The sequence below is a fragment of the Vanessa atalanta genome, chromosome 2, assembly GCF_905147765.1.
Source record: "Vanessa atalanta chromosome 2, ilVanAtal1.2, whole genome shotgun sequence".
In the NCBI taxonomy this organism is placed as follows: Eukaryota; Metazoa; Arthropoda; class Insecta; order Lepidoptera; family Nymphalidae; genus Vanessa; species Vanessa atalanta.
The window spans coordinates 378266-450354 of NC_061872.1; the positions used below are offsets into that span (position 1 = coordinate 378266).

Genomic DNA, 72089 nt, shown 5'->3' on the forward strand with positions numbered 1-72089 from the left:
TGAACAATACGGTGGCTTAAGACGGTTATGGACTCAATCAAAGTTAATTGAGTATAAATTACTGAAAATATACACACACATGTTTTGCCAAAACCATAACACAAACACACATAAATAAATAATAAAACTACATTAAAAATAGATTGAGCTGAAAATTATATTAAAAATGGACGATGAACTTTATGAGTTCGTTACTAAATTGGTTTTTAAAAGAAGGTTAAGTATGCAAAGGTTTTTGGTTGGATGACACCATATTGCGCAATCAATAAGTCGTGAATCAGATAACGGTTTTGTTTTTTTTGGTTTCGTCTTACAGACCTGGATTTGTGTGTGAAGTTGAAAACTAGGTATACAATAATTTTATATTTTGGGTTTCATTCGATTGTACTAGGTTTGTACCGGATTGTACCGAATTAAGAATCTGGTCTGGATTTATACAGTAAATTTACGTTATACATACCTCTTCTGTATTCCCAATCCCAATATAATCCCAACCCAATATAAATAAATAAATATTGGACAACATCACATACAATACTCTGATCTAAATGTAAGTAACTTAAGCACTTGTGTTATGGAAAATCAGAAGTAACGACGGTACCACAAACATCTAGACCCAAGACACCATAGAAAACTATTTCTGCATCGACTCGGCCGGGAATCGGGCCCGGGACCTCGGAGTGACGTACCCATGAAAACCGATGTACGCACTACTCGAGCATGGAGGTCGTCAATCGATGTGACATATCTGCAGCTGACACACAGGCTAAAGGCTCTCTCGTAATCACAAAATAACTGAAGTAGTGTATGGTTGTATTTATTTAATGAACATACCGATGATATTCACGCGTCGGAAAACAGTAACAACTGTTTTATAACCATTTTTTTTGTTATTGTCTGCTTGAATTAAGTATTTTTTTAAACTTCGAACTTCTAAGATCCATTAGTTTTATAGACCTTCTCCGTTATTTAATTGGTTATTCAGGCTGGGAAATATATTACAAATGCCGTCTGCACTGGCACAATACTTTTATTACATTGTATATAGTTTAATGTACAATATATAAACTTTGTTTCTGTTTTAAAACGACTGTAACTTATTGCTTGGTAACGACATTCCAAATTACTTTGTTCAGAATTAAAAAGTCACATAAATGTATTAACGAAATTGCTTATTTTAATTTGTATTTGCTGTATCTGTGAAAAATTGCTCAAATATGTTAATACTTCGAAATGTTCCGAATACGCTTGATTTATTGCGAAGTAAAAACTGGCACAGTTTGTATGAAACCGTATTATTAAGCTAGTTCGAGAGGAATGATAACAGCAATAAATTAAATATGCCGTTTCTTCTGATTGATGAATTTAAATTTTAACACACACTGTAATTTGACTGTTTATCTCATTTATGTATAGCAGACATGTGATGACACACTCCTGACTAATTTTGGTTACGGTAGCTGATCACAACTGAGGCTAAGCAGCTCAGCAGTTGTAATAATGCTAAAATTGATTATATGATAGTCTTTGACTACCACGCTTTATTCCCTCACATTGATAATAATTCAATGTAACGACTGGAAAGAGTTCTGGCACGGGGCCAGAGCGTCATTTCCAAAGCATAGAATTATTAGAACTGTCAAATTTTAAGCGTCCGGTGACTGAAAAATCCGTGTGTTTGAATCCAGAACCTCGATATCTGCAGCCTTATAAGCTACTAGATCAACGAGTCAGCAATAGCACAGATATAAAATACTGGTGTAAGAAATTGAAATTGAAGTGAAATTGTTTTATTTATATCTCATTGTATTTTGCTTTTTCTAAACTGTCAAAATAAAAACAAAAATATATTTAAACATCTGCGGTATCAAAAAAAAAACAATTGAAATAAAATAAAACTAATTCGCCGAATACTATACCGATTTTTTGAAAACAGAAGCCAGTTTAAGTCTCAGTACATTTACTCGCTGATTCTGATACTTCGCAAATTTTACTATAAAAAAATCCTGTATCAACAATGAAACGGACGAAACGGCTTTATTTAAGGTGGAAAATTAAAATACAATCATTATTACATATTTATTGTAATACAGCATTATATGTTCGGCCAAATACGATTGAAATAAACAAATACGAATTATTCTCGTTAAAGTTATAAACAAATCACTTCTAGAAGAATAGTTGTATAAATAAAAGATAGAGCAGATGTTCTATGGGCGAACAAAGTGAACGGGGAACAAAGACGAAAATCGCGGACTCGCAGATCGATGTCAGTAGGTCGACGGCGGATCATTAGACGCCGAATCCGATGAGACATTCGGTCTGGTTTCAGTTATGAACTCTTCTATCTATTATTTTATTTTATTTTTCTATAATTTACATTTCAAAGATATATTTACATTTCCAAGAACAATAGTTCGTTTAGTCCAAATTCTATCATAATTATTATTGATTTGAGAAAATCATAAGTGTTTTATCATTGTCTATTTGAAGCTATACTGGTTATTCTTTGCTCTAGTGACTTGCTTATATGATCAGAGTCAAAAGTCAGATGAAAGTTAAAATATTTATTCAATATAGTAGCTTTGAACTTGCTCAATGATTGTCGAAAATCTGCCATCGATTCAGAAATAAACACCTCGGGCATGAGAAGAATCAGCAAAAGAAATTGAGCGGTATTTTTTTAAATTTCTAATTTAACAGTTTTAAATTACAATAACATAATTCATTTATTTGAAATTCTCTACTATCGTCACAAACCAAAGTGTACTGTCGTCTACAAATGTGTAAGCTATGCATTATCCTTCAGCACTCAAATGTTCCTTAACGATTCTTTTAAATTTTCATCGCATTGTCTGCACTAAAGACTTATTAGCCGTATGTAATCGGATAATAGCACTTACAAGTCTATGCCTGTTCCTAGTGTTAACAGTATGTTCGACACAATATCTGCGAAAATCTTTAATGTTTTTGGGTAAATAAATAACAATGAATTATAAATTGAGAAGCGAGAATTATTATTTTAATTTCGGTTTAAAGACATTTATTTCTCATAAAGAACACAAAAGTTCACTTATAATAAGAAATTATAATAATTTTGCTTGGGGGTACATTTAAAAGTCTGCCTTATGAATTATATACAGTAAAATAAAATGTTGCGGGTAGTTATATTACACAAACATGTTTAGGTAGGGGTTACATTAACTTATAAATTATTTTGCACATATTCCATTACACGTTTTTTAAATATAGGAAAATTCTTGCTATTAATGATTAAGTCTGATAATTTATTATAAATTTGAACTCCTTCAAATAAAATGTTTTTCTTTCCATAGTTGGTTCTGGTTTTTGGAAGTTCTAGTTTATTACGTTTTCTAGTGTGGTATGTATGTGTTTTTTTATGAAAGTGTAATTGTGAATGTGTTTTATTTGTTATTATTTTTCTAATCAACATGCAGGTTTTTAAAGTGTATAATTGATTTATATTAAAAAATTTTGTTTTTTTGTATAATTCAACGGATGGCGTCATATAATCATATTTATAAAGAACTTTAATAATTTTATTTTGTAAAGTTTGTAATGACTTTATGTTAGACTTCGCAGCAGTTCCCCATATTTCAATAAGATATTCGATATGAGGTTTTACTAAAGAATTATAAATAATAGGACGAATTTTATTAGGTATACATAAGGAAATCTTACGTAGTGCACCTATCAAAGGGGATATTTTATTTTTAAGATGATCAATATGATATTGCCAGGTTAACTTGCTATCCATTATAAGACCTAAATATTTTTCATGATCAGTTTTATTTATTGGTTCGTTACAAATTGTTAGTTGGTCATGATTTGGTATATTTTTATTTTTAGGCGCGAAGATCGAATTTATTTTTATTAACACCTGAAATCCTACGACTCGGGATTTTAATTGTGTATCATGTCATTTTTTTTGTAAAATATGTCAGGAAATTCCTATGAGCAGTCATTTGTGCATGGAAAGTCCATGTGTTTAAAATATGCTATGGTCACAAGCCTGCACCTATTGTCTCTCCAATTGTTTCGGAGTCACATTTTTTATAAGGGCTAAATATATATTATATTAAAAACTGTCTCGTTGATGGAAAAATATATCTAGTTCTTCTATTTAATCCATTGAGTCCATGTTATAAGAAATGTATTCGAAGTCGATCTTGATAATGACCGGCTTCTGCTCCATGTGCTGACGTGTGGGGTTAATACAACGGCTCACTTGCTGCAACATGTAATTATGGGCAGGTCAGTTTGACATCGATAACTTATGATTGTTTATTTAGCGTTTGCATTAAACAGACATTGTACTATTTCCTTTACATGTTTTTGAAACCAATTAAATCTATAAGAACTATTGAAAGTTACAACATAATTCTTAGCTGTTGGTGTGTAGATATATATATTTTTTATTTGTAATAAATAATAATTACTTTTTTATAATTTGTACAATAAACTTAGCGGTATATTATTATTAAAATATATACAAATAAAATAAAAAAATACAAAGTTTACATGTTCGAAGTAAATTTAGAATTTTTGACTTCCGGCTCGAATGGTGAGCCAGTGTAACCCTTTGCCTTGTCCCTTTGGCCATGTTCTTTATGCCTGTATGTATAAATTACTATGAAGGGAATAAAGAATGAAGGGAAACCAAAATTGGTTAGGAGGACATCATGTATTAAATATATTAAATAAAAAAAAAATTAGATACAACCAAAAAACTAACATAGAAAGTTTCCTAATTATTTATGATAAATATTTGAGTTTGATTTAATTTGCTAATTAAACTGTGTCCATTGCATCTAAATGAGCTCATTAATTAGATATTCGATTTGTTTTACCGATGAATATGAATTTTTGGTATTTAGATTGAGTCATAAAATGTGAAAGCATTTAATCTACTGTAACTATTAGAAACATCTTACTTGTAACCTTTTTAGCATTAGCAGCCCGTAAATGTCCCACTGCTGGGATAAAGGCCTCATCTCCCTTTGAGGAAAAGGTTTGGAGCAGATTCCACCACGCTGCTCCAATGCGGGTTTCCTCACGATGCTTTCCTTGACCGCCGAGCACGAGATGAATTATAAACACAAATTAAGCACATGAAAATTCAGTGGTGCCTGCCTGGGTTTGAACCCGAAATCATCGGTTAAGATACACGCGTTCTAACCACTGGGCCATCTCGGCTCTACTTGTAACCTAACTTTACTTTAATCTACAGACATACGAATATTCGACTCCACTTATATCTCATACAACATTTTTCGACTTAAACTGATGTTTTATGTTATCGTTAGGGCGAAATATAAAAAGGCGTGATTGCGGTAAAAAACAAACTATAAAATATGAAATGAACAACATACAAAACTCTTTATTTATTAACATAAATATTTATTTGAAAAAATTGGGTGGTATTATAGAATTCGCCAGACAATCTTTAGGCGAATCGGTAATAATTAGTAAAGATGGCGATGCTACGACAATACGGTTCAAAGACAATACACAAATTATTTTCACAGTAAATAGAAAAGTTTATAAAAAGTGCTTTAATCGCAGTAAGCGAAAATTAAAATGAAGTAACCGAACGTTTATTTATTATTTATTAACATCATTACACTTAACTTTTAGCATAGTGTGAGGTAGACAAAGCCAGCCATTATATATTAGTATAGTATATATTGAGCCTTGTTTCCTTTTTAAAATATACATAAAAATAACTTTTTATTTCTGTCAATGTTTGATCCAATTGATTAAGAGCCAACCTACGAACTTGGCTTCGTCTAATTATCGCTATCGTGCATGGACTATTCGTAAATAAATTTGTTTTAATACTAGTAGAGTAACATAAGTTTACTTGGTGGTAGTACGTTGATTTTTGCGAACACAAATCAAATCTACCACCAAAGAGCAATATTTAGCATGTTGTGTGCCGGTTGGAAGGGTGAGTAAGCCAGTATAACTATAATCAAATTAAATCAAAATATACTTTATTCAAGTAGGCTTTTACAAGCACTTTTGAATCCTCATTTAACAAACTATATTAAGTGAAGCTACCACCGGTTCGGAATACAGATTCTACCGAGAAGAATCGGCAAGAAACCCAGTAGGTACTCTTTTTCGACATTTCACAAAAAATACAAAGTCATATTGGTTAAATACAATTATATATGTATGTAATATGTCCTGCCTGGAAGTCAATAAAGGATTAGCTCCACGCTTTTTTATCTAATTGTGATGTAAATATTAAGCCTTGCCCCAAGATGGATTTATTGACTTTGCGGAGTCGGAAATAGTTTAGGCTTAGGACGAAAGTTATGCGTTATGTGACATTTAGTTATATTCGAGACTACGACTACGAAGGATATATCATAGTACGAATGCGTGCGCAAACCTTACTTCTCTTACCCTTACTCACATAATCCGATGGGATACTAAATCTGGTACGACCAGAAAGCGTTCCAGCGCAGAAACAACGGTTTTACTCGACCTGGGGTTTGAACCCCGGAGCTCGGAATCTGGAACACTATATCTAGGCACTAGATTAACGAGGCCGTCAGAATCGCCTCTAGAAAAATATTTATGAGCTTATTTGAATATATTTATTCAAATAGGCTCATAAAAGCATCTTTGAATCGTCATTTGTCATTATATATAATTTATTTAACTAAATTAATAATCGATTTATGCAAGAGTCTACCTCGAACAGCTGGAGGCAGCTTCATCTTTATAAAATAATCGTTTGACGTAATCAAATAATATGCAAATTATAAATCAATTTCAAACGGTTATCTTTACAACCGTTAATACAAATAAATTCTTAAGTGAAGTCGCTATAAATTGGACCGGTTTTAATGAATTTCCTTCACGGTTCCAGATGACGTCGAATATTGACAAATGACCTAAGAAACTTGTTAAACTTTAGACGAGCTATCAATAATAGTTTTGTAAAATACGACATCGTGGGTTCATTATTATTATGTGTGAATCGAATATTAAACTTCATTAGTAACTTTCTACCGATAAATTATTTGAGACAAGCTATAGAGCAATACGTCATAAATTGTATTCAATGTGGAAGAATATTTATGAAAAATTACGACCCGTAATAACCCAGTGGTTGAAAGACTTGAATCTCAACCGATGATTCTGAGTTCAAGCCCGGGTGATGAACCTCCATGTGGCCGGTACGAATCTGCCACGTGTATCCATCAAGTCGCATTGGAGTAGCATGTTAGTAAGCTCTAAACCTCCACTTGAAAAAGGAGGCAATAGTTGTTACTCTTTTTTATATTAACAAATCAAATAATAGTGTTTGTGTGATAAGAACAAATTTGAATTGGCTCTAAGGCCTTAATAATGACAAGATGCAATTGAAAATATACTTCTTATCTGAATCTGAGAACGTAAAAGCCTAGAAGAATATCCATAAACACAGGCCACACATACGTGTGCGTACTCAGTACCTCATTATAGGGCAGTCGTACTTACTCTCGTACTTGGAGCACTATTCACTAACATTACACCATCTCGCATTACAGTAGCGTTGTGGATGAAGCTCCAGAAATACACCTCATAAGAAGAACACGTCTTTGCTAAGCAGTGGGAAATTGACAGGCTTTAACTAAACTTTGTTTTACTTTAGATAGTATACAATGTTATTTTAATACACGCGATAAACGCACAAATAGCGTTATTTGATTCTAAACATCCAAACAAAGATTTAAAACTTTAATACCGTTTTTGGAAATTCTGATATGTATCAAATTTAAAATTCAAATTATACATTTTGAAACGAAATCCAATATTATTAAATTAGAAAACGAAAGTTGACAATTAAGATGCGACTTTCCAGTTATCCTTTCTGTTTTAACTTTCCCGTTATGACCGTGATCCTGAGATATGTTCTGAATATTGTTTCGTAGAAACAGCAACACACAAACGGTTTTTTCTTTCTACGACAAATGTAGTCTGGCAAATGTAACCTACAGGTTTTGTTGATGTGTATCACAAGGGGAATATCAGTAGTGTAAGTATGTGAATTATCTGCATACGTATTCTAAATGTAATTAATTAAAAATAATTAGCAGCCTCTTCTCTTCCTTTGAGGAGAAGGTTTTGGAGCATATTCAACCACGCTGCTCCAATGCGGGTTGGTATAATACACATGTGGAAGAATTTCGTTGAAATTAGACACATGCAGGTTTCCTCACGATGTTTTCCTTCACCGCCGAGCACGAGATGGATTATATGAAAATTCAGTGGTGCCTGTCTGGGTTTGAATCCGAAATCATCGGTTAAGTTGCACGCGTTCTAAATACTGGGCCATCTCGGCTCAAATGTAAAATAATATTATTTTCCCAAAACAAAATTAAAACCTGTTCGTAAATAAATTGTCTGAATATCGCTTGACATAAAAAATAAACAATTTTCAATATCGATGAATTTAAGAAGGAATTATCTTAGAGATATAATTAATCCATATTAAAAACAATATGGGTTTACAAAAAAAGTTAAAATCAAATACATATAACATATATTCAGCCAGTTAGTCGTCGCAGTGACTTGGCCCGCTATGTTCTGAATATTTCTAGTTAGCGGTTGGTATTTGATTATCATTTTAGGAATTCAGAATGTTGTCATAACATATACATGATCGATTAATAATATTATTTTATTTAAAATTAAAAATGACTACGATTAATTAATTTATAGACATTTGTACTTGGAAGAATACTAGTGATACCCACAAAACCAATTCTGTAAAGGCATTAAAAAGCTATTCTGGAGTAAGCAAACTCTTACACACACATGAATCCTAAACATAACACATAAAACACTTTGAGTATTCGAATAAAAATTTTAGCTATTCAAAGTCTTATCGATTCTTCTTGGTAGAACGTATGTTCTGAACCGATGGGAGATAAATGAAATTTGTCAAAGCGATAGATTATATGAAATAATAATGACACATTGGGTACTCTGTATCCTTCCTGTCCTCTCAAGCCGCGAGCGGAAACTAGTAAAGTGCGGGCGTAGCCGCGGGCGGAGTCTATATTTTTGTTATACTTCCATTCTTGAGGACATAATATAATCATCTACACCAAGATTCATTTATATCATAAAAATGTAATTAACAAATCACACATTCAATTTATATTTATCACAAGAATTTTATTCTTGCGATAAAAAAAAGGTGCATTTATTAGTACAATATATGACAATTTTTGCATATTTTTAAAACATGCTTCATAATCATATATTATGAGACTACTGTTGTATACGGTACCGATTGACACGCCTTGCGAGGAATTTTCCGATCACCATTCTTATTATAGGCATGTAACACGGACGGAGGAAAAGTTAATTAAGAAATTACCTCGTTTAATTTATTGTGAAAAACTAAAACTAATTATTATAACATCTTAAAAGGTAAATGAATTGTCGCACCGCTTAAACGATGTGAAGTTTCTATTTATATTGCTCGCCCATTTCACACGAATTAAAGTTTACCGAGATATGCTTAATTTAGGTTTGGAGAGAAAGTTAAACAAATATTTTAATACATTGCAATGCATTGAGATAAGCGACGTCTCCTCCCAGCAGCCTACGCAGATGTAATACGACTTACTAAACGAACCATACATTTTTACGATTATTTCATATCAGCCTAAATATTTTTGACCATAAAGTATTTGAAATAAATTTCACGCTTATTTTAATATGGATTAACACGAATATTTTTTTTAAATAAATAACTACCTTTTATAAGGAATGAGGCAAATGCATCTTGGAATCAATCAAAGTAAGATTACAAGGTCAAAGATATAAGGCTGTTATTCCACCTTGGGGTGACTGGACTGGACTGAGATGTTATGTCCCTTGTGCATGTAGTACCACTGACTCACCCGGTACGACAGTACTAACATTACAGTACTAAGTATTATATTTTTACTACATTGTCTGCACGCTTTGTTAGTCTTTGAGATAGGCTGTAGAATTATAGACAAAATAAGTCTTTTTTTTTTTTTTTATTTAGAAATGTTAATTGATTTCCCAAGCATTTATTTATAATAGTTGTTTCATTTTATAAGTGCAACATACCTTGTGAAGCGCGGATCACGCCGCATGCTTGGGCTGTTTTTGTACGCGGACCACACTAGGAGCACGATCGAACACTCAAGAAAGCGCGCGTTTTCGTGAAAATGAGCATTAATTTTCTGCCGTCATACAGGTTAATACGCACTCTCGCGTATATGTGCTTCTGCGTTGTATGCAAAGTTGTTAACTTGTTTCAAATAAATAAAATACTGCGATACATTCAGTACACTGGACCTAAGTTGATATAAATGCTAATTCTTTAAACTATACTCGTAGCACTGTACTGAGTGGACCCTATCTATCTTTCCATTTCAAGCTTTTATTATCGCAAGCAAACGCATGATTATTAATTTAAGCATATTTCTTTATGGAATAAATATTTTACCTATTGCATTTTATTTATTCAATATTATATATTGAAAGTTCTCGAAAAACGTCACTTTTGATTTGAGAATCTTAGTATATTTTAAAATAAAGTATTATTTATTACTTTTAAACAACATACGCCATAAGATTTTTATAAAACAATACTTTCTTGGTTAGTAGAAATTATACAAAATGTCTCCAAAATAACGTCACGCATAATGTGCTAAATAAATCATTTGTTATTTTTTTTTTAATTAAATTTTAGTATAAATATTGATAAGACAAAATATATTTTTTGGAACTTAATAAAAAAATGTGGTGCAACTTCGCCTTAACCCACGAATATCGCTTGCAACGGTACCGCGGTGACGTTGACTTTATGCGCACATTTTAGTACAATTTATAGTACGACGCTCTGTCACTATACCGTAAATAATGTCGAGCATTATCATCTGTATTTTTATATAGTATAAAGATCATAATCGCTTGCATAATATTGACCAACTAAAGTTGTCAATATGAGACAAGAGGCATAAATAAGTACCTACTAAATAATGTAAATTCACTATTTTGTTTGTCATTACTCAAGTTAAATCACTTCGGTTTGAGGTTCTATAGATAACTCGTTATTATGATGTATAAAAGTATTATACGTAGTAACAAAATATAGTCATATTCTTTTGTTTTAAGATTTATAAAGAAGTCTAAAATATGAAAAAAAAATTAAAATGTTTATATTTATTTTGTAATAAGATTAATATATAACATAATAAAACTATAACGGATTCTGGTTCGCATCAGAATAATTATTTGAAATGATTAATGAAAAATTTGAACAAACAATGTTTTATAAGTGGTTGAGAGTAACAGTGTGTTTTTATTACAATTTCATCGTTATCCTTATAAGTAAGATTATTGCTAATACATGTGTGCGATAATTATATATTTATATAATTTTTTAATAATCAACGGGAAATTGAAAATATTCTTGAAAATATTAAAGATGCACTATTACCGATGTATATTTTCGTATTATTCAATCAACGCAAACTTGACGAATTCATCTTCTATCAGAATTCTCGGGAAAATGTGCTTAAATGTCACCAACATTATTCAAAAATCTAAAGTCAACCTTAGTAGTAATAATTTGTACAAATAACGTATCTAATATCGTATAACAGAATTTCCATGACAATTAATCGTCTTATCATAAGCCGAGGAGGACCTTGCGAGGCCTCAAGAGGTCCCATAAAGAAAACCATCGCGTGTCCCACTTACCAACTCGCTTACCAATGGAACGTTACATTGAATTTAACGTAAATTGACTTTTATTCTGAACGAGATAAGTGTCACTTTGGGTGAAAGTAAAAATTGTAGGTCTGTAGGCCTGTCGTATCGTGGATGTGTGCGTGTCGTGTTTATGTGAGCTAGTGTGCGTGTACGCATCGGAGATAGTATGCCGCAGGGCTGGTCAATCCAAAGAGAAATGCGTCGCTATAAAATAACTTGTTTTTATTTTGATCGCACTAACTGTCTCGTTTTAAATCATATAGGAATATTGATTGAAAGAGCATTTATTGTTTAATTTCCGAGGCACACAAATTTGCACGCAAATCCTTACAGATAATTAATGTTTTATTATTAACTTCAAATTATACGATTATTTATTTCCTTCAAGATTATAACGTTAATTAAATATTTAATCCAATCAAAAGTTAACCATTTTTAGTGAATTATAATAAAAAAATTGATTAGTCTAATATCAATTAAATATTTTTTTTCAAATTACGCCGTATGTTAAATGATTGCACATAATTTTATAATTATTCATGACTGAAAAGAATCAACTGTTGCTACGCTCTCAATAGCATAGCGGGCCGTAGCTTGCGCGCCCCGTAGCCAGTGGTGGTAAAATTTTGGTGGGAGTGAGTGGGGTGCGCGCGCGCCGGCAGTCGATCGACTACACGCGGCGCACGCGCCCGCCTTCCCGGAGTGAAGTGAAGTGAAAGACATTAACCCTCAACACTCGATCAGTGACCGCTGACCAGCGAAAAAAAAACAGTGTACGTTGTGTCTTTGCTCTTTCCCAAAAAACGGGACGATGAGTTCTCTGGAAATGTCATTGGCATAAATAAAGTGACGTGTTGTGTTGGAGTACCATTGAGTGGACCTGGACGAGTTTTTTTATTTCTATTTCTTTACCCTCCCCCCTTGTAAATATTCGTCGGAATATTTATTTTTTATCGTTCTTTTATTTTTGCCAATTACATGACTCCTGCTCTTTTATATCTAACAGTTTTATTTACTAACCGCATGTACTATATTGATACGAATCAGTAGTTTGTATATGGAAATGGCTTTTCCCGTAAATCGTGTTAGTTTTCGGGCCGATAGTGCGAAGGTCGTTCGACGAGTTTTTTAACAGTTTTAACGGCGATCCCGCACCGCTCTGACACGAATTATTGTCTTTTGTTTTTATTAATGTCAAAATAATTTTTCCGTATTTTAAAATTTTAGTAAAAACATAAATATTGTAGAATAAATTTTTTGACTTATAATATATAGAGTTGTTTAGTTCTGAGTATCTTTAATCTCTACTTTTTTTACAACTTTAGCTACTTTCGAATTCTTTTCCAACTTTTTATTTATTGTATCTGCCTTTATAGATATCATCTATATATACCTACCAATATATTTCCTATAGTTTATATATACTATACATATAATTGTTTCTAGGTAAGTACATCGTAAACTCGCCCTAGCCTAGACCCAGGGCCTTTAGTAAAGCGTCCTCTTGTTTTTTAGTCTTGACCCCACCCTTCGGCCTAACTTCTTGCCATTCCGGACTAGAAGCCAGTGCAGTGGAACATTGAGGAGTGGACTGAGTGTATCATGTTGTTGTGGATTTGACACAAATTACACCGCTGCTACCGTCTTGTTTAAAAATTTCAGGTGAGTCAAAAAAATTTCATGTCGTTGACCTATTTACTTTTGTAACATTCGGTATCGAGATAAGTGATATTTGAGATGAGTCACTTGCTGTTTTTTATTATTATTGCGAACTTATTTTTTTATAAAGAAGAAAAACGACGCGGTCGTCAACCGCTTTTATTTGAGTATTTTAACATAATTTTATTAATCAATCCAGTGCTGTTAGATTAATATTTAATATCATTAAGAATACATTGAAATCAATGTCGATTTTTTTTGTATGTAATCATTGTCACGCAGACTATTAAGCTTAAAATGTTTGTTCAAATAAAGGAAAATACATAAAAATATTTCTTTAAAAAATAAAATAAAAATTTTGTACCAAATCCATCAAAGGTTTAAAGTAATACATAGCTTTATAACTGACTGTACTTTCTGAAAACGAAGCCGCTACTAAGGCTTTCCTTCGCAATTACATTTTTTATGTGATTAATTATGAGATTCTGTACATTGTATGCTCAGAATCTCGTAATTATTTTTATATATGTAGATATATCAGTACCATTTTCATTATTTTCTAAGCTCAGGAAGATCAAAAATGAACACCATACTTAACAATATTCGGCTTTTCATATTGAATTAAAATTTAATTTCACGATTTTTTTTCTTAAGTAAAGTAGGTTTTTATAAGCAAACGGCAAATAATACGATTAAATTACCGTATATAAAGGCACTCAACGTAGTTTTAAAATATAGACCGAGAGAATCGGCAAGAAACTCAGTACCTTAATCTTTTTCTCGAATAAGACACACGGCCAACTAGAATTTGCAAATATAACCCTCGACGAATCTTAGGGAGGAATGTTAGGATAGGGAGCTGAGATTCATAACATATTTGACGTATTTGCACAAAGTACAGGCGCCGGCGGAACGCAATGTTAAGCCGTGATATATGACTACAATATACCGTATACGAACAGCCTTGAACACTGTTTTAGTATTATTCGGTAAAATAACGATACGGTTGTTGACCTCACTGGTTATTCTATTCAGGTGAGTGACCTTATATAGAATATATTTTGCACAAATACAAAACCAGTCAGGATTAGTCGAATTAATTAGATAACATGCGTCGAATGTGTTTTTGATAGTTGCACTACTTTGTACTTATTCGGGTCTAAAATACATTTGCGTTGTTATCTCGCTTCGTAACATACTTATTGCTTTTAAATATATATTTTACTACAAGTATCGGCAACATCGTTTGATTGAATTCTGATGAATAATGTATCTTAAAACCAATTCTTTACATTCGATTTATCGAAATCAAAATCATGTTATGCCTCTCGTTAACATTGAAATTTCAAATAAAGAAGATTGGATTTTCTTAGCGGATGCTTCATTATAAATAAAACTATGTTCCAGTATCAGATTTGTAGACTTTTTCTTGTGCGATTTTAGTAAGTTACGACGAAACGATTATTTAAGATTAGAAAAGTAGCAATTTTATTTAGACAAAAATAACGTCTGAAATATTTGAGGTAAGCAGTGGTGTCAAAATGTGTTGTAAGTTAATTAAAAAATTATGCGTAACGCAAGATGTAACTCAAAAATCACACCTTTAAAAGCGAAACCGGTGGCAACCACACTTGTTGTAACGTAGATTTTAAAATAACGTTTTAAAATTTTTAAGAGCCTACTTTAATAATGTACATACTTAACTTTTTCATAAAGTTACATACTATAATCATTACTCATTTATTAAATATATCAAAGCATGAAAAAGAGTTATTTATTGTGTAATATTTTTTAATTAGATTTGGGGGAATTTTAAATGTGACGAGACGTATTTCCTATCTCTCTCTCTCTCTCTCTCTCTGTTTCATTAGACATATGAGAATGATATTTAATTCATAAAATTTTTATTTTCCAACATATATTTTACGTAAAAGGCTTAGAAGTTAATGTATAAATTAAATTATTTATTTTAGTTTAATTTAGAATCTTATAAATTAAGTAGGTGTCGATTATTTTAATTCATATTTTATTACTTTCAGTGAAATGCAAAATGAATCATTATCACTCGAAATAAAAGGGTTTTTATTTATTTTTATTCTAATGTTTTGGTGACCAGATACCATTAAAAGTGATTATGTTGATGTAAAGGCACTCATTTATTAAATATATAAAACAAAATTCCAATACATTATGATTCTCGTGAAATCTCGGCTGTTAAAAAAAAACCGGTGTAATTTTCTTGGTAAAATAATTTCAACTTGTTGTTATAATATATTTGACTATTCAACCCAAAATCACTGGTTGAGGTCGCGATGACACATCGATCCTTCAACTTAGTAACCTCATTAGTAAAATCTTAGTGAGTCAGATAAGAGGATCGCGGTGAAGCAACACAGTGGGCGGCACACGGAAGGCGTGCTATTGTTTTTGATTAGAGACATTTCTGTTAACATTTTAGTATTATTCGCTCAAAATATCCAAGCAATAATAATCCTAAATGATAAGTGATTAAGAGCTATATTGGTATACGCAAATAGATTTTTAGAGCCTGCTTTGTATGACTGTATCGATTTTTTTTATATACTAATATAATGGAATTAAGTGATAAGTACAGTTTTAGAATGAAAAATGACTTAACAAGTGGTTTATAAAAAAAGTTATAAATAATAATGATCTTATATATGTTCGCTTAACACTATTAATAAGACTCGCATATTATAGAATTTAACTCGTTAACTAATTATTATCGTTCTAATATTTAAAAAAAGGAAAGTATTTGTTTCAATGTCTTGATTTCACCAAAATTTGAAATATATTATCATGAAGGAGTTCTTGTTTCCTAATTAGTAAAAAAGAAATAATTTATCAATAAAAATAACTTGATAATATTAAAAACGACATAAGATTTTTGTTAATCAATAATAAACAAAAATCTTATGTCGTTTTTAATATTTATATATTTCAAATAAAAACCACACCAAACGTCATTTATAATTAACTTAAAAGGGAATACAGACGAGACAGTTTTCATTGTGTTTTATATAAATCAAAGGTATCAATTATCGGCGCTCATCCGAGTGTGAGCTCATTACAATTAGAGCAAAGATAATATTCAATTTTTCCTTGAACGTCTAATTACAGTCCCCTGGTCACGAACTGACCGAGATTTTACGTGAAGCGGTGAAATATGCTCACAAAACGAATACTGGGTCGTTTCAACGGATTATGATAATTTAATTAATTTCAAACGGCACTCAGCGCCACGGACCCTCTGCTGTTTCGGTAATTCGCTGGTATATCGCATAACATTTAACGTATCTTAATAATGAACATGGATACATATTTATTTGTGTAAGGGCTTTGTCGCGTCCGGGTGGGTCACTACTCACCAGATATTTTACCGCACAGAAATCGTGTATTGAAGTTTTCCGTTTTGAATGGTAGCGGTAATTTAATTACAAGCTTCCGATATATATTACATCTTTGGATGTAAGAAGGAGCTTAAATTTCTTACGGTGTAAGTTCAAATTAATGGTAAAGGGAACAAGCATTCTGTCATTATGTGTGTGCTCATAACGTACGAAACAAATGAATGTCTCCTAAATATGTATATAAAAGTTTGATTCATAATCTTCATAAAAAAATATGTATGAAACAAAAATTTCAATTTTTTAGAAACAACGTTAACAATTACATTTAAATACATTCACAAATCACAATACATTTACGAAATGAATCCACTCGCAAATACCGCAATGAATCGATACACAAAGCGTACGATACGCTGAAAACCTAGTGCAATAGAAACGCTAGAGCCTAGACCCAGTGGCTAGGTCTAACAGTGACACACATAGTGGCAACTTTCACTCGCAAGCCGCAGATGCGGCGGCAATGACCACGCGACGGTAATGTCAAGTGCGTAAACAGTTTTCACTGGACGGCGGGCGCGCTGAATTTACGATTGATAATTTTTTTTTCGGCGCATTTTTGAGTGATTCATTGTTGCAATATTTTATTTGATTAAAATTTTTGTTAAACTTTATTTAATACGCGTTTATAATATAGATTTTATTCAACAATATATATTATGTTAGTGAAAGTTTATAAGCTAGTCTTTTAATATATACTTAGGAGATAGTTTCTCTAGCTCTTTTTCTATTTTAGCTGTATCAGCGTTCGATTATAAATTATTTGAATGAAGATCTTTTCCTCGTACATTAAGAATATCTGTATGGTCAGCATAGCGACTATATTCCTTAATTATCATTAAAGTAACATAAACTTACAATGATTACATAAATGTAAATACAGTTAGTTAAATACTCGAGGATGAACGTTAATAATGCTTAAGTAAGATTTCCCAAGCTCTGTAAACACTGGGATTCCCAATAGATCACTGATGAAGTAGCTTCTGAAAGATATTGGTCAACTCGAGACATGATTCATTGAATTTTGTAACGCGTTCGAGACGACCGCTTTCCGAGGCTGCGGATCAGAGGTTACAACAATCGAAGTTGACGTGATAGTTTACAAATAAGGTTAAACTATGTCCGGATTTATTGACGTCTAAATCTATATACATTGTAAGTCTAAGAACTCGTGCGAATAACTTTACAAAATCGGAATACAACATTGGATTTTTATTTACCAGACTTTTTTTATATATGTTCTAACACCGTCAAATAAAAGTCTTCGCGAAATGTTCGACCGAAAACAATTCACAGAAAGACAAACCCAAACAGGGGCTTATGCGTAATATTTCGTTTCGGCGTCTGTATTATCAAGATTATACTATAAAGTAGGTATATATATATATATATATATATATATACCTACTTTATACAACACTAGACAAATAGTTCAATAACTCGAGACGACAGCTAACTATTGAATAGCTGAAGTTATTCGCGAGACTGAGACACATATACAGGCGTATCACGCAACGGGTGCGGCGCGCATGCGCGTGCGACGGACATTGGCCACCGGTGAAAGCGATCAGCTGACGATACTAACCTTTCGCCTTGATTGAGTTACAAATTGTTAGAACACTGGTCTAGTATGACCAGTCATTTAGATAAATCTTTTATCTTCTTCACTAATAAAAGTCTAATTAAAGCCTTATTTTCTTGTTAATATTACAACAAAAGCAATATTGAAAAATCTAAATTGATATAAATTTAAATAATAAGTAATTTTTTACTACATTTTTTATGTTTGATATGATTTGATTGATTTAAAAAAAAATTAAACAGTTCGATAATCGATCAATACACGTATGATGATAAATACGATCAATAAATAATTAAAACATGAGTTTTAAAATCGATGTTAGTTATTTTAAGAAATAATAACATCAACACAAATAATTCGCAAAAAAAAAAAAAAACAAATATTAATTCTTAATGTCTTCAATCTATATCAATTTCGAAATTATTTCCAATCAAATTATTTTGCGATTAATTGATAGAGCAATCAAAATTGCACCTTAAATCTTTGATATAAGGATGACAATAGATGTGGAACATTGGCCGTATACCGTCTGAGAACATGTCACGTTGACGAAGAGAAAGCTGTAGTAAGATCCGTTCCGACCATCCATATACATAGCAATATACTTGCAAAGGAAAATTCTTGCAAATATACCTAATTACAGAATAAATAATATTAGCTGTTTGTATTGTGTAGAAACTCTTAGACGTAACCTCAGCTGTGACTTACCTTGTTTGACGTTACCTAATTCTTATTAATGATAGGATATTTAATCGCAATGAAAGTTGTCTTAAACAAAAATGCTCAGTGCTGATTTTATTTCGTCATTTACAAAACTAAATTGCATACTAATACTGCTGAAGTACTGTTTCATTACTAAAAAATTCGCCGTTTTATGTGCATTTATATGCCAAATAGACAAAAACAATGTAATCTAATAAATATTTTTAATAAAGTAGACTCTGCTGCCATAACCAGGCCGAGGCTGTAAGTTAGGACGCTTGTTTCTTCCGATAACATTGTTGTAAAATTAAAATAAATGTAGTAGGTACTAATTCTGTTTCTTAATTTATTAGCTACTAGAATTAGTATTTGAATAACGTTATATTTTTGTATAAGCCATAAATTTTGTATACAATAATTACATTAAGATTGTGAATATTGATTCGAAGACGCTATGAGCAGAACGCGTTGAATTCTAATACATGTCAATGAAGCAGAATGTAGGTGTGGAGCGCTATTACTATTTACAGCATTTAAACAAAAAATTAGATCAATACAATTAGAAATATATACGATTAATTGTTTTTACTAATAAATAATTTTGGTTTGTAATCCATTTATTTATTCCACATATTGTCAAATCGAGTCCAACTTTTACATTTAAATATAATGTTATTTTCTACAAAAAAAGGAGCTAAAATATATTATTACAATTTTATAAAATGAAATGAAACCTATAGATACTTACTATTTTTCTATAAATTCCTAAAGATTATACTTAGTTCGAAGAGAGAATAAAAAAATATAGATCAGCTATTGGTATATAAAAAAATATGATGTAACATTAAAAATGGTAACTGACTTGAAGAATTAAAGAGCACATGACGCACCGAACAATAAAGTTCAAAACACATGTTACCAAAATACTCCAGCTTTCCCGTCGCGTGAGGCTTTCTCCAGATAAAGGACCGCGACAGATGTCCCGCGAACCCTTCAATCAGTCAATATTTGAATTCAATTTGGTAAAAAAAGAACATGTGCTCACTGTTGTGGGAATATTTTCGGGTACCTGAGCTATTACGCACTACTTACGAAAACTTACTACTTCCGAAATTATTTTTACGATAAAGAAATGGACAAATATTGTGTTATAATATGATAGGCGGGAAATTTACTATGGACGTTCTAAATGAGCCATTATTGTTTTAGTATAACTATAATTTATTAGTTATTTTAATTTCACTTACGTCATTTAGAAAATAATGCTTATCATGCTTCGGGAAGACTATACTATATCCATCTTCTTATGACATCAGATAAGAGTTATAGAGTAGAGAGCACATTACACGTTTTTACAAAGTTATTCCGAAGAAATGCAAAATAAATTAATTCGTGCTTATTGCTAAATAAATTTTAAATAGCTTACAATCAAACTCTGTTCAAAATATAAAATTTAAATATCGATTGAACGAACACTGATTTAAATTTAGAAGTAGTTAAAATAATAAATAAATTTTTCATATAAAATGTTACAAAGAGATTTTAATCAAAAATTTCACAAGCAACTTCGCACTCAATAATCCATCACCATTGTGTCAAATAAATTCGAAAACAGTCAAAACATTTGTGTCGTTTTAAATTAAGTTTGTTGCGCTACTCGGCATAATGTTGAAAAGATTAATCGATTCTCGATGAATGAAAGAGTTTGTGTAAGAGATATTATTTATTAATAACAGCCCTTTAATAATTCGCTGCTGACCAAAGAACTTCTTTACTGGTTCTATCTACTGAACAATTTAGACTTATACTATTTACATCGGCATTTAATTCCTAGATCATTTACGAATCACTTATTTCTTTAAGTGTACTTTTTAAATATAATTTTAAATCGTTAATAATCTGTCATTAGACAGCCTAAATACTACCGTCCTATTAACCTATAGTATTGAATTACGAACACGTGTTTATCAGACCTATTTCCGGACCGTTCCAGTCGGATGTAAATAGTTTTTTTTTGTGATGGGAACTAGGTAACAAAAGGATTGAGAAGCGTATTTATGGAAAGGATATTGCCTATTATTCGTAAGTCTATAATTTTATGCTTATGCCGGTGATTATAAAGATTATTAAATAAAAAAAAATACAGTATTGATAATTAATCGATTCGGAAGTAAAATAATGTTTGAAACATCAACTATAGGCAATAATAATCATTTTTATTTTATAATTTTAAATCTCGTAACATAAAATATACATACAATTTATGTAAAATTTCCTTCTAGAAACCTTGAACTTAAAATATTTCGACTTGCGTAATATAAAGTCAAGGTTTAAATTCGCTCGAGTGAATGACTCCTGAGTATATCACTTTATGAAATAAGTTTTAGTACAATTTATATAAACGAAACTTATATATCTGAAACACATATTATATAGGAGTTAGTTGGGAACTCGACAATTGCATTCTTACGGTTACTTTACTCAGAAACTTATAAATGTAAAATACAGTACATAAAAATGCTCCTATGCTGAACCATTATAAATAACTCTTATGCAGGTTCCATAGCAGAAGAGGGAGACAACGCGATACGAAAAAACGGGATGGAAGGGGCAACGTCCTGATTTGTCAATAAACTTGACCCACATTTCATTGAGAGCGAGTCTCACAGGAATCTTGACTTAGGCCTCGGGCAGACGTGATTGATTTTAAATGATAAGATAAATAAGTAACATTTAATCTTATTTAAATTAGATTATAATGCCAATATTAAAACCGCAACAAATTATTGATTTGTCCACTTTAATGTATACATAATATATTAAATCAATAAAATTTGATTTTATTTTATAATAGAAAATAGATAGAGACGCGAGTAGCTGGCGTTATTTCTAACTAAATTAAGGATTAATAAATAACATTCGTTATTGAAAAAATAAAACTACCGTTTGAGGCGTTAATTATCCTTCACGTCGCCTCTGTCTGACCGCTCCTTTATCTTCTAAAGGTCCTTGTCCGGTGTAACGGGGATTGAAATACGGTTTCGTGATCACGAAACCTTAAATTTTATTTCCGAAACATTACTAAGCGACAACATTATTTAGTTTTATTATTTTTATATAAAATAAGGAGTCAGGAATTTTGCAAAAACTAAGAATTAATTACAATGTAAAATTTATATATTATAATAAAATATATTTTTTTCTTAGTGCAGGTATGTATGTGTGTTCTATGCATTAAAGCTATCTTAATATAATCACGGATTAATACTGCGTCAGTATTACTTATTACTTAGCCCTTGTCTGTTATAACGGTACAGGAGGCCACGCGTACCACGTGGACACGTAGGATAAACCGGTTAAATTTATCGTTGTGGAGTCAAATATTGTACTGTGACGCTACTGGCTCTTTAAATTTGTTACTTTTATTATATAACTTATAAATCTAAGAAATGGTATAACATTGTCCTAGTTTTACTTGATTCTATAGAACTATTCTTTCAACAACCTTACGAATAGTTTAATAAATAATTTAAGTGAATCGCATATTGTTTAGAATTATAAATTATATCTAAAACTTAAGTAAAGGGACCTTTTGTAAAGGTTCTAATGCTGGGTTAAGGTCTCTTCTTATATTGAAGAGAAGCCTTGCAGCTTATTCCATTATACTGGTCCAGAAGGAAGTTGATGGTTGGTAATAAACACAAATTAAGAAAATGAAAATTCAGGGATTCTTGTCTGGATTTGAACTTAGCGTAACAGCCTTAGTGTTATATATTGTAATACTTTTATTTATATTCAATATTTTTTAAGCAAACGTATTCTTAGTATATAACGTTAGCTTTATAACAAATGAATAAATCAGTTAAAATTCGCTGAAGTACTGCTCCAACCTGTTTCAAATTAAATATCTAAGGTCTCGGCTAAATTTTTCTTGGTAGCGGGTTGACTCTATATAGAGGCGCTATCTCAATTTTCTCATTATCAAAGACAAAATATTACGAGTAATTCGTAAGTAAGGTCATCACGTACTCATTAGAAGTGTCCCGTTGATTTGCAATTACTATTCGAATTCCATTCAAATTAAACCACGATGCATGCGGCGCGGAAAGTGTTTACAACTTTTATGAACTTGAAAACGGTTTACTAGACTCTACACTATAATAGAGATGGGAGTATCATTATTCAACACATTATTATAATATTTCACGGGTTATCATTAAAAATTAAACAGTTTTTCAAGAAATATCATTCAGTGTTTCAAGGGATCTTCATTACATAGTATAAAACAAAGTCGCTTAGTGCTGTCTGTCTGTAAAAGTGCGATGGTATATGTCTATCTATTAGGGATAGGTCACCACCATTTTTATCCTTTACTTTTTACGAGAAAAAAGGCTTATTTTCGAAGCAATTTTAAGCAATACAGCATTAATTCTTATCCAATTAAGTATCATCAGATCAATAAATTACAGCATCTACTTGAAATGAATATTTTCGAAGATATTACAGATTTAAAACGCAGGGATATAGATTTGTATTGTCTAATGACTGTAAAACTGTGAACGTTGTAAGACATTCTGTAGTATATTTAGTATAAGCATTGCACCCGTGCGATAGGAATATCTTCTCAATAGGAATTGTACTATAGATAAAGTTGTTAAAATATCATAAAATATAGTCTATCACAACGATAAATACCATTTATTTTGCTAGGCTGTCTAATAAGACAGCCTATTTATTAGCCTTATTTTTAAGAGCTTAATAAAGCTCTTTTAAATAGAACAAAAAAATATTTATATTTATTTGTTCTAAATGAAAATATTTTCTTTTAGAACATGCATATAAGATACTGTAGTTTAAGATGAATTGATTTGTTATCACGCCTCCGAGTCCTGTTCTATATGGCAGCGCACGTGTCGGGCATCGAACGGCCTTGTTGAACGGCGCGCTCCACTACGTCACTAACTGTAATCTGTCGGACATTGTACCTGCTTGGTATGGAAATAAACATGTGCTATTTATAGCGCCCACTTCGATTCTGACATTACTTATGTCAAAACGATCCGCGGTTTTGTGATTTTACTAAGGATTAGAAATTATTTTGTTACTTACTTAAATTATAATCCAAATCAAGATATATAGTGTATTTATTTATATATACTAATAAATATAATAATAACTACTTATATATAATAATAAAAACATAGACTTATTTACTTGTTAATAGTAAAAAAAAAGAACTACCGTGTTTCTTGCCAGTTATTCTCGGTTGAATCTGCATTCCGATCCGGTAGTAACTTTGTTTAATAACGATTCAAAAGTGCTTGTAAAAGCCTACTTAATAAACTATACTTCGATTTGATTTAAAATATTTTTCATAAAATATTGCCGAATAGCAAACTGAAACACAAAAACAAAAATTAAGCTAAGTTACTAATTAGTCTGCAAGCAGCAACGAGCGTGACGGCGATTGTGTGTCTTTTATTTTGTGGTCAACCGAGCGTTCAGTTCAAGTAACTACGTCACTTAACTGTAACACTAGTAACCATTATGAACATTACAATTGTCACAGGTCTGGTCCCACCGTTAGATGTGACAAAAATATTAAGCCTATACGTTCTTTATAGATAGATTTACTGTTTTTTTAACGCTTTAAGAAAATATTCTTAGCTTCATAGCCGGAATATTTGGGGGGCTATAATTTATTCTGGAAGACGTGAAGAGCTAAAAAGGGCTGGTAATAAGTTTGTCTTTCTTGAGTAAAATTTAAATAAAATTGATTCCAAATTTGGTTTTAATATTTCTGAATAATTACACTTGGATTTAGAATTTCTCGGCTGTAAGGCTTAGCTTGTCTCTTGGAGTTAATGTATTCGATATGTTGTTTTCACACAATACAACCTTATTTATGTTTGTTAAACAACAAAATAGATAAGTTATGTCTACCTTATTATTTAATAACTGAATAAACCAGTTTAATTATATGTGACACTGTCAATATTTAAACTATGCCACAGCGCAAACAAATTTAGCCAGACCATTTCAATCAACGAGAATTTTTTTTTTAAATATTTTGAAAGCCTTTAGATGCAAGAGGATAAATAAAAATTCTAAACATTTAAATAGAATCGTTTGAACAAACTCCGTGTAATTGAAATAAGTAAAACAGTGCAACATGGGTTATTGTATGGCCTTGTTGGTGATCGGCCAACCGTGTGGCCAGTTAGCCTCTACGTCACTGGCTAACTGTTCTGCACGTGGGCATAACGAGTATCGTATCGTTATACTTTGATTTTATGTAGAAAATTATGTTTTATATGTAACGGAATGTAAAAAATTCTCTTCAATCTCCTTATAAATTAATTGGAAGCCTTAATAAAAAATCAGAGGAGATTTAATACATGTGTTTTATGGTAAACGCAGGTGGACGGGTAAATATGCCGCCTGACGGTGAGTGGTCACCACCGCTCATAGGCAATGGCGCTGCAGTAAATATTAACTACTCCTTATATAGCCAATACACCACTAAACTAAGATAGTAGGGCCTTTATGCCTGTAATTACACTGGCTCACTCACCTTTCAAACCGGAACACAACAATACTACGAGTAGTTGTTTGGCGTTAGAATATCTGGTGAGTGTGTACTTCCTACCTGACGGACTCGCACAAAGCCTTACCACCAAGTGTCTTCTTATAAGCATATATCTTCGGTTAAGATAAATCGCACTACATTATCGACTCATAAATTTGAATAGTAGATTTAAATCAACGAGATCTCATACATGATATAGGAATCACGTGGACGTAGGATAAACCGGTTAAATGTGATGTGCTTTTGGATTCAAATAACATACTTTGTCGGTACTGGCTCTTTAAATTTGTTACTTTTATTATATAATTAATAAATTGAATAAATGGTGTAATATTATTTTAGTTTTACTTAAATAATAAAATTATCATAACTAATACTTATGGCGTAGGAATAATGAAATCAAGCGTAAATTGATGTGTAGGCTGATTCTTAATCTTTGAAAAATATTTGAACAACGAAATATTAATTACTATGAGAGTGTCGCACTGTTTCTCCGTGTTTGATGACGGAACTCTAAAGGCTACTAAACGATTAAGCAAATTTTTATTCAGAAATAAATTCGCAAATTGTTTGAAATCGTTGTGAAACAGATTTAGGCGTAGTCAATATTTTGTAACTTAACAATGCAGACTGTTTCTGTGACGCTCTATTAAGCAAAGAAATAAATAGTCTTTAGTTTGATTTTTTGGTTGAACATACATAAATGTTTCTTTATTATTTTTATATGAGATAATACGTATTCACTATAAAGTCCGTACTTAAAACATCAAACATATATTTAAAAGAAATATTACTTTAAGTAACCTTAGTTTAGCAAAAATTATGTTAAATGGTATAGTAAATTTTAAAGGAGCACTTCATACGAGACGAGTCGTTTTCTTTATTTAATTATCACTTCATTTTTCATCGGTTGTAATAAACAATACAATTCACCTACTTCTTATAAGTCATGCGAACTAAAATTAACCGCTTCTACGTGAATCGGTGGCAATTCTTAGAGACGTTTCACTTTTTGAGCTCCCTCCACCCCTCTCTCCCTCCCCACGACCGCGAAACCTCCTTTCAAAGTCAAGTACAACGTGATGCGCGGCCATTAAAATGACGCTTTGTACTCTTGACCTATTCTGTTTACGCCAAAAAGTGGAGAATTAGTGGCGTTAAATTACACGCACTAGTAAAATTCGAAATTTGATTTTTTTTATTTTTAACAGACGATAAAAATATATAGTTACGGACTTTTTTGCTGACTCGAAAATAAAGCTAAATTTTAATTTTTATTTAATGTATTAACCTACTTAATGTTTAGTAAAGCTCGTTTCGAGCTAGAATAGTGAGGTCGTGCGGAATTTTTGACATACATAATATTATCATACGATATATTTTTTATTTACTTTTACTTTATATAAAAAATCCAGACGATGACTGAATTAATAATAATAAAACTTTCGTTTCGATGCGTCAAGCGTGACTCGGTCAGATCAGAGACATCCGCGTCTACAGGATGCTGACCAAATGTGACCTAAATATCTTAACATGGAATTCCATCGAAACCTATCAAGTTTTTGAGTTTACGTACTTATTTTTTATCTTGCGGTATTGTTATGGGTTAAGTTTTATACGTACGGTTTTTTTGTAATTTCCCTTTATACAGGATTATAATTATATAATTGATTAAGATACACGTCATTATACAATGTAAATAATATTAAGTTAAAAAGGTAAATTTAATCCAAACATTAAAAAAAAAATTCCATAGTGTGTACTGAAGGGGTACACTCATAATAATTCTATATCTTCATAGAAATAAAGCTATATTTAGTACACTAGACTACATTTTAACCAGCATTAACCCAAAACAAGCTTGTAAAAAGTAAACTACATACAAATTTGAGCGCTTTTACATAGAGCTTTATGTTTCGGAATGTCTATCGTAGCGTAGGTATTACTATTTCATGTAAACACTAAATAATGTCACTGTTATTAGGACACGAGCCCATTTAGGTCAAAGGTGCCAGGTGGGCATGAGATTACTTTCGTTTTATTTATAATCTATATTAACAATTCACGGCTGAACGGAATCTGATGAAATTTACTATAAAGTATGTATAACAATAAGGAAGGACGAAGACAAATAATAGATGATTGAAATTGGCCTTTTTTGATGGTAGGGCTTTGCGCAATTTTATCTGGGGAGTACGAATTACTTATCATATATACTACTGCCAAACATCAATACTTAGCATTGTAGTGTACCGTTTGGAAGCAATTGGAAACAATACCGATGTCTGTAGCTAATGGTGACCACTTACCGTCAAGCGGCCCATTTGTCAGTCCACCTACCTTATATATAAAATAAAAAAAATCACTCAGGCATATTTACACTTACAGTTGATTCTTAAAACTTAATATTATTGGTTACTTTGATGAATAACGTTTTATACACTTGTTTTGGTCACATTTAACCAATATCCAGGATTATATATATATTCACAAGATTATATACCAACTTCACATTGTAAAACTATGATCGATAATGGCCAAGATTTTTATTATGCAAACAATCTTCTACGAATAGTAACATCAAATGTGCACCACAATTTAAATAAGTCTTTTTCACTTAAATCTAAAATTAGTTCAAATTATAGTATCGATTTTTTTTATACCAGCAGTACTTAATGTATACTTAATTTCACAGTGCAAACAATATCATCTTTTGTCATGATCGTCATTGCGCTCTCGGGTTTTATAACAACAAAGTTATATCAGAACCTTCTCCAGACGGTCAAGCTCTTGATATCTGTACTATAATATAAGAGTGAAAGATTAGGAAAGCATTCCTGCAACAATATCGGAACATCTAGTCATTAACATACATAATCGCAATTTAATTTATTTCCAAATTATTCATAACCTAGATCCAGACAAAGTAGACATAAAACTAATTTATTACAACATACATATATAAAACTAAATTACTTGTCAATATTTATTAATGAAACAATTTATATATTTTTTAAAATCAAAATCAGAAACAATAAATTCAACTGCAATGAATTATATATTCGATGGTAAAGATAGGAGGTCCATCTGGTTCTGAAAAATGTATTGGGGTCAGCGTACCGTTACCCGGGAGTCAAACCTGTTCCTTCTTTCGGCAGGACACGAAATAGATATAACGTGTGCCATGTGTAAACGATGGTTTTGAAGAACAAATACATTTAAAAGATGAATAACTCTTTTTGGAGCCAGAGACAAAGACAAATTTAAATGAGCAAATGTTATTGCTTATTTTCTAATAATAATAACTTATTAATACTTGTATTGTGCCATTTATAATTAGTATAAATTTAATTACGTTGCAATCAAATAATGGTGTGATTAAATAGATTTACATTGAACGGACAATATTTTATTACATTTTCTTGTATGTTATACAACTGTTTACATTACAAAACTTTTTTTTTATAATAACTGGAATAAACTGACGACAGTCTGATTCATTTATTAATTTCTTATTGGATATTTAATAAAAAAATAAAATAATAAATTGTTTAATAACGGCACTATCCAGATGCTCCTTTTTCTATAATTTCGTTGGTTTTAGAACAACACCAAATAAGAAAATAAATAAAAGGTATAAATATTAGTTAAATATTTTTATTTAAATTGCTTAGTAAAAAAAATACAGCTGTAGATTTTAAAGGCCATTCTTAATTAATAGCAGACGGTTGATCTACTCTTTGTAAACAAAAATCACGATATTATTCAAACAAGCTAAGAGGAATCGTTAGGTATCTAGCGCGTGACAGGTGACACGCATAGCGGGCTCGCGTCGTAAACCTACTTTAAAGTATTTTCGTTACGGATTCTTTTATGCAAATCTTAAATACCACTACTACACTCCTTTATAGCTTTTATTGAATTCCTAATGACAGAAGTCAGTGCGAGCAGCCGGCAGTTATCCTGCTGTTGGATATCAACGTTATTTTGATTGAGTGGCGAAATATAAACGATCATATGACCTTATAGCGTTAGATCACTAATATTATAATTACTAGTAACTCTGTTTTTACGTCATCACGAAACTTCTAAACTAATCCTGACTTAGAACCTGAATTAAGACAGGGTATACGAACCATTTACGCGACCCGCTGGGACTCTGAAATGATATATTTTTGAGTAGGTTCTTAAAGGCAGTTTTAAATTGATATTTGAAAAGTTCATAGAGATCATAATTGCTTGATAAATAGTACACGAACATGTGAAAATATTAAAACAAAAACCCGCTCAGCTTCTTTCAACTTACTCCGTTGTTAACATTTTTATTTTAGAAGCGAACTTTAGCCTTACTTTTCAAAAAGTTTATATTTTAATAATACAATTCATTTTACAAGTTCAAAATTAAGAGCTCAGTATAGTAATCTAATAATTACACTTAAACAAAACAGTGATAACAGCGTTAATGGAAAACAAAAATAATGAAAGATAAGAATACATTTAACCGTATATTGAACTTATATTAACATTTCCAGTAAAAACGAAAGAGATACATTGACATCAAAACTATAACGAAGAATATATTCGCAAGGAAGTTCAATATCGAGGTTAACATTTCTTTTCTTTAAATAATTTAATTTCACCTTTTATCTAATATGTATACGCGAGATTCACGCAAAGATGCTCTTTTCAACAGATGTAATAACTAGATATATGTATAATGATTCGTACATTGTAATTTCGGCCTACTTTAAGAGTTTTGCATGAGGTTTAATTTAATAATTCGATCTGAATCAATACTACAGTCAGATCGATATCTCCAATGTTAAAGTAAGCTACTTTACGCTCATCAAATACAGTCATGCGTCTGTCTGTCACTCTGATCATAATCATAGGTATCGCGAATAAACATTTATTATACGGTCTGAATAAGGAATGACTGATATTGTTTTATTCTATAACATTTATATATAAGGCGTCGACATGACCCAATGGATAAAATCAAAATATTCTTTATTTAAGTAAGCTCATATAAATCGCCGTGTTACAACGTTCACTTAAATGTAAAGCTACCATATATTCGGAAAGCAGATTCTACCGAGAACCGGCAAGAAACTCAAAAGTTGCTCTTTTCCATTATTTTCGACAAATACGCAAGTCTACGCTGTTTTATCTTTAATATAATCTTGTACTGAATAATATGCCTCATTTGATAGAGTATATGGGTTTTAACCGAATGAAGCAGATTCGATTCTCGACAAGAATCATTAAGTTTATAAGTGCTTAATTTGTTAATATCAGTCATCTCGTGTTCGGAAGTAAAACTAGGTAAATGAACCTGGTTGTGTCGAGTAAAATTATATGACAAGTATACTTACCAACCCACATTGAAGTAGCGTGGTAGCTTCCAAGCCTTGTCTTTAAGACGAAGAGAGGCCATTGCTCAGCTGTGGTAAACACACATTAAATATTAGTTGATAAAGGGATTTAAAACAATTATCATTGAAATTAAATGGTTTAAAATCAAATCACGCATAATTGAAGAGTTTAAATGTCGAAACGTCAGAAATAATTTATATGTGTATTGGCGATATAACATATTAATTCTATTCAACATATCATTAAAATAAATAAATAATTTATTTAAATTGATATAATGTCACATAAAATTGACAAAAAATTAACAATATTGACATTTAATTTGACTGACGTTTCCAATTAAAGTTTTTTTCTATTGCATTCTTAACTCTTTAACAAGTGATACATTTGGGCAAAGCCAACCCATAAGGAAGGAGCTACGAACCCCTCCACCCCGGAACCCTTATTTTACTATGCGTCAGTAGATATCTACTATTATATACCTGGCAGAATTTCTTACGACGTTCTCATTCATGAGAGCAAAATAAATTATAAACACAAATTAAGCATGTGAAAACTTTACTGAAAAAAGTCGGTGTCTTCTATGTCCGAATTCGACACGTGATTTTCATTCAAGATTTTGTTTTACCGACTAGGACATATTAAATATATAATGTAGAGTGAAAAATTGATGAGAAATGAAAGTAAAATTAATTAACACTTTTGTGATTAAACTTGTACCACTGAATCACATCATCACTCACAATGCGAACTCTTAATTGTACGCGACTCGGACAGATCCCGTTACGCTATTAAATTAAACTTTTGACAGATAAAAGCGAGCCGATGTTTTAATGAATGACATGTCGGACGATGTACTAACTGATCTTAAGGTTGCCTAACACGTCTTGATTGCTTAAATATTGATTGTAAATATTTTATATTTATTATAATCATGATTCTCATTCTAATTAAAAGAGTCACGGCATATTACATTAACAGCCTGTAAATTTCCCACCGCTGGGCTAAGGCCTCCTCTCCCTTTGAGGAGAAGGTTTGGAGCATATTACACCACGCTGCTCCAATGCGGGTTGGTAGATACACATGTGGCAGAATTTCGTTGAAATTAGACACATTCAGGTTTCCTCACGATGTTTTCCTTCACCGCCGAGCACGAAATGAATTATAAACACAAATTAAGCACATGTAAATTCAGTGGTGCTTGCCTGGGTTTGAAGCCGTAATCATCGGTTAAGATGCACGCGTTCTAACCACTGGGCCATCTCGGTCGCGGTATATTGACAGAGTTAATTATTAAACTGCAAAATGAAGGTTGATTTTAAGCCTAACTTCCGTGCCGTGTAATTTTGATGATGTTCTTTAATAAGACAATTAAGTATATTAATACTATAAACTTCACTAATGGATACGTCCCGAGGGACAGCAGCATTATAATTTATTGCATTAATGCACCATTTTAGGATATTCCGTGGTTAATTTCTTAATGTAGTGTTAATATTGTTCTGAAAGAATAAGTCACAAAATATTTGATACTATATTTTATTATATTGTAAGAAAATTATACACGATTTATAAAACTCTCCGAATTTCTTGCTAAGGCTCTTCTCAGTTATTTTCTTCTCCGAACCGTCGGGTATTTTTATTCCGGCTATAAGTGTAATGTTTGTATATCGAGTAAAGAAATTTATCTACTTTATAATCCTTCAAACAAAAAAGTTATCCCACCATTGCGTTCTTCGATACTAGACTATAAATAAATTGTCAGTTAAAATACTTACGACGAAAATTGTACATTAAAAATATAAATTTGAAGAATTTTCGCTTCACCGATCGAAAGAAATTTAATAAACTTTATCTAAGTAATTATTATGATGCGTTGATAAATGAGTCGTTAAAATGAAATATTTAATTTCATATATTATTAAAGCCACCTCACTGTTTATTTGATATTAAAAGGCTCGTTAAAACGATTGCTTTGGTGTATAATATACGTTATTTATCAAACTTCGGCATTTGTTCTTGACATTTCGGTAGCGATGCACCTGTCGGACTACAAGCTGATTTTGTTTATCAATATTATTGTATCATATCACACCACCTTGTTAACCAACGATCTAATACAATATTTTTATTTAAACAAAGATTTCATTACGGTATTGGGCCTTATCCAGATAGAAACACATTTATACGATGTTACGAACGTACGTATAAATAGATAGATCAATTTTTATAATAGTTATAGATGTAATGTAATGTGTACATCGATTTCAATTTACTCGCAGATATTGATATTCCAAATACGTTGCATACAATAAATAACAGAAATGAATTGCCACCGTAATAAAGTTGTCAATGCAAATATATTATATGATTACATGCCTGCGTAGTTCAACGGTATTAGGGCTGTCTTGCGGTATTTAAGTTACGTTAAGTTAGTTCAATCCTCACGCAATCCAGGAAAGCGACTGAATTTTCATGTGCTTATATTGTTTACAATTCATGTGTCTAATTTCAACGAAATTCTGCTACATGTGAATCTATCAAACCGCATTGGAGCAGCGTTGTGGAATATGCGCCTAACCTTCTCCTCAAATGTCGAGAAGGCCCAGCAGTGGGAAATTTACAGGCTGTACATATTGTATTATTTAACGAATATGCATATGTAATAATGTTTGTCTTCTTCTTATAATATAAAATTAAATGTATGTTATAATAGTAACTATGTATTAAAACCCGGTAAGGTAAATTAGTTTTGTGAAAAAAGTTACATAAATAATATATGACACATCGAGATCCACGACTTCGGGCAATTTGGCGTAATAACGACACGAAACTTTAAAAATTTGCATTTATATATATCATTGTTAAATAATCGATATAATTAATGATCAAAATTTACATCGTTTCTTTTTCTTCTTTTAATAAAACGAAATGCAAATATAATGTAACAAACAATTGAAGAATTAAGTATTAATAATGTATCTGTAATGCTTTTTATGTCTTGTCTATAAAAGCCTACACAAGTGAGAAGAGGGTTCGTTAAGTTTTTGCGTTAAATAGCTTATTATGTTTTTTGTAATCGATTTTTTAAGTTTCAAGCCTGTACCTAATTAATATATTTGTGTAAAGTGTTTTTTTCCGTACGATGTTATCGAATGTTTCGGAAGGTGTACACAGATGGTAATGGTCGCTATTTATTCCGTGGTACACCACCTGTCCCGAGTCAAGGTTCAACTTTGAGCAAAGGTGTTGAATCGACATATAACTATACACGTGTAGGACTTGAGTATCAAGACGAGGGGCTATAATTATTATTTATATTTGATATTCATGTAAAAATATAACTAATATAAACATATTTATTATTCTAAGATATTTTTAGGAAGAATTTAGTGATGAAATTGAAATGAATTTCATCAAGCAGAGCCTGAAATAAAACTCATTTGTTTTTCAGAAAAGTTCTACCTTAAATTTCTAAATATTGACACCATCGCTCTGAATATTGACGTGATTTCAAAATTTATAATGTGGTTCTTATGATTGAATATAGGTACTTGAATGTCGCGCAAATATTCTGAGATACTTTTATAATATTGATAAAATGGAGCTCACTTGTGTTAATATAACAAAACTAGTACCGTATTAGAATTATTTTTGTAAGTAATAAATAATTATTTTTAATATATTTATTCACTTGGCAGTTACCGCTGCACACAAAGGGCTACGACTTAGTAGTCTATCTGTTTATATCTGTTTCCGTGTAGCCCAAGCTACTTATTATATATTGATAAATTACGGAATAAATAACTAGTAATATCATATGAAATTCAAAATAGCAATTATCACTAGATATTCAAATGAGCAGACAAAATAAAATAAAAATTAGATCAAGTGATCAGTTTCAGTGCACGTATTCCGAATACGTTGAATTTATATAAAATTGTATTTAGCTTCTCCAACTTTGGAAATATTATCTGACGTCCAAACGAACGAAGTCGCGAACTCATGTATATGCAAAATATGTTGCTTCAATAATAATTTCCGTTACAAGTATTTTCCCTTCGTACGACAGTAAATGTTAAATTAATTATATATGATACAAGCCTGTTAATCTCGAGCAGCCCGACCTTTGGTTTATCTGTCGCGGTAACGGTAACCGCTCACCAAGCTACCACCATTTCGCGCACTCACCGTTAGCGATAGCACTTCATTACTAACGTAATTGTTGTATTTCGACATTGTTCTCACGATTATCTCGTATTCATCTGTATCGGATGATAATTGTTTTGTTTGCGGATAGTTTAATGGCGTTATATCTAGTTTCTGAAACGGTGTTTAACGTCAGTTTAACTAGCTTGATTTTAATCTCAATGGTCATTGGTTGATGACAGTTGATGACGTAATATCAGACAAAAAAGCATTCAGATAAAAGTAAACATCATTAATTATTTAACATTTCAAAAACTGAAAATTAATCAGTTTGCTTATGTCCTGCAGCAATGGGGCAAATCGAAAGAACTCACAGTTTAATCGGACACTTTATTATGTGGTTATCATTCTGACTCTCTTTTATACACAGATCGTAATTAAAGCGAGTATAATTTGAAATTGTTTTCTTTTTTTGTTTTGTTATATGACTTTAGTTACAAAGCTGTAATAATATTAATTACACAGACACGTCAAAGTATACCGATTTTATATGACGTAGATATTTATGAATATAATTTTAAAAAAATATTTCAACTTGTAATTGATTTAAATTATCCTTTTAAAGTTATTAAGTTAAATTGAAAAACAAAATAAAACACAATTAATTTCTAATAACGGACGCATTGACAGTCTACATCTACCGTCCACGAGCTCGCTCAACATAATATATTGTTTAATACGCAAGTACAGAATGTATACAATACTGGGTCGTACTATCAGAGCCTTTCCCTGTTGTACTAATGTAGGCTATAAAGCAGGAAGCTCTTAACTAAAAGCCCCTCTTAAGACAAAGTTGACCCAGAATCCAGTCTGACAGATATTTAACCGCCATATAAAGAATGTTTTAATACAATTATACATATTTGTGTATATATTTAGATTGATGTTTTGCTGTAGATTTTGAAGCCCTTAAGACGGAAAGAATAAAATTTATTGAACTTTCCGTCTCTCAATAGTGGCCCAAAATTGCTAGCACTTCCGTATTTCAGACGTACAGCCATTGGCTTACGAGATTTTATTTTACTTCGTCCTAGTCAATATACCGGAGTATGTAGTTTTTAAATGAAACACGCGACAACACGCGTAGACGGTAAATATATCTAGCGACTAATTTATAAATATTTAATTATTATTAATTTATTTTGCATAAATTGTATTGAAGTAAATTAAATGTTAATTTTATTTTATGTGAATGTGGTTTAATAAAAAACGAATTGGCCAAGTCACAAATATATTCATATTATTTAATTAGATTAGATAAAGATGCTTATACTAAAGAAAACCTTAAGGTTTAAATATAAAAAAACAGTTTTTCTATGAACGAATCACAGTGATACTACACGATATATTTAAAAACACTTAAAATGCATAGGTTCCCCTATATATACGTACTATGTCAGCCTGTAGGATATTTTATTACTACGTTGAATGCTCACGGATGAAGACGTATGGCTTGTTAATATAAAAATTAAGGTTGCAGTATCTCGACCCAGTGACCGCACTGACGGTAATTAGTCTATGAGGATGAAAGATCACATCTCAACTCGGCCCAGCCTCCGTCCCACATAAAAAGATAACAACTTTATTTTTGGCCTGAATTGATGGACGGGTAATCTGTGTGGACGTTTTATGATGAGAACTTAATAAATCAACTAATAAACTTATAACTTGTGCGAATAAAACAATATATATTTTAATTTTCATTGGTAAATTTGTTACAACAACTTAACTAACTTTTTAATGTCTTGGCTTCCTTATCTTAGATAAGCACATGGCTTTGATGGACCTATTGGTATAGCAAACCTCCCATTTAAAATAGTAATAGTACGCATTTAATATTATGCACTGCAATTAATTGGTAGTAAAAGTATTTGGTATAGTATAAGAATAATAACAAGGAAGCATTCTTTAAACCATCAATGTGCAGACAAGTATAATTGTGTTGTTAAATGAGCTCACTCACCCTTCAAACTGGATCACAAATAGATAAGTCATTACTATAAGTATTTGAAACGGGATATTTACCATGTTTTTTATTTTTATTTGGTGGAGCTCGATATTACGACATTATCTACGAATGTCTTGTTCACGAGACTGACGTTTGCGGGTAGATGCTGACGGCATTAGAAGTGTCCATATCGGACTACCTCCTTTCTCGTACGTTTGCTGCGTAAACACCGGTCACGGTATATGTATACATAATAAAAATAACCATGTTAATTAAAATCTTATATGGAGTACTGATGTTTGTCTGTTGAGTACTGATCAGTGGATGGTATTCACGAGTCTAAACAAAGACTTGTCACTGATTTGGTAATGAATATAACATAATTTAATTAATATAGAACTTTGCTAGCTAAAGATGAAGCATCTCTTTTATATTTTGATTTATACCTTCATTAAGCAATAATCAAGACATCACTATAATAGAGAAATTAAGTTAATATAATAAATAATGCAATAAAACATCTAGAAATATTGTTAAAAATTCTTGAATTTAATATTAAGATAACATAATTTGATTTAAGATAAAACATAGAGCGACATATCTAGAAATAGATCGAAATAATGTCGACCTGCAATCGGCACACTCTCGGCATTTTATCGGCCCATCTTTATTGCTTCGCTACTCAAGCGTTTGAGATAAATTCGACACGTTTCTCAATACAAGTAGAGATTTACTTACTCGTTGGTCTGTTGGCCAGCTTATATCGTTGCATCCTAATATCTTGGGTTGAAGGCGAATGCAAACTATAAAAACTTGTTGAGTTTTTTTGTCAACAGATTTACGGTAACTTTTCAAAATTAGGACCTCGTAAATGCAATTTAAATTGTCTTCATGTCTTATTTAATTAAGTTAATTTATTTACTATTAAAACACTGCACTCGATTATTGATAGTAAAATGAAAAACCACAACCTTAAATCTGTGCATACGAAGTTTTCCATCACGTTTGTTTCTTTAGAACTACAAATTTAGAGTTACTGTGTTTTTCATTCTTTATCGTCATCCATACATAAATTGTTTTTTATGCAAGCCATCATCAATAGGTACTATTCGATATAAATGCGAAAAATAGTTATACCAACACATAAAATACAAAAAAGGTGAGATACCTTTTTTTACTAATAAGTACATGTTAATAAATGTATTTAATATCTAGTTGACGAAATAATTAAAGCATACTGTAATAAATTTTTAGACGGTAGAAAAAAGGTTTATATCTATTAATAGGTGGTGGTCAGTGCAAGCCCATGTGAGTAGGTACCACCCACTCACCTTATATTACCCACACAAGGAGTATAAAATCTTAGTTCCTAAGGTTGCTGCAAGGATGGTATATTTTTCTCATTATAATGTCAATATGGCAGTAATGATCACTTATCATCAGGTGACCTATTGGCAGGCCTGCCTATCTTTATTAAATAAATAAATAAAAAACCCGCGGGAGGTGCTAAGCAACAAATAAAGTGAAACTCATTCCTACAAAAAGAGCAAAACTGTTTACTCAAAACTGCTTAGAAAAGCGAGCGAAAAGAAAATCGTATTAGCGACCGAGTGCGATATATAAAAGTTGTCAACTCACAAAACTGGGCTTAAACATACAACGTTGGTCAAATTTGAACCTTAATACCCCGATATAAGGATGTTGTATTGCAATTTCTATTTACTAAGTGAGAGTGTATGATACACTTACGTTTAATGACAACGTGTGTTCGTTTATTATCAATATAACGTCAAATTTAATAAAAGTACGTATAAGTAAAAGTTTACTTCTAATTGTACTTAAAGACGAGCTGTGTGTAGTACGCGACTCACTTCACTGGGACACAGGCAGTGCGTAAATACCTCAATAGTCCTTATATATTTCGGAATAAATAGTCCAAGTCTAAGTCAAGAGAATTCAATAACAATATATTTTGAATTATGGTCACCTCTGTATAATAAGTATATACCTCTCTTGTATGAATATCGCCAATTGGAATTTTATACATTACATCAATTATACTTAAACTGTTTTTGATGATAATTATAATTCTAAGGAATTTTCCAGTACGTAATCCAAATTATTTTCGTAAACAATTCTTAGAATTAAAAATTGCTTTAAAAATTATAATTGTACTTTTCAAAATTTCCATAATGAAAACATTTGGCATTTTATTTTAAGGTACAAAACTCTCGAGGCGGGAGCAATGCCGGAAAATAATATAAGGTCAGAACTCTATTATTATATATGTATATTATATTCTATATGATAACACTCAGACGTGTCACCTCACACTTATATTATTTATTCATTTGTTTCTGTTATTAAACATAGACTACAAATAAGTGGAATGAATAGAAACTTTATATAATCACTCATTGGGTACCGCTTCATCAGCTATCTCCAGTAATAGGTGAGCCAGTATAATAGCCAGAAGAGACATGTCATCTCAGAACCCGTTCTTGGCGGTAGATTGATAGGATTGTTGATAAGTGATTTATATTTCTTAGGGTTTATGGACGAAGGTTACTCAAAATCAAAGCCCAAGTCCACTCTTTACCCCAGTCACATCCCGCTAAAGAACAATACTTAGTACCGTTTCCATTTGAAAAATGAGTAAGCCAGCGTAATAACAGGTACAAGATACATAACGTCTTATCTTAGTTCCAGTGGTTGGCGGTACATTGACGGTGTAAGGAATGTTTATTATTTCAGACGCCAATTTATTTAGAGGACAGTGACTGCTACCATCGACGCTCGTTTTATTACATTTGTTGATACAAAATAAATATCTTACATCTTTACATGAACAATGATATAATAATAAAATACATATCTAGTATTTAATCATTAGAAAACCATAGACCTGTAGTTTTTTAAAGTCAATCATAGTGTCATACGTGCATATGCTTACAAAATATTCCATATTAAATCAAGATCGTGGGGGCCAATAAACCATCCTTTTATTTATTAATACGATCTAATAATCACTTCCAACCAACTGCAATGCTTAAGTGGAAATTATTACGCGTCTAATATCAATAGTTCATCATAATATTTAAAAGCGCGTTACCTTTTTGACGGTAAAACCTCTATGTTATCTCATTTCTCATTCCTCGGAGGATTCCCAAGGTCAAGCCAGGGGTCGACAACCCGTCCCGTTAGTTCCCGGGCTATCCCGTAAAAAAGGACAATGACCGCTCACGGAGCCGCTTTTTTGAGCATTGTGCATTTGGTAATGATTTTTTTGTGGGAATACTTTATTATTTTTAGACGTCGGTTTTTTAATATTGTAATTGATTTTGAAACATTTCCACTTGGTATTATTATGTGAATTTTATAACACATAAGCAATACATATAAATACACGATAAACATTTTATTATTAACTTAAAAATACATAAATAATATATAACAAGATATTATGCTATTTTTATTATGCACGTTTAACACAAGTTCGTACTATGATACATAACAAATGGCTTACTATGAAGTATTTGTTTATTAAGAGTTATAGAGCTTGCAATAGATTACAACAGAACAGCGCTGCTGATCTATTGCTTAATAAAATGCAATGTTTCCAAAAGAAACAGAAACTAATATAACTTAACGCATGATATATTCGTCTTTGACATATTTAATTGTTTTACTATCATTTACAAACGTTCCGGTAACAATAAATAATGTTTATTTTATGTAAATGAGGTCCCAAGGACGTTGTGTGAGAATGTGTCGAGCTTATTTGCATTTTGATGCACGTTCATGCATGCAGGGGTTACAATTAGAGAGCGAAGCGTCATGCTAAAAACTATAGCGTATGAATTTTAAAATATTAAATTTCATTGAGAACAAATTTTAAGAGTAATGTCTTCTGCATAAGTTCTATGTCACTGAAAAATACTCTACACGTATTCATTTTAAAGGGTTATTAAAGATACGTTAAAAAGACACCTATTTGTGATTAACGGTATGTTTTGTAGTCCTGCATCGGTTATAAAGCCTTACGAGATTTATATTTAATTTAGTTCTTTAATACACTCGATACGATTTCATTAAGTTTACCATCCATTTTTAACGTCGAATTAAATATGATTATTAATATAACGGTAAGCTTGATGCAGTGCCTACTTGTCACATAGTATTTGTGACAAGTAGGTACTGCAACATTATGTCTGTAGGATTTGTTCGATCAGTGCAGTCTTATAAATATGCTTAGTCTTTAAATTTTGTTATTATGGATGGAAATATTAAGCTGTTGAATTCATATTTATTTATTCAATGTATAAGCTTTAAACTTAGTGATAGTCACAGTAATAAACTACCATTTGTACCCGGAGAGAAACCAAAGATAGAATCTTAGCGGGTTTTTATCAAGTATTATAATTAAGTATCTTCAATATTAGAAAGAGAGCCGAACAAAATCATTAGTAAGTCATTTATAAATAAATGACACTAGAAACTCTTTGGAGTATCTAAAATCATTTTTATTTACGTTATATAAAGTTCCCTTGAACTTATAATAAAATAATATACAATTTTATTTCAATACAATGAAAAATACGCGATAAGTACATTATATTTTAATTTATATACACGTGTTAAAATATTGCAAATGCGAGTCAAGAATCATTTATTGTGTATTATAAAATAACGTTTGAATGAAACATTACATTTAGTTTTCGAAACTCACTCCAGATCTTACGTACTTATGACTGCGCGATCACGTCTCCCCAAACCCGTTGATAACGGTAAAGCGATTGTCTGCTTTGAACAATTACAAGGATCACAGAAGCCGAGACCTTTTGTTCTTCAATTACTTCAGGCGGCTTTATGCAAATTATCTTTAAGAGTTATAAAAGTGATGTTTTCTGTATTAAAACGCCGACTCCTTTGTCACGTATAATTTTTAGGTAGTCTGAGATAAACATGTAAATAGTTTACTGTTATATAAATGAAACAAAACAGTTTTGTTTGTATTGAAATATTTATTTTAGTGTACGATAAACGTGACTTGAAATTATTTATTGACAATATATGTATATGGAGTTATTTGTATTTATTAAATGATTTCTTTGAAGTAATTTAATTTAATTATTAATTTTAAATGAAGGACCAAACCTAACTAACTATAATTCATATATAATAGCAAGCCAGATAATTTAAATTAGATAGATGCCTTCCATATTTTGAAAATTGATGAGCAGATTTTTAAAAATAACTCGCAAATAAATTTCATATTTTGCAATAAAGATAATATCCTATATATTGTCCAAAATTATAAGCTGTACTACAAGCCGAGTTCATGAATAATCCCTCCATTAAATTTCACGTGATGCGTGTACAAAATAAACTTTAAAGGTTATTTTAAAAACTGTGTTTGCAACGGTCGTGTCTCACTTAGTGAATAATCGAATATTATTTTATTAAACGTATATAATATCGATGCTTAGTGTCTGTGGGATTCTTCGAACTATTAGGAATCCAGTTTTGGGTTATATTCCATTAAATAAAGTATAGCAATAGCTTTTACATGTCCTGATCCCCACTTCGGACCTTATCCTTTTGAGAAGGTTTTTGGCTTATTTAATCACGCCGCAGGTTCTAATGCAATCACAATATATATTTAATTATTTACATCATTTTTGTTCTCCGCCGATTACTAGTTCAATTATAACAGTTTGAATCCGCAATCATCGGCTAAAATTCAAGTGTTTCAGCCACTGAACCAATTTGTCAAAAATCATTTTAAAATTGTAAAACTTACGGTAATAACTGAACCTAAATTATATATACTGCAATAAACCCTATATATTATTTTAGGCCCATAACGGTACCAGTAGTTATGCCGACTTTATTAGGCAATTAGGATCATAGATACCGCCTTTTTGTCGTGGACTGTTTTTGCAAACTATATCAACCTTACAGCTTTCACCATTAAGGTGAAATTCCTTTGATTTATTTTGATTTTTTACAGTTTCGGTTCGAAATGTATTGTTTTGTTTTTAGAATTAGTTTTCGGGTAATGTTAAATGATAGATCTTCCATTTAGTGTCAAGTTACTGTGCGGTCACGTTGTGCGCGCGTGGAAAGATGGAATTTTGTTTGTCATTTTGTGCTCTTATATTTTGATTTTGTGATGAATTGGATTGGGACGAGGTACTGTATTTTTTAATTTTATTTAACCGAAGTTATGCTTTTTATAATATTTCATATGTTTTTCGGTGTAAATAACTTCAATAATAATAATTGATTTCACGGTTATACGCACACAGGCAGATAGACAAACTATATTAATTACTCCGTGTTTGGCTGTTACCGCTAACTTGTGTATGTGCAACTTTTGTTTTTTCAAACATAAAATAAAAATTTTGCTTTTTTTTTTGTATTTATCAGCGAATCATTTATAGGTATATTATATTTATAGTATATTTGGTTGACTATAAAATTAAAACAGCTTTGTGGATGCCAAATAAATTTGATGTTGACCGATCTCAGTCAGATACTCAATGGATACTAGCTCACTCCGCACTTATTAAAGTGCACATATATGTGCGCAAACACAAGTGCACTCTCGATTCACTTTCAATGTTTCACGTGCTTCGGCGCGAGAGTGTAAACACTACCAGGCTCTAAATTTCTGCTTCAAATGCCAGTGACATTTAACTATAAGTCTATAACTGTAACAATAAAAAAAACATATATATTTTTATATTTTTGAATACTCGTGACGTTTTGATGTTCCATTACAAGCTAGGTATTTACTGTATAAACATTATAATTATAAAAAAACTTGTTCTAACTTTAAATCAACAGTTATACAAATATTAAGATGTTTAAATAAAATATTTAATTAACATCGATGTTATCATATTTTCTGTTATCCGTTACGTTAAAGTATTTTGAATTATTTCTATAAGATTTAAAAATTGTAAATAATTAATACATTGAAGAAAGTCTTGAAATATGTGTGTGCTGGATGTGCAAGTGATATTCTTTATGATTAAAGCTGTTAATTATTAATCCTATAAATATCATTTGATAATAATACAATTATTTTAAAATAATATTTTATTTCATATCTCCTTTAATATATTTATATATTATTGTTTGCTATATTTTTAATCAATCGGCTTTTTGTCGGATTAAATTGCAATATTTTACACATATTAGCGTCAAAATAGTTATATTTAAATAAAAATTCGTTACAATAAATTTATTTCATTTATGTATGTAAAGGTAATTTTTAGCCTGTAATTATTCATAAAAGTCAGCATACGCCTGATAGCTTGTATAATTCTATCTGAAATTAAGCCCTTGATACTTGCCGACGGACGTAGGATTCTTATCAAAATCAAAACAAGTAGTACGAATTAAACACAAATAAATCGTGAGAAATAGTAGACCGGAAATATGATGAATGATTATTTTAGTTAATAAATAATAATATAAGTTAGTACTGATATTATAAATTTCTCTTACATAAACTATAACAAGAAGCCGATGTTCTATTAACACTGCGTTGTGTTATTCGCTAACGGATTTAAATATTTTCATTCATCTGTTCTCCTTTAAGAAACCGCTAAATCAATTTGAATATCTTTATTTAATTATATACGTCATCAAGTAACTGAAAAAGTGAGAATAAATATTTATATCTTATGTCTTGTGTTTGTCTGTATGTTTGTCTGTACTCATCGACAAGGCTTCAAGACACGTGACCCAATGACCAATATGCCAGCGCCAACCCCACCAACGAATTCTTAAAAAATCCTATCACGAATTTAATTTTTGGGCCAACCCACACTCGCGCCCGCATCGAAAATTTGTCGCCTGACGAGCGAGATAGCAAATAAAACGTACGCGACGCAAACGAGAGTGAAAGAGAGGGGTGAACGGAACAGGGCCAGCTAACGGTACCCACACGGAAGTGTGTCAGTGGCGTAAAGTTAGCTCCTAAACCGTAGGTCGTAAGTGCCTCTATTAATTTTCAATCTTGGATGTAAGCAGTAAGATTGAAAGTCGCTTGAGTGCGATCAAGTTTTCGATTTTCACGGCGCTGATTCACTACAATGGCGGCTGATGTCTACAGAACTAAGCTAACCTACCTCAAGGCTAGGGAGATGTTACAGATTGGACTACGTACTTAAGATATACATTACCGTTTAACTTTTAATAACTAACCTAATGATGTATTTATCAAATCATTTGACAGCAATTGATTAAAACGTTTCTCAATGTAGCGACATTGATATCTTTGTTTCAATTTTAAATTAAAATCTATCCTATAAGATTTACGAAAATATTTTAAATGAAGTTACCATAAGTTGTACCTACTGTACAAAATATACCTGAATGTACTGCTAAGAAATTACGAGACATTTTCAGCTTTATTGCTTATATACACCAATATATTGATATTGTAGTATCAATAACAGCTTAATAATTGTTTTAAAACAATTTAATTAAACCGTAAATGTAAAATTTAGTACCAAGATGCGACATTTCCAGATTTACCAATAAAAGAGTTCAACGAGAGCTTAAGACATAATTCGAAGTATTTTAAACGGTTGCACGGTTATGACACAAAAATAAAAATATTATTACTCTTTTGAAATCAAATAAGGAACTCGCATCATTTCGTAAAATCTACTTATTCGGTCATGTGTCATAGGTTAACAGCTGTCTTCGCAGTATATATTTTTTTGTATTCATTAAAAAACTGATAGATGCGAACAAATAACATTAAACATATAAACATATAAATATGATTAACAAGTCAGCTTGAGCTATGCAGGTGATATATATATATTTTTTAACATAAAAAAAAAACGTGCAAAAATACGTGTATACTTACTTATATAGTGATTAATTAGATTATATATTAATTGAATATATCTCTAATGAGCCACTTATATTTAAAATTATAATATTAATGTTTGAAGTAACGTTTGCTTTCTGTAAATCGAACAGACTTGTTATAGGAGTTCGTCGACATACGCAAATATAAAGTATTTTGGTCCTTATCTTAGACCTATCTTGAAGAGCAGATCAATTTTGAACAATGAGATTTTTTGTATGTAAAGTAAATTTATACTGCAAGTATTTTAAATGGGATATTTACCATGGTTATAAATGTTTATGTGGTGGTCGATATTTCGACATTATCTACGAATGTCTTGTTCACGAGACTGTTAAGAAAAATCCCGTTTATACTTGTTTGGTACTAAAATATACTGACAATAAAAATAAAAAAAAATTGTTACATTTTCAACCATCATACTACGTCACTGATAGAATCTCGACCCCTTTTATAAAATAGAGCAACTTCTCTGTATGTACATTATAATTACATTTCATTTCTCATTCGATATTCGAATTAGACGTCAGTTTAAATGGAATCTCACTCGGTGAGCAGTGAGTTGCACAATATTTGACTTAATCATTTAAGAGCTGAGCTAATATATCGATTTATTGTCATCGATAGGTTGCGTATTTTTCACAATTATGTGCATTTTTACAAGAATAACCTAAATTCGCTTCCGCTGTCAATTCATTGTAATCAAATTCACCGGTAAATCTTTAATAATAGTTTCGGCGCGCGGCTTCGCCCACGTTAGAAGGCATGGGATTTTGCAGGTGTAACCAATGCGTTATTCCAGGTTATAATCTATTTCTGTAACAGATTTCATGAAACGCATCCATACAATTTCACGTTTATAATATTAGTAAAACATTATATTCGACTCTGAGTAGCCTGCTTAAAGATCAATTCTTTGAAATCGTCGTATTCTCACTAGAGAAGTATTGGCTTTCTATTTACATTTTAAATCAATTTTTCTTGAGTTCCAACAAGACCAACGAGAAAGTAATCTCGTTAAACTTAGTGAAAAACTTCGTATTAAAGTTAATTCTGTTCATGCGTTTAACGCAAGTATTTACAAATCGGATACATACATTATGCTCTCTGTGACTGCTGTTGTCAGTTAAAAAAACTAGGTTAAGTGATCTAGTCTTTTAGTCTAGGTGTGCTGTCGCCTAGCGCCTAGCACTTTCACTAGCGAGGCCCATCAGAGCGGATAATGTGATCAAGACTTTCCCGCGAATTCGGATCATCATTGATTACTATAGACGTCGGATGAAATACGCGTTTTACCCGATCGTATCAAGACGAGCAATAACCGTCGCAGTTTCGCACGCGAACATTTAAAAATATAACGGATGGGTTGATTTAATGAAATTGATGATTTTCGCGCGATAAATTTGTACGTTTTACACGAGTTATGTATGTGTTATCTCAAAATCGTAAATCTCTATGTTTATTTGTGTGTTTGTAAGAATGATTTCAATGGAATGGATATGAACTTTGGATTGTGATTTGAACTGTAATATTTAATAATCGAATAAACTCAGCGCTTCGTTTTAAGTTTACGAAAAACTTGTTAAGATTTGAATTTGTTAAATATCTCTTACTTGAGTCTTTATATCAAACTTGTCAATTTCTCGTCATAAATACCTAGTCAATAAATTTAAATTTATGTTTACGTATTTATTCAGTAAGTCAATCCAATCATTTATAACACTTATTAATAAAATAATTGATACTTAAATAATTTATTGAATTGATTTTGAAATAAGTTTTATTCTTTTATATCCGTTACGATTTCAAAATAATGCATTTGTTTATTAAATCGAACGGTAGCTGAAACGCACATTGTCTTTATCGGCGATCGTATCTATTTTATCGTGTATAAAAATTTCAAAAGCTTCGTATTTTAATTAACTAGACTCAGTAATTGTATTTCATTTTCAAACCTGAATCTCCGGACTAATGTGATACTTAATTCTATCATAAGTTGAACAGTACACGAGAAGAGGCATATATTAGTAATTCTCTCGACAAAAGTATTGTAAATGCATATAAAAATGTGCAAACTATTTTAATTTCAGAAAATGTATCGATAAATTGTAAATAGTTTACAATATATCAAGGCGAAGGCTCGAAATATAATGAAATATATTCTAGGCTTTTATTACATTAGAGAGATCATTCGAAACGATTCATACATATAACTAAATTATAATTATTATTAAAAATTAAATGTTCACGAATTTTTCTCGAAATTAAACACATTTTCACTGCGGTCACGTTTGGAACGCAATCGATTCCATTTGAATTTTTTTCCAATTACGCCACTCGCTACGGGCCAACGACCCGCGCAATCGCCTTTATGAACTGAACGATTTACGAAAAACACCCCAAGGCCGATTCGGAAGCCGAGACAAATCTTTATTATAAGCGAACTTATTTTTTACACAGATTGCAAATTATTGCGTGCCGCCATTTATATTGCGACAGTGTGCGTGTTACAACTACACATAATAAACTGGACTAGGCAACGTCGATTACAATGAAAGGTTTACGTTTATTTGACAATAGAGTTTTTATATCCAAAATGAACCATGATTACTTGAAATGATTCTATACACTTTTAAGATTAATTATTTAATATCATAATGTATATATAATATTAGCGAAAAAATATTGCTCGCTATATTATGTAATGATAAGCGCATTGTGTACGTATAAGTATAAGTATAAAACGTACAATGCCTAACGTCAGAGTTATTAATAGTTTTGAAAGATTGGGTAATCTAAATAAAAAAAAAAAGCCAACTCTAAATGTCGGTATAAACTAACTATACACTATAATCTATGCTACATGTTTAAAAAGATTACATTGGTTTAATCAAATCAAAAAATAAAAAATATATATATATAAGTATACAGGCAGACAGACAAATGGCCGCCCGATGATAGGTCTACCGACCACAGACATTGACGCTGTAAGAAATATAGTATTCATTCCTTCCATCGTCAATATGACATCCACGTTGTGACCTAAAATGTTATGTCCCTTATGTATGTAGTTACTCTGACAAACTCACCCTGAAAACTAGAACACAACACACTTAAGCCTTTCTTGATAATGGTATTGCTATTTGGCGGTAGAAAATCTGAATCTAACCTAACCAGACGGGCCTGCACGAAGTAACAAGTTCATATAAAAATTCCATCATCTCTTAATTGAAAGGTTTTAATTGGTCTTTAATTGGAAATAAATACATTTAGCTTATTCCATCATAATGCACCAACCAGACCTTCCGGATACAAATGTGGCGGATTTTCATGAAAGTTTCCTAATTTAGGAGTTGTTTTAGATTTATTGTGTTGTGATTAAGATTCACGTTTGAACACTGGCCTTTATCGGGTTTTTCTGTAAAATAATAATCTCAAATAAAAATCATAAGTACAAATATTTATAAAGAAATACCCAAATCAAACATTTTGTTACTTGATTATATCTCACTAAATTATTAACGTATTTCAAACACTGAAATTTGCGTATTAATATAATCTATTTTCGTTACTGTTTAGCTGTTACAAAGAACACGGTCAGCTAACTCGAATAACTCGGTTAATTGTGCATGCTTAGATATACTCGTAAAGTGGATCGCTGACTGCATCGCGCATACGGCTATCCGTCTGCTCATCGCCAGCAATCTGCTTAATTAACTATACAAATAATATTAATTTAATAACATTAAATACTCGGACGACTGGGCTTCAGTTCTGCTCTCGACTCATAAAGCAAAATCTAATTGTACCGTTTGAAACGCAGGTAGTTTATTAGAAATATTAATCCAGATTAAATAAGTAGTACGAATTCCATGCGAATGAAGCGATACCTCATACACAACTAGAGCTACAAACGAATATATCTCTTTATATTCTGAGACTGTTGAGCTTGAGCGTGCTCGGCGATTATCTATTGATCGGTATCGTTTCATCTGTAATTCCAATCCGCTTGACAATGATTATGATTGACAAAATATGAATTACAAAATGACTATTTTGCAAGGAAATAACGTAAATCAGTCTCTTAGTATGCGAATGAAATAAAACTAGTAAGCAGTCACTATCGTAGCAACACCGATAGCTAGTGAAGCGGAGCGGCGCGCGCGCCGGCAAAATGGAAACGATTATTTAGCGCCAATATCTTGATTTCGTATTCGACTAACCTACATATAAATTACAACATTAATAATATACGTGTTTTCCTTTACAGACAGCGCGGCAGGGTGGCGGCGTCCAAGTATGGCGGTGGCGGGGTGTCTCTTGGCTCTGGCGTCGCGGTGAGGCGCGGCATGAAGTGTACGGGCGTGGCGGGTGGCGGGCCCGGCGGCGACGAGCTACTGCTGGGCGCCTGTTGGCTCGACCCGAAGCTGGACAACTCTTCTCCGCCCTGCCACGAGCTTCTTGATTCACTTCTCGCTCCCCCTCCGCTAGCAGAGCTTAAGCCTCTCCCTCCCTTCACTGGGTACACCGGTCATCTATCCATCAACGGCATCTCAGGCCACCACTTCCATGCCATCGCACAACGTCTTCCAGAGGAGAATAACAACTACCCCACGCAAAGCGGTTACGGTGCAGACCACGATGTCGTTTCATCCTCGACATGCGCAGCTGAATCTGAGCCTCCAGATTTAGAAGACGTAAAACCGTTCCCTCTTGATGTGCCCGATACAAAACCCTTCCCTGAATCATCCGTGCCGAGCGTCGCCGATTCTTGTGCGAAGTCTTGTTCACCGCCCACAAAAATATTCGACGATAACACCAAACAGGATATGTACGACATAAGCTCTATAGAAGATATTGCGGCGATCATCGGATCTGCGATCGCCGATACGACGGTTCCGTCACAACCGGAGGACCCAGAGAGAAATGATTCTAGAGACAGCTGGATGGATATCGACGCATGGATAGCTGGCGCTTACAGTCAACATGGAGATAAAATAGTACCGCAAGATTTGTCCGAGTTCGGCCTACCAGGTTCGCCACCACCATCGCAATCCAGTCACCAGTCTAGTTTAGATTATCCATGCAAATCTAGCCAAGATTTTACTAAAACCCAGGAGTTTATTCAAAAGAACTTGGGACAAGCGGGTTCAACGCTACAGTCACTTTTATCACATAGCTACATGCCGTTGCTCCAAAATAGATTACAAAACGGCCCCCCTGTTAAACAAGAAGCACCTAGCTCGACTAGTTATGGTATGGACGTGATATCGACATCATCACCTCCCGGCAACGCCGTGTCGACTACTGATGGAGTCGGTGGTCTTCTCAACGGTCGTTACGCACCCCATTACGCTCTCGGTCTAAAACCAGATGGCCTTTGCAGTCCAGATAGACTATTAGGCTATCCCCACGCCCACACGACGACGGTTACTCCATCAAATAAGAGCAAGCGAAGTCGAGCGAAGGCAAAACAAGCGAGTAACGGAGGCAGTCTTCACGGAAGTTCACTAGCATTTGCATCTGCTACATCGGCCGAGTTGAGTGGGCTACTTGGCAAAGAGAAACCAGTTCATCGCTGCGGAATCTGTAATAGGGGGTTCCTGAACAAATCCAATATTAAGGTCCATCTTCGTACGCACACGGGAGAAAAACCATTCAGATGCGACGTGTGCGCGAAAGCCTTTCGTCAAAAAGCGCATCTGATAAAGCACCAACAAATTCACAAGCGAATCGGGCGGGACTAGGAGACAGGCGGCTCCTACATCGCTAGCTCAAAATGAAGCATTTCTATAGCTCGTAGTTGTGTGCGTGAGTGTTGTGTGGACGGACATATCTGTGTGTAGGTGCCTCTCTAGAATCTCATGTTAGGTTATTTGTATATGATTTCTATTATATCGGCATCAATGTCTTTTAACTTAGTTAAGAACGATGTTCACGTATTATAACCCTGTAGATTAACACTCCTCCTAAGGACAAGTGCAATGTTAACTAGTTTTAAGTTCTTCAAATTTATTTTGATGTAGATAATATTGTTTATAATATCGTTACGTAGCGAAGGTTTATTTGACGACGTGTAATCGTTCATTTCAGTAGTAGTAAGTCTTCGACGGGCGATTTCTTTCGCTCGTTCGTTTATTGTACGTTTATAAATCATTATCTCGCACATGACAGATAATAGTCGATTTTCCACGGAACGTAAGCACAGTAATGTGTACTTGCGACTCGCGACTTTCCCCATTATTAATAATTGTCTTCGTTTGTGTGAATACTTACTCCGATTACCTATTTATAGTCAAACTAATGATTAGCTTTATAATATATAATTTTAGGTACTTCGTATATCTTTGAAGAGACAAAGCAATTGAGGCTATATTAACAGCGATACTTATATTACCTACATTTTAATGTTATGATATTTTTATTGCATTCTTTTGTTTAACTTTACTAACGCGAAAACCCCAAATCTTATTTTAACACGTCACAAACATAACGTTATTAATTAATAGCTAACACGTATTATTACTCGGAAGAAGTAACGCAATGCTTAAGCGGATAGGTCAGTACGTCATTATAATTGTACGAAGGTACAAAACCAAATAAAAAACTCTTTTTAGTCGTTGTTTGTCTTTCTGTGAAACCGGTTTCATAGTAATGATTAACAATAAAGTATCTTAAGGATAAGTCTAAAAGACAAAATTAAGAGCGAAGGCTAAGTTACAATAACGGCAATTCAAATCCCATATAATTGAAAATTATTTAAAAAAAAAATAAACATCGGCTTCTTCCAATTTATTATATTAACATAATTTCATTTTCCTAACTAATCGTAATTGCATGCTGAATTCTAATAATTCATTATATTTAACAAACCAAAATGACACATCATCTATTAAAATTCCGACAAAATCCCGAAATCGTGAAAAAACGCCAAGAATCCTTCGCGGTGCGCAGGCGCACGCGAGCGGAACTCGACGCGTCCGGGAAGCGGATGGAGAAAAACTCAACCCGATGTTCTAATAACAGCGATCCGTTGTTGCGTAATATTTACTATGAAGGGCTCATGTAATATGAATTACTGAATAACGTAATATTCTATCTAGGCGTCAACAAATTTCTCGCGACATTCACAGATGGCGCTGAACAATTCTCGTTCAGTTTTCCTTTTATTTAGTAACGTCTTTAATTACTAGCTTTGATTTATACACTAGTTACATTTTAGTGTACATCAAAGAAATTTCTAAGGATATTTTCAGACGTATAAATAAATGTATTCTTAAATAACGGAATAAGAATTTTTATATTATTTTATTTATGCCGGTTCAATAAAGATAAAAAATAGAATTATTAAGTATATATATAATCCTTAAGAATGAAAATCAAAAGAATATCGACACTAATAAATCAAAGGCTTCCATAATACGTTATATACTTGACAAATATCCATGACATGCAAGGTTTATATATTTATAACCTTTCAAACATTCCATCATACACATTTCATACGTATAATTAATTATTTTAAACATTGCGAGCGTCTGCAAATGAAGCTTAGGGCGAGCCTTAAGGCCCTGAATAGGCGATTGAGCCGTGCTACTCACTGTGGGCTAAACGCGCGGTTGTGAAACGCTTATAAAAATACAGTGCGTAAATAATACAGTGAGAAGGTGATCTATAAATTTAAAATAATTGTTTAAATTTTTAAAATTAATTTGATTTATTTCAATTAATTATCATTAGATTTTCGTGTTTCACACGCAGCGTTTCCTACAGCGTTTGTAGACTTAATAAAGTACCTTTTTTAGAATTAAGCGATATAGTTTCTAAGTATTTATTTGTAACTATAATTTTTGTAATTTTATTGTAAATCCTTCTGTCCATTCTAGCGTATCTAAGAAAATCGGTGTACTATCAAATAAGTAACGTGTGCCTTCATACCGTTTCGATAACATTTACTGCAATCTATTTAAATTATACAATATTACTTAAGACATTTATTTGATAGTGGATTGATTAACTTTAACGATAATCGCGTATTTCATAAGGAAAAATGTTATATTTTCGAGAGGTTTTTTTCATTATAAGTAAATTGTAAATTAATGTAAAATAAATGGAGATTTTTTTGTTAATGATAAACTGTCTGTCATTTCACCAAACCTTAGAACACTTTTACAATCAATGTCTAATGAGCTCGTATCAAATATCTCACTAAAAGTCTAAGAAGTGTGTCACACGAGACATCAGATCAAACAAAGGTGCGAACGACGAAGAGAAAGATTCACGGTTCACACAGTCGGCGATTCCCGGGCGTCTCGGAAGAAAGTCGGATGTGAAAATAGCCATAATGTACACACAACGAATTGCCTTTTCGCGACAGGTGCAGGGCACACAGAGAAAACGAGCGCACACAAGCTCATATATAAACGAGACCTTGCACGCACGCGTAGATAGAGATAGAAAAAAAATTACAAATCATTTTTTTTAGACATTGAATTGAACATGTGACTTACTTACCAACACTAAAAAAATATAATCGTTTTCCGATATTGTTTCCTATTTACTAAATAAAAAAATTTAATGAGAGACATAGCTTTTTTACGTTCAATGATTATGAAAACTTAGACACAGTATTGCTTAATAGTAACTTAATGATTTTCAGGCGCAATTGACTCAGTACTTCTAATCGATTTATATAATTTAATTATAAAGATATATAATTAAATTAATTGTTCTAGCTATATTTTTTTCTATTAGTTTAAAAATTTCCATTCTAATTATACAATTAAGGCTATCAAGGATTTTAAGTTATGTAAGTTTTCTAGTATTGCTTTCTTCTTGATTAATTTCAACAAACGCAGGAACTATAACAAAGCATAAGTTTATTGCATCTGTGGTGAGTATTTGCACTCGTACTTGCTGTTTCATAACTATATTCCGATGGCCAATGAGATGACCGGAGATCAACAAGACCAACTGGTTACATCCGATGCACAGCACAACACAACACTACTAAATTCCTGACTCCAGGCTGTGAGCCAATATGGTCTATTTGATGGTTGTAAAACTCAAACCTGAACTAGACAATATAATACTGAAATCAATGAGGTAGTAATTAACATTCTTAGTTTGATATAAATTTAACAAAAATGAGTTTTAATTTGATAAGATTCGTTTTCCAATTGAAAAGAATATAATTACTTAATAAATATAATATAATTACTCTTTTAACGTCACCATTTATATAAAACTTGAATATCGTAACGGTATTAATTGTTGAAGAGTTAATAAATGTGAAAGTGAATCTGTTTGGGTGTCCTAGTTTTTCGTCTCAATTTCAATTTGACGGACGAATAGATCGATACTTAAAGTATAGTTTTCTTAACTCTAAATTAATAGTAAAAATAGACAATCATATATACTTAAATAACTTTTGATTAACGACTATCAAATATACATCAATGTAATTTTATAAGTAAAAATAAATATAAAAGATCTGACAAATCATCGTTTAACTGTTTATGCTGACGCTACCTGCCGGCGAGATTCTTTCTCCAACCCACTTACTGTGATTTCACCGAGCGACGCATGCGCGGAGTAAGCACGTATGCTACGAACTTACACCTTTTCATAACACCATGTTTATTAAGACTCGTACTTTTTCGGTATAACTATAAAATAATTATTAATTATTGAGTTCATTATTTATGGTAAGGGAAAATGATAATTATATTAAAATTAATAACTGGATATCAAAAATTAAAAAATAAAACTATTTTTAAAAATAATTTAAATACGTATCATAATCGTAATAATCAAATAGTGAGGGCTATCAAACAACAAAAATCTAACACGTTTTAATTTTAATATAAAATATAATTTTTCATTATTTTTTTTCTATTTACTAATCCAATTTGATAGAACACTTAGAGTAGTCGAGTGCTAATTGAGAAATGTTAAATAGAAAAAAGGCTTAATATCGTTGGTGTATAACGGCTTTTATTTCATTTAGTATAAATATTAAAAATTGTTTATCACAGTTGTATTAAAAATGAGAGAACTCGTTAGTTGTTTTTGTTACTCAATCGAGTTCGATCTCGTCGTCACTAATGAAATTACTATGGAAGTCACGTTAGGAGAACGATAGGAGCATATTGTGTCACGTGTTCAATTTTTGATGTCGTAGATTGGCCAATGGATAACCTGATAGTAATCAGCGCGAATAGACGCCTTAAAAAATATTATCCAATCCCATATCGCCAATGCGTCGACCTTGGGAACAAATATACATTAGCTTACTTACCCTTCAAATCTGAACAGAAAAATATTAAGTATGGCTGTTTAACGTTTGAATATATAATGTAAGGATGGAGCCCAGACGGGCTCGCACAAAGCCCTACCACCAAGTAGATTTTTACGGAAACAATTTGAAATGTTTAATAATCCAATAAAAATTGTATAATTATAGTATAATGACTCTATTTTTGGTCTATTGGTTTAGAGGTCTGGGCTCAGTAAGAATCTTCTGAGTAGATACCACCAACTCATCAGATATTCTATCGCCAAAAAACAGTACTCAGTATTGCTGTGTTCCGGTTTGAAGGGTGGGTGAGCGAGTGGAACTAGGAACATAATATCTTAGTTCCCAAGATTGGTGGCGCATTGCTGATGTAAGGAATGGTTAATATTTCTTACAGCGCCATTATCTATGGACGGTGGTGCTCACTTCTGTTAATTTACCTAAAATAAGTTTAAAAAAAATTACTAGGGCTTAAAAGAACTATAACGGGTCAGTGGCGTTGTTATATGAAAAGGTCAATTTTAAATAAAGAAGTAATCGATAGGTTTCGTTAAATATATTTAGTAATTAATGACTTATTCTATTATAACCTTTAGAAAGGCAACTTTCTTTTACAATTATTTGATAAAAAAAAATTACATACGACTACCTTTCCAGAATTTCATAATATAATTTTGAGCGCAAACTTATTGTTAGTGTTTCATGTTCGAATGCAATAAATTGAATATTAAAATATGCAACCGTGAAACAATTGGTATATAACTAATAATTATTATTATTCTTAAATAAATGCATTTTTTAAAACTTAAAAAGATCAAATTTCCGACGTTCGGCGCACGCGATGCGGACAGGGACCAGCTGAAGTGACTTATTTGGTAAATACAATAATACCACTTTAATATATTATAATACAAGATAAGAAAAACAAGCCTTATTTTTGTTCATATATTTTAAGGACGATACTAAAACATAATAAAAAAATACCAAAATATTTGTAGTGTTTTTTTCGCCATGTTGAGTTCAAAATGTTTTATTTTTTAAACAATTTTAAACTATAGAAATAATTAATGTAAAATTTCTTAATTGCACGCAATATACACAAAATTTTAATAAATAAACACACATAAATTTATTCGTACTTAATCATAAGAAAATATAAGTCAGGTATATGAAAAGTACGTATGCAGTGCTCAAAACATATACTCGTTAATATACATACAATGCTTAAATAAATATATTTTATTTTGTGTAATTATTTTTGTAAAAAATCCCACAAACGAGAGAAATTTAATCTCAAACTAACTGTGTGAGTGTATTCATGTTGATAAACTATCATAACCATATAGTTTTATCACTACTGGCAACAATGACGGCTCAATAGAGAGAGACCTCATTCGCACCAATTAATACAATCCACGCGGTCTTTGTTAAAAACTTAAATGCTTTAAGAGTCACATTTATTATAGTTTCACATTAATACTTTTTATTCTAAGACAACTACAATAATCTATTCGAATGTTATTTCTATATATAGGTTATATCTATGTATATATGTATATGTATGTAGATATATATTCTATCTATTTATATTTACTTGATATTAGGGCTTTGTGCAAGGCCGTCTGGATGGGTACAACACACTTGATATATTTTTAACTACAGGCACAAGGGACATCACATCTTAGTTCCCATGGTTGGTTGCGCATTTGTGACGTAAGAATGGTTAAAATAAATTGAGGCACCTATATCTATGGCTAGTGATGACCACCGAACTATGTTATAAAAAATATATCAGGGGGGATCATGAAATAGAAGATAATTTAGCATATATTTTTGCGTTATTAATTGTTATAATTCTTCCTAATTAAATATATTTTTGAATTATTTAAATTATAGCATATACGATACAAATACACAGGCTGTATTTAGAATGAATGCGAACCCCATCTCCACTCTCCTATTCATCTCTGTATGTTAAAAGTAGGTCATAAGATAATTATATATAATATATAATGCTCTAAGAGTTGCTGTCGTGAATCTACCAGGTGGATAAAAGATTAAGCTTAGGGAAAGGTAATAATTGCATTTAGCTAGGCAAATGTAATAAATGTATTTTGTTTAGTGCTATTGAAAAATACCCAATTCCTAATAAAACCCGCTACAAAAAGTTTTGCAGCCTTGCAATCATGAAAGCATGATTATGAGTTTTTATCAAGCTGTTTTCTTTCACATAAAAAGGTATATCTTAGTTATTTAATGTATATATCTTAAAATGTTTCCCTTTTACAAAATATTCATTGAAATAAATAAGAAACTTGAATGAATGTATATATATTTAGTAGGATGAAATTTAATGACACATACCACGAAACTTCATTAACCCCGATAAATCAGCGAAATATCGGTGTCATCGACCCATATCAGAAACTGGTAATAAATGAAAGGTCAGCGCAACCTTTAGGAACAGTGAAATGCAGCCGCCTTGCCCTTCATACTTGAACCTGCGTCTCGCGACCTCTCGAGGGCTAAGGCTTAGCCTGGTGGCGACATCACGTATGAAGACAGCGGCGAGGCGTCCATTCATACAAGAAATAAAAATATAGTTTTGATTTTTTAAATAAAGTTACAGCATGTACGTGTCTATAATTTGGTAAAGACCTTCTTGAAGTGATTTAGAGATAATTCTACCAGTCTAATGGACGGTTTGTGGATACGTGACAAATTTCATTAACTGCATACAGATTTCATGCATCAAATTATAAAATACAAATGAAATAATAAAGATTTAGTGGTACTTCAACGGGTTTGAACTCAAAGTCGAAAAGAAGCTCTTACCACTCGGCACTCGGTCATCGCGGCTTTATGTATTCGCGATCACTAAAAATAATAAATCGTTTAAGATTATAATAATAACCAACAAAAAATATTGTATACAAAGATCTAAAAGAAGTATTCGTCGTTTTTCACAAAATGAATACGTAACCAAAGACAAGAAAACAAGAAAGTTAAGTTCCAATATTCTGTTATTTCTATCCTGATACTTATTCTTCATCAAAACACACACTACACTGGAAAAAAAATATTTAAAATAATAGTAGACTCACACTAGTACACGTAAGTGTCGTGTTATGATGTCTGATTTAGACACGTACAGTCTAGTCTTGCTCTCGTATATTGTTTATAAAGGCGTGTACGCTATTATGTATGCACTGATATCTGAAGTATTTTCTTTTTATATGGTATAGGTAACCGAACTGGTAGTTAGACCACCTAATAGTAAGTGTTCACCACTGCCAATAGGCATTTGTAATAGAAGAGATAATCTACTCATATACCCAACTCGGCAACTCAAATGTTATGTCCCTTGTACACGTAGTTAAACTGGCCCACTCACCCTCCTAACTGGAACACAACATTAATAAGTATTGCTTAGCGGTAGGTTGAAGAGTAGGTGGTAACTACCCAGACGGACTGGCACGGAACCCAGTCGCGAAGTAAATGTTTTAACCTATAAATATTTTAGTTAAAATAGGTTTCAATATAGATTTATTATTATTCAAAGTAAAAAAATATTTACAAGAAATTCTTATAACTTGCACCGAGAAATCTTGCGTTTTAGGTTAATACCATTAATTGTTCGTGCGATCAATGCATACTGTGATGGCGAGCTCGTAGTGTGATTTCTTGATACTTGATTATACTTGAGAAAATGCAAAACATCAACATGGGATTTGCAATATTATTGCCGTATAGATCTGACGTTTGGGGTCGGGTGTTTCGTTGACCCACATTATACGACATATAACGTATATATATATAATGATAGATCGGTGCTGAGACTATTGAAGTAGATTCAAATCTGATCAAGACCTTCATAATTTATACAATTGTTTATAGTTCGCTTAGTATTGTTTGAGAAAAGTGTATTGACTGAATGTTGTCTTAGATTTTCGCGATTATTACACATTGAAATAAAACTAGTTTTTAACGGATTTAATCGCGTATAATAATTATTTTAACATCCCGACGTTTCGAGCACTTTGCAGTGTTCGTGGTCACGGGCAGACTATAATATTTTAATAATAATTAATATACGCGATTAAATCCGTTAAAAACTAGTTTTATTTCAATGTGTATTGACTGATTTTCTTAAAAGTTAATTTTGATAGAATCTATATTAGCTTTATCTAGACAAGTCGTGGAACTATATTTTTTTTGTATGTATGTATTAAATTGTATAATTTTGTTTGAGGCACAGGTAATTGTTTATTTAATTATTTATTACAAGTAAAATAATTAAATCTCTGTCGTGATGATTTCCTATTTTCATTATTGTTATAATACGTACAATAGGGTATGCACCCTTATGATGGAACACTACTAATAAGACTACGTCATCAGTCTGTCTGTCACAGAGGATGTAAAAAAAGTAATGCGTATTTATTTGAAATTTTCACAGAACACATGTACCTACTTCTAACTATAATAAGGCTTTCACGTTAAATTCAAATTTATACATTACCTGATTAAATACATAATACTAATTGAATAAGTCACGTCATCTTAGAAATGGGTTTAGTTAATATATAAATAACAACAATTTTATATTTATAAGCTTCTCTTGAATTTCGTGATATATAAGTTTTCGTGTAACATGCATATACGCACATTAAAGGTTATGGTTTTTTTTCTACAAATATCAAAAATAATGTGGTCTTCTATCAATCTATGATAACGTTATTTCATTTTTATTTTGTAACTTTATTAAGAACCTTTTTTAATATAGAATATTTATGATATCTTTAATTTTGATCTTTCCAACTCTCAAATAATTCTATGTTGGGCTCGATATTTGGTCATATATTAGTCAAACATACATACTGAGTTCTAATAGCCACGTAATGATGTAAGGAGATTTTATATTTTAATAGGAAATATTCCTGGAAAACCTGCTCTATAAAACATTGCTGCAATCATCGCATCCTGTAAACAAGTAGAGTTTCATTACATTAAAAGAGACTGGCTTCCTTTTTCCACAGCCTCTATACTAAGTTTAAATTGGGATCTGATGGGATTGTGAATTTTAATGAAATAAGGATATTAAGATCTCAATTATAAGAAATTTATTGAGAACCGTGAAAGCCCGGTTATAAGAGGTGAATTTTAACCGGTTATTCTGACTTCAAGCCCGTGGCAAGTGCCACTGAATTCATGTGCTTAATTTGCATTTATAATTCAGTTCGTGCTCGGCGGTAAAGAAAAACGTCGGGAAAAAAGCCTTCACTGACAGATTCTCATCTCCCACCACCCCGCATTGAAGTAGTTGGTGGAGTTAACTTCAAACTTTCTCCTCAAAAGGAAGAGGAGGCCTTTCCTTACAGTCCTTATTATCAGGCTATCACTTCATTGAAATTACTATTTTATTCATCATAATTAGGGCACGTTTTGAAAAATTAAGCGGAATAATAAATAGACTTTTGGTAAATAGAACCAATCTTGATTACCAGTAAATCTCAATCCACTGCTTAATTTATGCCCTGGGTTGCCAAAACTCCCGGTTATCCTCCCACATCCAATCGGATCCCGTACCGTCTCCGAGCGTTCCTTCCAGATGGTTGGAACGCGCCCTACGTGTGTGATGATGTCTCAATAAAAAAAAATATATTAAATTGAAAAAAGTTATATTAATATTGGTGCTTTCATTATTAACTTAAGGATTTGTAATAAGATTACAGAGACGATATCACAATTGGCAAATAAAGATGATTACGTTATAATGATTACCAGCAAACAAGTGAATCTTGCTACCGAATCTCTAACCCATAACCTTGACCGTGCAACCTAAACGGAAGTTCCGTTTGCGCGGGCGACACGAGCGAGACGACGAGAGCGCGCGAGAGAGAGGCAACTATGGAAAGTGGGCCAGTGGCACGGATCGCGGACGCGTGTGCCACATCCGTAAACACGATAGCTCCGTGGTGGGAACTACAGGCTGTTTAGTTCGTGAACTTGACTTTAAGATAATACCGAGACTAAGGTTTGTTGATAGGTGTGTTCGAAGTTGATAAATTTTCACTGTAGGTACACACTTGAAATACCTTCATCTAAGAATGTCTCATTGCTTTAATATATAAATAAGTCATATATACTTATATCCTCTTTATTTTAATTAAGTAATAATTATTTAATTATTGAGTAACTTTTTAGGTGAAACAAGACTGAAAAATTAGTGTGGATATTTAAGTTTTTCATAACTTAAAATATCACCTTATATGTTCATTTTCATTTTTTTATTTTTATTTAACTAAACCATATAAAACATTTTATGATTTTCTCATACAATCCTTTTTCCAATAAAAATTCTTATTTAAATACCTTTGATTTTAATGTATTAAGTTTTGTTTTAACTTAATTGCATCATAACCATGCAATGTTTATCACAACACGTTTGAACACGCCTGAGGAGTCACGTATTCTCAAAATACAGTTAGATTTGCCAGATCTTTTTAAGTTTAAAGTGACTTTTCCTGTCCACAGATTGTTATCAAAGAGATGAGATTGTAGGTATACAGTTTTTTTTTAACTAAACAACGTTACTGAAATATTATAACATTAAGGTATATTTATTTTATACTTACTTACTTTGATGTCACATAATAGATCAGCTCAAATCTGTACTAGGTAAATAATGTGTACCGCCAACATTACGGAATGATAAGAAACTATATATTTATATGATTATGATTATAGTAAAACCTCTTTGTTATTAATAAATAGGATTATAAGTATTTCTTTAAATACTCTTTTTATATGCTTTATTTAAAACATATTTAAATGAGCGATGATTTCAAAATAACACTCAAATAGTAAAAAGGAACGACGCTAATTCAATCGCCTTACTAATATTAATATATTATAAAAGTTACCAAAAAAACTTGTTACAATGTTGGGATATAGTTTGTGATATTAACCTCCAGTTTCATAAGTGGTCGCCCATTACGTCATTATCTGCAATCGACCAGTAATTTAGATTGTATTGAAATTAGTTAATTTCAGAAACTGGAGGAAAGAATTGCAAAAAGTTGCGTAACACAGAGATTGGCAAGTTCGTCAATGGAAACGCACCATCACACATAATTAAAAAATGGAATGGTATTATAGCAAAGTTCCAAAAAAAGGAAAGGCTAGTATATTCCAACCACAAGAAGACAAAGACAAAGATAACCACCGTTTGACATTGAATTATCATGCAATACCTTGCTATAATCTATAATATTCATTTTTGGCGTTTTAACCGTCAACGAAACTGTTATCGGAACTTTGGAAGTAAAATGAGAGTGGATACAAGTATTCACGTGGAGAGAGTTGTATTATAAATAAAGATAAATGAATACTAGAAACTATACGACCAATTTTTAACTAATATGGGTACGCAAGGGAAATCGTTCATGAGCGATCTTTTCCTGGCAACTCGGGGGCAGAGGAAATGGTGTAGAATTGCAAGTACAAGATCCACTCGGATCTCTACCACGATGGATGGATATTTTAATAAAAAAATATGTACATAAATAAAATATTTAAAAAGTCAATAAATTATTGTTATTAGATTTTTGATTACTGTAAGACCGTAAGTGTATAATATGCCCTTTTAATAGCCAAAGGTTTGTTAAGTATGTTCTCGACTGCTTTATCGATTGTATATTGATTGTAGTGATTCCATCTTTATTGAATACATTAGTTATACTTTGATGGTGGTCTCTTATGAAAAGATATTAAAGTATCCTCCTCTGCCTTTAGAGACCAGGCCTTCCAATATTTATTATAAAAAAAGAAAACTTTTTTTTTATTACAAAAGGAAAAAAGAAAAACATTTTCACACCTTTGACAAGAATCAAAGAAATTTTACTGTCTTTGTACAACCTTCTGTTTATCTAAATTAGGATGTCACACTCACTGTGCGAATGGGGCCTTGACGAAGGTTGCATTTCTTATTTTATTCAACTGACTCTACAACTCTACTAATGTCGAACTCTTAATATTGTGTATTGTTAATATTTGATTTTATTAATACCTGCATTAATATATTAAAGAGAACAAAATTAAAGGGTAAATAGTTTACGTGTATGAATAAAAAGCATTTTTATTTATATAGATATAATATTATCAATCTTTTCAAACAATATTTTTAGTTTCAAATATCAATGTTGTTTTAGATGGTGGGCTAATCAAAACATGTTCTAGTATTATACAAACCAATCAATCTCCTTCGTGCCTTCTTCACATTCCTTGCTAACATTGGAGAAATTATGAAGGACTTAGTATTGCTGATTTTAAAGCAGGATATATATAAATTTACTTGTACTTTATTGATATACTCTGTTAATTGTGTGATAAGAGTTACTGAGTTTCTTCTCGGTAAAATCTACTTTCCGAACTTGGTGATTGGCTTACATTAAATTGCTTTCATGAGCCTACTTTAATAATAATATCTTAGTTTTGATTTAGAAATAATCAGTGCCTAGTTATCACAACCGAAAGCCTAAAAATGTAATAACTGAACGTATTGTAAATATTTAAATAACGAAATCGTTTTTATACAACATAGCCTAGTTGTTTTTCTATTGGTAAAGTTTAAGGCGTTTCTGTGTATACACGCACGTGGTGGGGCGAGCATAAAAGTAAAAGTCAGAACTAACTGTTCCCGCATTCGCTCTTACCGAGCTGACACACTTTGCGATGGCACTCTTTTATATTTGCTGAATTTTTGCGATTTTACTAACGGTAAATGGTTTTGTGTGTTCGTTATTACGAAAGATGTGTTGCTAAGTCGTTCTATTAGATGTTATTTACAGTTTTTGCCGTGGACTTTGCTTCTATCAAGTCGATAGAATACGTCAAACGTCGTCAATAGAACATAATGATAAGGCTTTTTCACAATATGGATTTAAACTTAGTATTCTAAATAGGATTTTATTTCTTTTATTTTAACAAGTCAGACAAGCTAGGATAGGCTGTACCAAGACCTATAGTTTGACTACTCGTATAATTTTTAACACTTAATGATTTCAAAGGATAAAACATTGATAAAAGTAAAGTAAAGTAACAGCTAATTAATTTCCTACTGTCAAAGGCCAACTTTTGGAAGGGTTAGGAGCTTACTCCACCACGCTGCTTCGATGTGGCTTGGTATACCCATGTAGATGATACCCATCCGCCACTTGCAAGTGTCCTGACGATGTTTCCAAAAGTGGAAGAAGAAATTTCAATATTGGCGTTTATTTCTAATATTTAACATGCTAGATTATATTGTCACCAGCACCGTTCAGCAAAATGTCAGGTCAATTCGTTGATTTCACCTGGTTTAAAATTAATTTTGATCTTTATATATATACATACATACAAATTGAAGAAGTTGAATTAAATTACAAATTAATCAATATGACCTCCAGGAAAGTACATACTAATATATTATATTTTAATTTTATTATTTTTTATTTTTACCTTTTGTAAGAAAAAGGAATAATTTATTTTCAAATAACTGACTTTTGCGGTAGCCAGTCAGCACTGACCCCTACGATAAATAGTAATATTAGGACCAATAAACTAGATTCGGTTTGGTGTACCGGTATTTCTTATTAGACAAAAAACGCTTATTAACGATTTTATCGCCGAAACCGTATCTACACATCATAAATACCAATTTGAGAGGAAATATTCAGATATCTTTAATATGATTACTATTGCTTATCAAACTAGTTCCGAATACAATTTTATCGATATAAAATACTGACGTATATTCACTTAACACAGATGGAAAGCAGATCGCATTTATCATACGAGTCGAACCGGAATATCGACTTATACTTTAGGGTTGACTGTTTTAACGTTGTCCCACCGGTGGGCAAGGTAAAACAGCAGTATGACGTGAGAAAAGCAGCAGTAGTAGCAGGAGTATTTTGGTTTAGAAGATTCTATTAGTAAAGAGCGTTTTTTTTTAAAGTGTGTGAAAAAGACCTCTTGGAATAAATTCCATAAAATTATCTGTCAAATAATATCATGGAGATTAAAAACATTTTTCGTTTATTAAATCACAAGCCCATATTTGAGAACATTATTTTATTCAAAGAATTATTTACATTAAGGTCTTAATTACATACAAATAAGAAACAAAAAGAGCGACCGTGGAAAAGTGAACGCTCGGAATGTTGACAAGAGTGCTAGCAGCATTTCCCTGATGAATTTATTATTTAGACCACAAAAATATTTGGTATTATTCAAAGATGGTTCTCAAAAAAATTACGATTTTTAAGAATTCAGAGCTATCTGTTTAATTCCCTTGATTAATCGAACAAACCCGAAAAAGCCCGAGAGTCCCAACACAGGAAACAAATGAATGTATATGTCGGAAAATAAATGTACATGTAAAAATGTTGATTTGACAGGTGACAACCCTAATTTAGCTGCGTCAGTTAGATATAAGTAGTCTATGGACTAAAGATAAATAGTTTAGATTAGTAGCGGACGGCGTTAAAGTAATCGTCATATTTATTTACATTCCATATACAACCCGCCTGCCGTAGTGACCTACATCTGATGGAATAATACACTTTTTTCAATACAGTTTAATAAACGTCATTTCGATAGGATTTTTATTGCGTTTTTTTAATAGGTTCAGATCAATTGGATCCCTACTTAAGATAACTGATTCAAAACTTCCACATTTTAATTGTTGATGTTATTCATCTCGTACTCCGTGGTAAAGGGATACTTCGTAAAGAAATGTACAATTCCTTGTTTATATATTACGATATATAAAGATATCGTAAAGGATTCGAATCCAAACGTTCGCCTCAAAGGGAGATGAGCTTTAGCGCAGTAATGTGTACATTTATTAAAAAACAATTATAGTTCCATTCAATTGTAATAAAATAATTTCATTTGTCTCACTGTCAACGAAACTCATCAGATCTTTACAATTAACAACAGATCGATCAAACAATAAATTTGCAGATCTTATATATAACGGAATTATATCTGAATATATATAAAATAACCACTAAAATTGAGAGTGTCTTTGTTTTTGAAGTCGGTCAGTAAAAAAACGCACTATTACCTATATCAGTCATCAAAAAAATCAAAATAATGCTAAATTATTAAGTTTCTGTAATTTCAATATATGTACTTAGTTATTATAATTGAGCCGAGATGGCCCAGTGGTTAGAACGCGTGCATCTTAACCGATGATTTCGGGTTCAAACCCACGCAGGCACCACTGAATTTCCATGTGCTTAATTTGTGTTTATAACTCATCTCGTGCTCGGCGGTGAAGGAAAACATCGTGAGGAAACCTGCATGTGTCTAATTTCAACGAAATTCTGCCACATGTGTATTCCGCCAACCCGCATTGGAGCAGCGTGGTGGAATATGCTCCAAACCTTCTCCAAAAAAGGAGAGGAGGCCTTTAGCCCAGCAGTGGGAAAATTTACAGGCTGCTAATGCTAATAATTATAAATATTACGCAAACGTCTATTTGTCGCTTTAAGTAGCTCTAATAATATATTCATAATAATGTGAATTAATCAATGTTATTTTTATTTATCTTTAAAATAATCATACAACTCTCTATTGAGTAATTTTCTCAAACATTCCGTAAGAATATTATATTACGGTTTGAATTCTTAAGTTACCCTTTTAAAGAGCATTAAGTTATCTTCAGCAATCAAACGGACATATTGTCTAAACAGCAACCTGTCTTGACTACGTTGATTGAGATAATGCATTCCCGAGATAAGACAAAAATATAATTCAATGATTATCGCGCCAAATCGCCTCCACACGCGTCCTGCAAGCTGCAAGCGACGCGACATATTCTAATAAAATACACATAATATACAATACAATAAATATCATATATTTATCGAATGGCTTACATCGCTATTTCTTTCAATAAAAATTGCAAAGTGATACTTTTCTTTTAATAAATAGAGATAAAGTTATCGTTCATTTAATTAATTACCACTTTCTTTTTTTTATAAAAGCCTAGGATGACAACAGGAACTTAATATCGGCAGCTATATAATCCGACGCTAGACAAACTTGGTATTCAATATAAGGATTCTAGGGTGTAGGAAGAGACCTACGCTAAATCCTATGAAATTTAGACCAACTTACTGTATTTTTTATTAATTGAATAATTTTATAAACGGTTCTTATTGTCAAAACTTAGATCTAAACACGATGACTTAATAAATATGATATTTGGTTTTTGTTGCATCAAAACGGATATGTTCGTAAGATAACTGTGATTCCAAATGTATCGGAAAAATTGAAGTAGGCCCTCCCACTGGAGGTACCGTAAGATAACATCATCGTCTCTTAGCTTCGCAATAACATTCCTAAAATAACAAACGAAATACAAAATACGTAACAAACTGTCCACCTACAAACGTACGACTTACGAGTAAATTTATATGTCGTACAAGTCTTTGAAGCTAAATTTCCTCAGGCTCGACTTGAGGGTACAAATAATTATAAAGTTAAACTTCAAATGTATTTTCAAACATTTGTTTCCATTTTTTTTACAACTGTATATTTAAATTTAATACCATTTTATGACACGGTTGACATTTTAGGTTACTTTTTTTTTAATTGTGGTGTCTGCTTTATTTATGCGCAAACACATTCTGCCAATGTAAAATTAAAGTAGAGTTGAAAATATTGTAGCTTTAATTAATGATGTAAGTAGTGTAGCTTTAATATATATTTAAAACAATATGATAAATTACTATAAGTGTTTGAAATGGGATATTTACCATGTTTTTTATTTTGATTTGGTGGAGCTCTATATTTCGACATTATCTACGAATGTCTTGTTCACGAGAATAAAAAAAAAGTAGTAAATATCTCGTTTCAAATACCTACTTATAGTAATAAAAATAACCATGTTAATTTAAAACCTAATATGAAAAACATTAGATAAATTATTAAGGTCATTTATTAATTTAATTTAAGCATATATGTTCTAATGTAAAGCCGAGATGGCCTAGTGGATAGAACGCGTGCATCTTAACCGATGATTTCGGGTTCAAACCCAGGCAAGCTCCACTGAATTTTCATATGCTTAATTTATGCTTATAATTCATCTCGTGCTCGGTGGTGAAGGAAAACATCATAAGGAAACCTGCATGTGTCTAATTTCAGAAATTAGGCCACATGTGTATTCCACCGACCTTCATTGGAGCAGTGTGGTGGAATATCCAAAACCTTCTCCTCAAAAAGAGAGGAGGCCTTAGCCCAGCAGTGGGAAATTTACAGGCTGTTAATGTAATGTAAAATGTTCTAATCTAACTATATAGAATCACGTGCATAGACAATTATAATATATTCAAGGAATAAAAACTATTTAATAGAACTAAATACTCATTAATGTTTTAAAGATTTAACAACTGTTCCGATTATCGATTTCCACTTGATCACCAATGTTCCGCGTTAATTTATGTGCACTGTTATTTTTTTTATTGACATCACACATCGAATACATCTCAATACCTACCGCGCAGCTTTCCTAACAAACGCACACATGAGCGCATGATACAGTAGTAAGTCAACATACGGAGACACACGCCCACAAACAACAGCACGTGCGCAGCGCAAGTCTAGATTTTAGATTCGATGCGTTTGAACTGGGAATGTTAATAGGAGCCGTCAAGTGAAATTATTCGATAATATCCTAGCGTGACCTTTCTCCTGATGTATGATTATCGTCCGGACTCAGCTGCTCTGGGCATACTTACGTGACAACATTATTATGTTTAAGAAAACAATTTCTGTTATTCGAAGACCTACATACGTATTTGGGAATTATAAGGCCATAAAATAGGGAGCTGTAAATTGTGTTTCTCGTAAATTACATAAGGAATCGGTCACACTTACGTGTTAGGTAATATCTCAAGCAGTATATACATATATTATATCAAATATAAAAACTGATTTTTAATTAAGAGTGACAAATCAATTATATCATTTAACAAATCAATTATGAATCGCTTATTATCATGAAACAAAACAACGATTGAAGAACTTGTTGGAATTTATAGTTCCGTATAGTCCTCTTAAGACCTTTTTTTATTACGTAAAGGAAGCCCATGTACCTCCAGGCTTTGTTGGATTCTAAAACTATTATTCTACTACCATTTGAAACTTCTGCAATAGCCATTTTTTATACTTTGGTAAGTATATGATTGTTTTTTATAAAATGCATCCGCGGTCACTTTCCTCTGTAGGCCTGTTTGAACATATTATTTTAGATTCAACAGATGTACGTAGTATAGTAACCACGCAGTATTTCTCAAATATAAAATAGGTAGACGGACCTGCAAATAGGCCACCTGATGTTACTGGTGATTGGTGACCACCGCTCAAAGACATTGACTAAGCTTTTATATCCCTTGAGCCATACTGGCTTACTCACCATAACAATACTGAGTATTGCTGTGTGGTGGTGGAATATGTTTCAAGCGGGTGGTAAACAAACTTGCACGCTGCCCTACCACCAAGTGTATTTATTTGCGATTTGGGATTGTATGTTGCTTGGTCTCCGTTCGGGCATTTAGTCGCGTGACACTAGCTCGGCCAAGCGTAGCGAGAGCGACCGTAACGCGGATTCTTTAGCTACAGACGCGCCACGTGCTACTAAACGACTGTGAAGTATACCTGCCATATTAATGTAGCCATGAATTATACGTGAATTATCGCAATCGTTATCGCTTCGTTTCTAGGCATCGGTGTGTTCCAGCCTTAATATTTCAATTACAATTTATTTACGATAATTAAAAAGCGGCATGCTTGAGTTTCATTCATAAGTACGTATCTTCGCTGTTGGTAGTATTTATCTTATGACAGACTTATTTTTTAGCTGTTGATCTACTGTGAGTATTATATATATCAAAATACAATAGATCCAAACACAATCTTCACTAATATAACCCTCCTCGGCGTGGCCTCTGTAGCATTAAGTATTTAACACATTATTATAGGTCGCGGACATTTATTTAGAACTGCTTGAAATAAACAATTCCACGGTCCATTAATTGGATATACCTTTTTACACGCGCGCCATGGAAGCAGTCAGGTGGCATGATTATATCCGACTTAAACGATTAACATAATAAAAAGCGTTAGCTTATTTAAACAAAATGATCATAAATTAATTCCATACTAAAAATTCCTCGTAATTCAAACTATAAGTGATAAAGACAAGAAAATCTACGTAAAAAAACTAAAACTTATAATCCCTATTGACATAATATTTAGTATTTTAGACATAAACCGCGTGAAAGCAAACAAGAAGACCAAGAAGAACACGATGATGATGACGTCCTGAACGATTTCAGTCACGGGCCAATCTCAAGGGAGACCAGCGAACGACCAAGCCAACCAGATACCAACGGCTTTTAGTGCTTTCCGAGGCACGGGAGTGTACACACTTCCAACTTTCAGACTCCAGACGGTTACTAAGAACTTTTCCATAGAAAACACTAATTACTTTTTATCGACTGGATCTGGGGTTTGAACACATAGCTCTGCCTTATATACAGCTACTAGACCAACGAAGCAGCCA

The 72089-nt window shown here is 32.0% G+C and overlaps 1 protein-coding gene across 2 annotated transcripts; it reads left to right on the forward strand.

The window, feature by feature from the left end:
* Positions 1-7477: 7477 nt before the first annotated feature.
* Positions 7478-51920, forward strand: LOC125073738 (ichor). 2 transcript variants are annotated; one of them, XM_047684764.1, is made up of 3 exons: positions 7478-7482; positions 13300-13446; positions 50444-51920. In XM_047684764.1, exon 3 carries the CDS (start codon positions 50523-50525, stop codon positions 51918-51920), a length of 1398 nt encoding a protein of 465 aa, XP_047540720.1. In that variant the 5' UTR covers positions 7478-7482; positions 13300-13446; positions 50444-50522. The 2 variants fall into 2 exon arrangements, with proteins under 2 accessions (XP_047540720.1, XP_047540712.1); XM_047684756.1 differs by lacking the exons at positions 7478-7482; positions 13300-13446 and adding an exon at positions 43384-43472.
* Positions 51921-72089: the final 20169 nt, after the last annotated feature.

Coding starts and splice junctions, on each gene's coding strand:
- LOC125073738 (XM_047684756.1), top strand. CDS start 43,453: ATGAATTGGATTGGGACGAG. Junction 43,473..50,443: donor ATGAATTGGATTGGGACGAG/GTACTGTATTTT, acceptor TTTCCTTTACAG/ACAGCGCGGCAGGGTGGCGG.